The following is a 72089-nucleotide window of genomic DNA, read 5'->3' as shown; positions in this document are numbered from 1 at the left end:
CCTCACAGCATCAATCTGTCCAATATTAAAGACGTTCTTTTTCTCTTGTCTTCATTTTTGCAGATCAATATTCCAGTCCATTTTAGTTATTAATCATCTTCTATTTGGACACCAATAGAAGGTTTTTTTTTCTTTGTAATGTTTTTCTCTGGCATAATCCAAACCCAAGTGATTACATCTCAGTCTTGGACACTGCAACATCCTCCTAACTGTTCTTTCTTACCACTATTCTTCCTAAACTGTTGATTTTTATTTTGTTGATCCCTTGCTCATAAACCTTCACTAGCTCTTCATCCTTTGCAAAATAAAACCAAATTCTTGACCCTCGAGTTTCAGGTCTACAGCTCTCCAGCACTCTGTATGTCTGTGAGAACCCCAATTAGATATGAGGTCCCTGCCCCACCACTCCACGCCCCCTTCTATGCCCCTGCAGGACTATTGCCTCTATCATCCCATGAGTCATCAGGTATTGCTTAGTACATGTGGCATACAGCCCAATTTCCTACATGTCCCCATCCCTCAATTAATACCTCTTATTTTCATTTCATATTACTCACCAGTTCATATTACTGACCAGGCTTATGTCATGGTGTTGTCAATTTTATCTCACCCTACAATTTGGAAGTGGAGAGAAAGTATGTTATTTATTTTGTCTATAATTGTTCTGTTGCTCAAGCGCTCCTACCTGTGGGTTAATGTGAGGGAAGAGAGAGTGTGCAGAAATTAATTTAAAATCAGCCTGTTTAAACTTAAGTTTATCAAATCATTGTAATAGTTCTTTAAGTAAGTCCTTTAGTCTCTTTTGGGTAAAAACACTCAGATCCCCTCTCTCCTCTCTCTCTAAGATGGCATACAGGCACATGAGGCAATGGGGTATGGCTTATACCATCCACTACATATGATACACCATATGTACAAACATGGCTTCCACCACAGTGGAGGGGAAGATGTGGAATCCTCAGACATGCATGGGCAATGTTGCTTGACCACTTGCATGCTATCCACCCTGCTTGTATCCGAAGATGAAGTCTCTGGTTACCATAGCTTAAGATCAGCCCAGTACAGTCTTGGTTGGGGCCCAGTGGTGCATCAGTCTCTCTTGGCTCTCATAGACAATTTAGACCCCTCTGTGTTTGAGTATGACTCACATTTGTCCATAGTGTATATGTTCCGTCTATGTGGCTCTTTTAAGAGCCACCCCACAACCCTCCACAGTGATACCTTCTGGAAAGTTCCTGACCAGACTCTCAGACACTTTCATATCTACCCTGTGCCACACAAATACTGTGAGTGGCATGGGCAAAGTTGCTGTCAACCCCTTTTTCTTTTTGACCCCATTGTTCTGCCAAGCTTATTGCAACTTGGCTGCACCTCAGGTTGGCAAAGTACAGCCTATGAAGCAGCCTCTTTACAGACTACCCCCCCACCAAAAGGACAAATTGAGATACATGTATAAACACTACTTTCCTTCTTCACTTTCTCTTTTGCATCCCATTATCACTTGAGGACTGTCTTTATCTAGATCTCCATTACTTAAACTTTATGACCTAGAACTGTAGTTCTCAAATATAGTCTACAGACCAGCAGCTATCAACATCAGCTGGGAAATGTTATTAAATGCAAACACTAGAGCCCCATCCCAGATCTACTGGATCAGAAACTCTGGCCATTGGTTCCAACAATTTTTATTTTTTCAAGCCTTCCAAATGGTTCTGATAAATGCTAAATTTGGGAACTATTGATCTAAACTATCAAATTTGGTTTATTACATGACAAACAGGGAAGAAAAGAAAATTAGTGAATCCTTTTTCTGACAATAGCTGGGTTTGCAACACTTGCTGCAAATCCTTTGTTTGAATGTCAGAAGCTGAGTATTACCTAGATTAATCTATTTGTCCATTTTCTGAAAACAGGGGACAAAAAGAAGAAATGAAAAGAAAAAGAAAATTTTCCTCTAGGCAGATGAATACCTCTGAAGACCAGGGCAAGAACACACACACACATACACACACAGAAAGGGAGAGAGAGAGAGAATAATTATTTTTTAAACTATGAACTCCATTTCACTTGCAATGACTTACACAAGATGAGGACAGCATTTTTTTTTTTTTGCTGAAAATATTACTATTATCAATTTGCATTTAAACATCTTATTGTTTGGTGTGGTACTCACAAAAATTTTAATAGTGAACTTTCCACTTTTAGTCCAAATATTTGTCTTTGTCTCAACAACAAATAATGTTGTCATTGAGATTTTAACCATGATTTCAATATCTTTTATTTTAGCAATTATGTTTCTATGTTTAGGAAGGACCACTCTTGAATCATATGCTCCTTAAATTCAGGTCCTCCTTCAAAATTGGGCCCTAATCTACATTTCCAAATTTATTTCTTATTCACTTCTTTAGGATTTCTCTATTCAAACCACAAAGTTTTATTCATATTATCTTTCAAATGTTTCCTGTTTCCAGACATTTGAATATGCCACTTTTTCTTAAAATATCCTCTCTATTTTCCTATCACATATCTGGACCCTACCCATCCTTCAAACCTTTTTCATTCTTTATCCATGAAACTTGCTTTGACCATTCCAAATTTATCTCTACCAGCAAACTTCTATTGAGTTAATAGTCTTTCTCTTAAGCATCTGGTGGGTAATTGTTTTTAAATTGATTGGGAATTATTAATTTTTTAAAATGTAACATAAAATAATACTTTATGTTGAAAATTACACTTTAGCAGGAAGAAAAAAACAAAGACAATATTGCTCTTCAAAATCCTGGTAAGAGAAGAAATCAAGAACCAGCACCTAAAGAAAACATTGCCCAGGAAAGAGAGAAAAACTTGTCCATTCTTGGAGCCAATGAAAATAACCAAAGTAGCAAAACCCAAACTCTTTTTGAAAACAGACAGATAACAAATGAAGATGATAGTATTAATAACAAAGGAAATGCCCACAGTGACCTAAAGATGTCCATTTATCCTGAATCCACTGGGAATAACGGGGCTGAGGATGGAGACAATGCTATCAACAAACTACGTGACCAAGAAGAATATGGTACAGCTCTCATCAGAAATAATATGCAACATATAATGGAGCCAAGGACTCTGCCTGAACTCTTGGTAGAAGAAAACAAAGAGAAGAAACCCAGGAACGTTCTAAGCAAAATTCCAGCAAGTGTGAACTATGTTAAAGTCCCCTCAAAAGATAGGAAGAATTATCAAAGAGATCCCCAAGCCCAGAATAGTCCAGTTAAAAGCAAAAGCACCTACCATACGCAACCCAACATTGGCTATCCAAAACAGCTCCCCAAAGTCAAAAAAATCCCCAGTGATTTTGAAGGCAGTGGTTACCCAGATCTTCCAGAAAGGGGCGACAATGATATCTCTCCTTTCAGTGGAGATGGTCAACCTTTTAAGGACATTTCTGGTAAAGGAGAACCTATTGGTCCTGACCTAAAAGGTGCAGATATTCAAACAGAGTTTTCCGGCCCAAGTGAAACTGGTACTATCGGTCCTGATGCAAGAGGGCCAGGTTATAATGAGATCCCAGAAAAAGAAGAAGGTGGCAGAAGTACCATCGGAACCAGGGATGAAAATAGAAAAGGGGCAAGCGCTGCTGATGTAAGTCTAGTGGAGGGCAGCAATGGTATCATAGGTAGCACCAACTTTAAGGAACTCCCTGGAAAAGAAGGAAACAGAGTAGATACCAACAGCCAAAATGCTCACCAAGGGAAAGTAGAATTTCATTACCCTCATCCACCCTCAAAACAGAAAAAGAAAGAAGGCAGTAGTGATGTTGCTGAAAGTGCTAATTATAATGAAATTCCAAAAAATGGCAAAGGTAGTAGCCGAAAAGATATGGAGCCTTCTAACCGGAATCAAGTAATCTCAACTGAAAAACAAAGATTTCCCAGTAAGGGCAAAAGTCGGGGCCGGCTCTCTCCTTCTCATGATCTTGATAATGAAATTAAAAATGAAATAGGTTCCCATAATGGCCTCAATAATGAGGAGACTATAATAACACCGAGCAGAAAAAATCATTATGTACCCCACAGACACAATTCTACACGGAATAAGGGTGTGCCACAAAGGAAAGGCTCCTGGGGTTACAGAAAACCCCACTCCAGGAGAAGGTTTAGCCCCTCTAGGAAGCATGACAGCAGTGAATCATCTGACAGTGGCAGTTCCAGTGAGAGTGATGGAGATTAGCCCACTAGAAATTCCCAGCGGGATAAAGCTTCAGATATCTAGTCATCTGTAACCTAACAGGAAAGGAGAGCCATCTGAGAGCAGACCAGATGAGAAAGGGCAGAGCAGAGAATTGAGTAAGCCAAGAAAACTGGCCTCCTGGGGAGATTTGTTGCTCTCGTGATGGTCACAGTGTGAGGTTCTATTCAAAGTCATGATGCTTTTTTTCAAGAAGAAAAATTAATTAAGGTTATGTGGAATAGGTAACATTTGAATAGATGTCATTTAAAACTAGTTTGTGAGTGTCACAAAAGCCTTCGTTTGTTGTTTGCTTTATAGATATGAAAAGCAACAATATCGCTCATATGATAATCTGTAATTAAATCATCCATTAGAAAGTCTGTTGTCCGTGGTGCTTTATTTCAGAGGCAACAAGATTAGTTCTGCCTCTGGCAAAGGCGGTGTTATGAAGTTTATCTGTTGAAGAGAGCTTAACCGCATTCCCTCATCCCACTGCGCTTCAGCCGACATTTCCTTCTTCTTCTGACCTCCCTGTTTTCTAATGGAGATATCCTGCTTCCTATCTTTCTACACTCCCTTCCTGTGTTGCACATTATAACTTCCTATAAGGCAAGTTTTATTCCTGGAACAAATTTCCATGTTATTACTTTTATTAGTTCTGCCTCCTTCTAGACAAAGAAGGGAATGGGATGAAGGGAGGAACGGGGATAATTTGAGAAGGAGAAGCACAAGTGCAAAGACAAAACCAAACTTACTTTGGCAGATGGTATTCATTGGCTGATCCCAAATCACTTCCAGTTTCTTTCTTTTTCCCAATCTTTCATATAGATGCTTTCCCAGCTAATGGCCTTAGGACACTGTTCTGGAAATTAGACCCAAGCTGCCTGGTAACAGAGGGGAGTGAAATTCTGGAAGGCTTTTGCTCTTCCTGGTAAGAAAAGCTTTTACAGCTAGTACCATGCTTCCTCCTTTCTTACCCTAGTCTTCTTTGCTCGACATTAACATGGTGCTCGAGGGTGCAGCAGTCATTTTGTAACCATGAAGAAAAGGTGACAGGTAACAGAAAATATACATTTTGGTCTCTGCCCCTGGTTCCTGGCATAGAACTCTGAAAACCCTTATAATTTCCTAGTGATAAGAGCACTAGGAACATCTTTTGTTCTAATATTTGGTCTTTGACCCTGGTTCCTGACACAGAGCTCCTAAATGCCTTGGAATCTCCTGGGTCTTTTGTTCTAATGAGGTGACTCTTGGTGGGCTCCTAGATGGGGGCTGGTCATGAGATAGGCCAGATTAAAAGCTTGAAATTTTCAGTCCTATGCCCCCATTCTCCAGAGAGGGAGGAGGGGCTGGAAATGGAGTTAATAGTTAATTATGCCTATGTGATGAAGCCTCCACAAATACCTCAGACGTCTGGTGTTCAGAGAGCTCTCAGGTTGGCGAACACTTGGAGGTGACAGGAGATAGCCTACTTGGAGAGGGCATGGAAGCTCTGAGCCTCTTCCCACATACCTTACCCTTCACATGTCTTCCATCCGGATGTTCATCGGTATCCTTTATCATATCTTTTTACAGTAAGCTGGCAAACAGAGAGTAAACTGTTTTCTTGAATGCTGGGAGCTCCTCTAGCAGATTAACCGAACCCAAGGAGGGGTTTGTGGGAAACTCTGATTTATAGCCAATAGGTCAGAATCATAGGTGACAACCTGGACATACAATTGGCATCTGAATTGGGGAAGAGGGCAGTCTTATGGAACTGAGGCCTTAACCCGTGGGATCTGATGCTATCTCTGGGTAGATAGTGTCAAAATTAAGATAAATTGTAGGACATGCAGCTGGTGTCACGAAAGTGCTTAGTGTGAGGGAAAACCCACATATCTTGTGTCAGAGGGGTTGTGAGTGTGGTAGACGTGTGAGAGTAAAAGAGACACACAGGAGAATTGTAGGCTTTCTAACACAAAAAGACAAAATAATCACAGAGATACCACTAAACCAGCTCCATCAGTCTCCTGCCCCCAGAATGCTTGTTCTGTGAGTAAAATAATTCTCTATGTGTTAACTGTTCTTTTTTTTTTTTTATAGCTGAGTTGAATTACTAATTCACATACCTCTCTATTTCTTACATTCTTCTAAATGAGAAGGGCCAAGAGAAGAAGAAAGAGGTAGAAGGTACAGCAGGTTGTCTATTACTTCTCTTGTCTCTCTAAGATAGAAGTTTCCAGACAGTAGAAATAATGACTGGTACATTCTGGATGGCACCTAGACTATTGAGTTGAATAATGTATATAACACAAATGAAAAACATCAGTATCAATACAACATCATGGTGCCTTAAAAAAATCTAAACTGTAGGGGCGCCTGGGTGGCTCAGTTGGTTGAGCGACTGCCTTCGGCTCAGGTCATGATCCTGGAGTCCCGGGATCGAGTCCCACATCGGGCTCCCTGCTCAGCAGGGAGTCTGCCTCTCTCTCTGACCCTCCCCCCTCTCATGCTCTCTGTCTCATTCTCTCTCTCAAATAAATAAATAAAATCTTTAAAATAAAAAAAAAATCTAAACTGTACATTAGGTTGATAGAAGGTACTTTTTTTTGCTAAATAAAAGTTGCAATATAAGCTATGGAAAAAATCAGATTCTCCACATACACCCAAATAATAATGGCTAACATGTGCCGTGCTCTGTTACAACCTTTAATCTGCACACCGCCCAGTTATATGGGTACCATTACTATCCCCATTTTACAGCTGAGGAAACTGGGCCACAGAACTGTTAGTAAGTGTCCGAACTAGTAAACTAGGATTTGATCCAGGCAGCCAGGCTCTTTGCTCTTAAACACTCACTGTACTACCATACATCATATAGATAGATATACATAATACAGAATACACATTACATATATGGATGGAAGTATATATATAGACACATATACACGGAGAGTGTGTGTATATATCCATATACACATGTGGGCATGCGTGTGCGCACACACACACACACACACAGAGCAAGAGAGAACCTGAAAATAGAACCTGAAAACAAGGAATATCTTCTTTCCCTCACTTAGTCTCCATCTTTTAGGTATAACAGTAATAAGTGTCGATGAAAAGAGTTAACATATCACCTAATAAATTAGTCACCATTAGAATTCCAGAATAAACTCTTTCTAGTACTTCGCTTTTTTAAAGATAAATACAATCTTGGTGCACAAGTACACACACACACACAACTTGAGGCAATTAATGAAATGAAGAAAACTATTATCAGAATTTAAATTGCAGAAAAATGAAATCAACCTGCTATTTACATTCTAGATTATAACAGATTTTTACATGTAAATGGTCTGATCACATGAAAAACACTTGGCATTGTAAAGAAAAAAAAAATGAAGTGATGGAGAAAACGAATGTTTTCTTTGGGTTTGCAGGCAGGACTTCCAAAGGCTGTCAGTCTTAGTCTGCTATCTAGTGGAGAAATTGTACATTTCAATTCTCTGGCCAGATGTTCTTTTTTCTCACCAAGCTTCAGTATTTGTGCACATTCACTTAAAACACTGACAATGTTCAGATTTTCATCCATTTAAGGGAAACTGGAAATGTTTCAACATCTTCGATGCCTTGCCAAAGGATTCAGACATACAGGGTTGAGTCCAAAACTGAAGGACCAGATATCTGGAAGCCCAACCCACAGTCAGGCCGTGGGTCTGTGCTGTGTCCAAACACACATTTCAGCCAGCAAGCTGCACTGCTTCACTTTTTTTAAAAAAACAAACATAGATTTCCAAAACAGGGCAGAAAATTCCAGCTTCACAAAGCTGCCTTTTATGCAATGATTGAAATGTGCATATTCTGCCACCTTGTGCCCAAAAAGAAAAAATTGCTCCAGGCATTTATTTCAATGCTGGCTACTCCCTCCAACCTCACCCTCCTAGATTTCTCTGCTTATAAATATCTACCTTGATTTTGCAGCTAGAGTTCTTCTGTTTTTAGCAATCTAGCTAGTCGGGACGATGTATCTGGTTCTGTTTGGCATAACGTTCAGCTCTGTCGTAAAATGTTTACCGAATGACTACGTTTTACAAAATTCCGTGGGGATCAGAAGGAGAGAAGAGATGCTCCTGGCCCTTATCGAGACTATTATTTAGTCAAGGAGAAAGGCGTACAAAAGATACAAGGCGACTGTGGTAAAATCAATAATAGAAACATAAATAAAGAGATTATAGGAGTTCTGAGGAAAGAGATGAACTCTAGCTGAAGGTAAGTGCAAACATATAGTAAAGTTCATTTTCCTTAAGGTATTATACACGCAGAGGGGCTTCAGGCAGTCAGTTCCAACAGGAAAATGAGGGCCTGATAGTCAATAACCTTAAATGGTACTGTATATATTTTAGAGCTTAAGAAAGATTACTCCAACCATAGGGTGGGGAAGTGGTGGTGGGTGAGAGGCGTAGGGGGAATTGGAAGGCAGATTAGCTGTAAGAATACCTAAGGACCATTGCTATAATCTAGAAGAAACATAACATTGTCTCTTCACTCAGTATATTAGGACCTGCTTTGAACTAAGTAGGTACTCAAGATGGTAACAGTTGCAAAGACACTATGATGCTTTCAGAGAAGCCCACATTTCAAAAACAACTTCCAATAGGGTAAACTCTGCTAGTCAAGATATTGATACCTGGAATCACAGGTGTTAAAATATACTATTAGGGGCACCTGGGTGGCTCAGTCAGTTAAGTGTCCAACTCTTGATTTCGGCTCAGATCATGATCTCAGGGTTGTGAGACTGAGCCCTGCATCAGGCTCCACACTCAGCTTGGAATCTGATGGAGATTCTCTCCCTCTCCCTCTGTCCCTCCTCCTGCATGCTCTCTCTCTCTCTCAAATAATAAATAAATAAATCTTTAAAAAAAAAACATATAATATTAGACAGCCCAAAGGAAAAGGAGAAGAAATAGATAGGTCTGGATAAAAGTCATGGAAAGGGGATTGGGAACAGAAGGGTAAGTGGGGAATAAAGGCTTACAAAAAACTTACTGGAGAAATCTGGAAAAGAAGGAAAACAAAACTCCAATGTAATCTCAAGGCCAGAAACCCAGATGAGAAAAAACTAAAAATGATGAGTGGATTAACACAATAACTGCAAGAAAATCTACAAGAACATATGTGGTTTTAACTTTACAGAAGAAGGACAGGAAGAGCTGCAAGTGGACCATTTTATCGAATGGCAAGTACTTTAAAAATTCATGAGGATAGTGTAGAATAGCATATGTGCTCCTTATTTAGAAATATGGTTATTGCTATATTTAATATTAAATAGATTTTTACTATTGTTAGATTAATAGATTAACAATAGAATTTAAACAATTTTAATTTTACAATTTTTATTTAAAACAGTAAGATAGAGAAGACTGTGAAAGATCTCAGAGAGACAAAGAAAAGATTAAAAGTGTAAAGAAAACTGCTAAGGAAAATAAGAATAAAACACTGGGTAAAATATAAGATAAAAATGAAAACAATTTTATGAATATAAGTTAGAACATTTCTGTGAAGTAGTCCTTTCTGGGAACATACAAATCCTGAAAAATCTTAAAACCCAACTACGTCATTAACCAGGAAAGAAATTGGAAAATGTTTTCAAAGAATTACTTCTCAAAATAGCCCCATTGCCAAATGGCTTTGTTAGTATAGTCTCTCATACTTTCAATGAATAGATAACTGGCATGATACATGCACTGTGCACTGTTTTGGAAGTAATGAAAAAGATGGAAAGCTGCCCACTTCATTATATAAAGCTAAGATGAGCTTGATATCAACCCCGTAAAAAATGATCAAAATAAGAAAACAGACAGACATCACTTATGAACACAAATTGGAAAAATCTAAGCAAATTGAATTGCAAAAGTACTTAAAAATTTGTTTTACCTTTTTAAATGAGTATGGTTGACACACGTTACATTAGTTTCAGATGTACAACTTAGCGATTTGACAAGTTTATACATTATGCTATGCTCACCACCAGTGTACCTACCATCTGTCCTGTTACATTGCTATTACGATATCATTGACTATTTTCCTTATGCTGTGCATTTATTCCCATAATTTATTCATTCCATAACTGGAAGCCTGTATCTCCTACTCCCCTTCACCCATTTTGCCCTCCCTCCACCCGCCTCTTTGGCAACCATCGGTTTGTTCTCTTATTTATAAGTTTGATTCTGATTGCTGTTTGTTTATTCATTTGGGTTTTTTTTCTTTTTACATTCCACTTATGAGTGAGTGAAATCATTTGGTATTTGTTTTTTTCAGTCTAATTTATTTGACTTAATATAATACCCTCTAGGTCTATTTATGTTGTCTCAAACGGTATGATCTCATCCTTTTTTGATGGTTGTGTAATATGCAACTCCATGTGTGTGTTTGTGTATAGATATACCACATTTTCCTTACCCATTCATCTATTGATGAACATTTAGGTTGCTTCCATGTCTTGGCTATTATAATAGTGCTGCAATAAACATAGAGTGCATGTATCTTTTCCAATTAGTGTTTTCATTTTCTTTGGGTAAATGCCCAGTGGTGGAATTATTGAATCATATAGTATTTCTTTCTTTTTTTTTTTTAAGATTTTATTTATTTATTTGACAGAGAGACAGCGAGAGAGGGAACACAAGCAGGGGGAGCAGGAGAGGGAGAAGCAGGCTTCCCGCCGAGCAGGGAGCTGGATGTGGGGCTCGATCCCAGGACCCTGGGATCATGACCCGAGCGGAAGGCAGACACTTAACGACTGAGCCACCCAGGTGCCCCTCATATAGTATTTCTATTTTTCATTTTTTGAAGAACCTCGATACTATTTTCCACAGTGGCTGTACCAATTTATATTGCTACAAACAGTGTGTGAGGGTTCCTTTTTCTCTACATGCTTGCCAACACTTGTTATTTCTTGCCATTTTGATTGTAGCCATTCTAACTGGTGTAAGATGATATCTCGTTGTGGTTTTGATTTGCACTTCCCTGGTGATTAGCATATTCTCATGTGTCTGTCATCTTATGTCTTCTTTGGGAAAGTGTCTGTTCAGGTCCTCTGCCCATTTTTTAATTGGATTGTTTATTTTTTGGTATTGAGTTGTATAAGTTCTTTATATATTTTGGATATATCATTGAATATACCTTATTGGGTATATCATTTGCAAATATGTTGTTCCATTCAGTAGGTTGTCTTTTTGTTTTGTTGATGGTTTCCTTTGCTGTGCAAAAGCTTTTTATTTTGATGTAGCAAAAGTACTTTTTTAAAAAATTAGTTTCAGAGGTAGAATTTAGTAATTCATCAGTTGCATATAACACCCAGTGCTCATTTCATCAAGGGCCCTTAAAGAGTCATTCAGTATAATCAAAAAGAATTCATCCCGGAAGTACAAAAGTACTTCTTTAAATAATATTATAGGGCACCTGGGTGGCTCAGTCAGTTAAGCATCTGCCTTCACCTCAGGTAGTGATCCCAGTGTCCTGGGATCGAGTCCCGCATCTGTCTCCCTGCTCAGAGGGGAGTCTACTTCTCCCTCTCCCCCGTCCCCTCTCCTCTGATCATGCTTTCTTTCTCTCACTCTCTCTCTCAAATAAAAATAAATAAAATCTTTAAAAGATAAAAAAATTATAAATATTTAATATTATAATAATATTAATGTTTAATATTCTAAAATATAATTCTATTATATATCACATCAATAGCTCCACTTTCATCAAAAAATAATGACATTATTATTCATTCAACAAATATTTGAGTAGAGTTGAGTTCCGTTCAGATCTGTTGACTACCTACAATGTGGCAGATACTGTCACTGGTGCTGAGGATGCCCTCACAGAACTGACATTCCAATGAAAGAAAGACAAGCAGTATACAGAAAAAAAATAAAAAGTATGTTAGATGGTGATAAATGTTGTAGAAAAAATAAAACAGGGAAGGGTGATAGGAATTGCTATTTTAAATTGAATGGTCTGAGAAGGCTGCATTGAGGTGACATTCAAGCAGAATCGAGGAAGAAGAGGGAGCTCACTATGTAGATATGAAGGAAAGAAGCTTTTCAGGCAGAATTAAGAGCAAGTATAAAGGCCCTGATGCAGTATCCTGCCTGGTGTTCTCAGGAAAGCAAACATGGTTTGAGTGGATGTGCAAATGGGCAGTGGTAGGAGAGCAAGTCAAAGCAATGGGAGCATAAAAGACAGAGCCTTGTAGATTAAGGAATGAGATAGAAATCTAGTTAGAGATTGTGGACAAAAAGTGGATGGCCAGACTTATCTTAAAAGAATAACTCTGGCTACTGTGGTGGAGAACAGAATGTAGTCTGGTAAAGGTAGAAGCAGGGTAAAGTCTGAAGGCTGTCCTAATAATCTAGATGAAGGAGGTGGTGAGAAGTGGTCAGATTCTGTGTGTGTGATCAAGTAGACACAATTCACTGATGACTGGATTTGAGGTTTTAAAAGAAAGAAAAAGGGCACAAGCGACTTTAAATTTTTGGACTGAGAAACTGGAAAAATACAAAATGCCATTTTCAAATACTCAACACCAATTTCTGATTTTCAGATTATTAGTAAACAAGGAATACCAGGAAGTGGAATACTCCTAAATATGATAAAGAATGTGTATTTTAAAAACAAATAATTTTATGAATAACAATGAAATACCAGTGGCATTCAGACTTAATTTTAAAAACCAAAAAAGAGTTTATAATGGAGAAAAATCCAGAAAACACTAAATATCCTTCATAAGTAAATTGAACAAATTGTGGTACAGTTACATAACGAAATTTTTTAATGGCTTAAAATATTTAAATCTGTGGTAAAAGGATACATTAAGTTAACAGAACAGGATACCAAACAGAATATAAAGCCTGATACCAGTTCTCTTTTCTTTTTACATTAATGTTTATAGTAGCTTTATTCACAATTGCCAAAGCCTGGAAGCAACCAAGATGTCCTTCAATACGTGAAGGAATACAGAAACTATGGCACATCCATACAATCAAATATTATATTTAATGATAAAAAGAAATGAGTTAATACCAGTTTTCTTAAAATGTATATAAATGTATGCCTGCGGGGCACCGGGGTGGCTCAGTTGGTTAAGTGACTGCCTTCGGCTCAGGTCATGATCCTGGAGTCCCTGGATTGAGTCCCGCATCGGGCTCCCTGCTTAGCAGGGAGTCTGCTTCTCCCTCTGACCCTGCCCCTCTCATGTGCTCTCTCTCTCTCTCTCTCTCATTCTCTCTCTCTCAAATAAATAAAAAAGATCTTTAAAAATAAATAAATAAATAAATAAATTTATGCCTGCAAAAAGGACTGGAGGGAAAATGCATTGATGCATCTGTGATTTTTCCTTTACATTTTTCTATATTCTTTGTAAACTTACGTATTGAATTTTTCTTTTCTTTTTTTTTTTAAGATTTTATTTATTTATTTGACAGAGAGAGAGAGTGAGAGAGGGAACACAAGCAGGGGGAGTGGGAGAGGGAGAAGCAGGCTTCCCACCGAGCAGGGAGCCCGATGCAGGGCTCGATCCCAGGACCCTGGGATCATGACCTGAGCGGAAGGCAGACACTTAACGACTGAGCCACCCAGGTGCCCCTCTTTTCTTTTTTTAAGGTTTTATTTATTTATTTATTTGAGAGCTAGAGAGAGTGCATGTGTGTACATGTGCAAGCAGGGAGAGGGGCCGAGGGAGAGGGAGAGAATCTCAAGCAGACTCCACGCTGAGCACATATCCGGATGCAGGGCTCGATCCCAAGACCCTGAGAGTGTGACCTGAAATCATGAGTCAGACACTTAACCAACTGAGCCACCCAGGCACCCTGAATTTTTCTTTTCTTTTATGATTAGAAAAACTATAAACATTATTTGGACAAAGAAACACATGCAAACTGATTTAAGGCTTATTCTCACATGCTTTTAGTAAGTGATAGTAGAACAAGCAAGAGTAAGCTAAAGCTGAAATAATAAAATCTCATCTACTCAAAACTACATCATTCCTGTAAGACCGTAAGTTGGAGAGTCAGAGTGGAGACTCATTTCCATTGGCTATAGGGAGGCTCGGGGAGGTCTGAGGGGGGCTCTCGCACCCAGATTTCTCTATCTTCAATGATTGCTCAATCTCCCACCTAAAACATGTTTGCCCAATTGAGGGGCCTTCCCTAGAAGGGGCTCATTCTTTCCAACAATCTGGGTCTCTGTGAAGAGAGAACTCCAGCACTAAACAGGTCATGAAAGCCAACTCTGTAGGAGAACACTACAGACTAATGGGTTATTGCTTACAAATTCTGCTAACTGAAAATTCTATTAAAAGGGGATAGTCTAGAACCCAAACATTTGGGAAACGTAAAGTAGCACACATCTCAGATCAGCCCATTGTGACCTTTTGCTCTTTTCGCACTTTAAACTTTTGCTTCTTTGGTTCATTCTTTGTTTCCTTATTACACTTCCTGTCTCTTTTACAGAGACATAGGTTGCAGTCATATCCTGTTAGAATGACTGATTTGTACATGACGTGATGGCTTGCCATAGCTCTAAAGCCCCCAGATGACTTTCTACATTGTGGTGAACGAGGGAAGCCACGTCCACACACTGGGAACAAGTTCTGTTTCACAAGAGCTTGTCTCAGGTTCCACGTTTGAAGAGTGTCCTGTAAGTTGACTTTAAATCATATTTTCGTGGGCATTCTATCTCTTCAGTTTAGACTGAAAGCATTCCCACAATGCCAGATTAATACAGAGGAAATCTGGACTGGCCACAGACCTAGCGGAGACCTAGGAAGCTGATTTGAGGGTCACTGGGAAGACGCCCCTGCTGGTGATTTCAAACTTTGGTTGTATTAGAATCACTTCAAGAATATGTTAAAAATGAAAATCCTTAGGTCCCATCCATGGCCTTATGTCACAAACAATACTCTATCTACTCACTAATGCAGAGTTTCTAAGACTGACTCCAGACCATTGACTCAGAATCACCTCTTTGCTAAAAATACAGCAGCTTTTCTCACATGATACATTTAGGGTGTCAGGGTATCAGCATATATAGAACTACCTCATTCTTTTTAAATGGTCATTTCAATGCTTGTATTTACTGTCATTTTTTTAGCCAAACTCTATTGATGAACATGTGCATACTTTTTAGTCAATCATTATTAAAACCAGTGTTACAGTAAACATCTTCGATTGTGTGTCTTCGGATATTAGCAGGAGGGCAAATTCTAGCTGTGCCAAGCCTATTTTAGCATCAGAGATACAAAGATGCAGCATCAAGTTGCATATGCCTAAAACCCAGTTTTTCGAGCAAGTAGGTAAATATTGCACTTTACATAAATTTGCTTCTGCAACACTTCATCCCATACACGGTATGTTCCCAGGGCAGTTAATTCCAAACACTGGTGGTAGACTAGGCCCAGAGTAATCATCTGAAGATCTTTAAAATAAAGCAGAACCTCTGGAGCCCTGTCTCCAAAGATTCTGATTCCAGTCTCAGGTGGGTGTCAGGAATCCATAGTTGGGGAAAACTTCCAGGCCATACTAACGTACAGCGAGGTTTGAGAACCAGGAGCCTCCTACGTTGAAAACCAGAAGACAATCACTAGATGGCAACCTTACTCACTTTTTTTTTTTTTTAAGCACTGATGCAAAATTAAACAGAACACTTGAGTCTTTTTTCTTCTTATTCATGTTTAAATTTGCAGACATCTCCCTATAGGAAGTTATTTTTTAAAATATACAAGCAGGTGCCTCTCTTTTATAATGCCATATCCCATTATTTTTGAATTCCATAATCAAAACACAAGGCCTTTTTTTGTTTGAATAATAATCCCCCTGGAAATTTTTAATCCAGCTTTCATTTGCACACATCTCTCCTATAAAACCCTGAATTTCCTGCTTCCTAAGATAATAGTTGGAGTTTATCTTAATGAAAAATATCTCTTTTCTTTCTTACTAATGTCTGGATCTCATTAACAACAAAGACAGCTGTGCTCTGTTTTGTGAGGTTAAAGCCCCTGATTAACACTTTGCCATTCTCTTCCTAACTCAGCCTATAAAGGTGCATAGGTTCTTGGAAGGAATGACCTCAGAGGTCATCTAGTCCCAGTGCTCACCTAAAGCAGGATCACTTTCTTTTATCCCTGATAGCTGGTCATTTTGCCATTGCTTAAATACTTACAGTAACAGGGAACTCACTACCTTACACTTCTGGTTCTAGGCAGAGTGATTTATTCTTTTACCACGTGGCATTTTTCATGTTCTCTACCCTTTTCCTCATCAAATTAAACACTTTTCAATGACCTTTCATGTGACCCGTCACCATGCTTGTCACCTCCAATTAGTTGAGCACAATGCCCACATATCATCCACACGTCTTAGCATACAATGTGACAATTACCTCCCTTATTCTGGCCACTCCCTCCTATTAATATAGATTCTGTAGCATCTACAAGATGCTATGCCAGTGCTTGGCCCAAAATGCAAGCTGAATTAATACTGGTTTCCTTTGTTTTCTAAATTTCTAATCACATAATCACTACCCTCCTTCCATTCGTTGTTTGCTTGTTGCTTGCTCCATAAGAACCAACACCAGACCAGCACTGCTCCTTATACTATATTATATAATTTATTTTCTGAATCAAAATGCATAGAGTAATATTTATGATATTGTTTAATCAACATTTTTTGAATCTTGATTTTATGATCCTATATATCAACTATCGCTGCCAGTTTTTTGAGATGCAAATGTCAAGGAGCAAGAATTTCCTGTTCCCTTTCTAGCTGGACTAAGAATCATATTGACAGCAAAAAGTCGAATTTAATTTTGTATGTATGGGGAATCCACACAGACATGGAAATTCCAGAGACAGTCAGGTAACATGAGGTATGGGGGTAGGGATCTGGGACTTCAAAGGGAAGGAATGCAATTTGCAGGAAGATGAAAAAGAGTAAATGTTTGGTAAACAAATGTTTGCTGGGCCACCGAGAAACAATGGCACACAGAGGACTTTGATCAACCAGGTGTAGCTAGGTTCCTCCCTGTCTACCATGCCTAGTTCATAACATAATGTAGTTATCTATTGTGATAGCTCTCTTCCTGGAGTAGGTCCTATATATCTCAATTCTTTTTAGGCAGTTGAAGAGGAAGTAAAGAGTGTTTCCTGAATCTGCTGGGTTTGATTACATTTTAACTCAAAATAATCTTCATGCCAAAGTGGCCCATCTTGCGGCCACCTGCTCTTGACCCCTACACAAATATACTATTGTCTTTTAACATTCATTTCAGTTATTTGTAAGAATTTTGAACAAGGCAGAAGCTAGGACAGTGCCCTGTTGCATGCTAATGTTGGCTCCCCTGTGCTCTTTGGTATTTTTTAAATCCATATGACCGGTAATACTATTAAAATTAGAATGGAAAAAAAAATAGAATGGCAAAATCAGAATAGTGGCAAAGCTATGCAAAAAATGGTGATAATGTAGATTAAAAAATCATAACATCCTCTTTCACCACTTTTTTCCAACATCATATGGGAAGTCCTTATTAATGCAATAAAGCAAAAAGGAGGAAAAGATAGATATAGATATAGATATAGACATAGTTATACATATACACACACACACACACATACTGGAAAGAAAGAAAGAAAACTTTTTTGCTCACAGATGCCATGATCATCTGTATAGAAACCCAAAAGAATCAACCAAAAATCAAAACAAAAACAAACTGCTGAAACTACTAAGCAATGACAGCAAGGTTACAGGATGTAAGTTAATATACAGGAAATCAACTGCTTTCCTATATAGTAACAATGAACAAATGGAATTTGAAATTAAAAATGCTAATACAATTTACATTAGTACCCCCCCTCAATTAAATACTTGGGTATAAACCTAACAAAATATGTACAGGTCTATATGAGGAAAACTACAAAACTCTGATGAACAAAATCAGAGAATAACTAAACAGATGGAGAAATATTCTGTGTTCATAAATAGGAAGACTTAATCTTGTCAAGATGTCAGTTCTTCCCAACTTGATCTATGGAGTCAGTGCAATGTCAATCAAAATACCAGTCAGTTATTTTATGGGTATTAACAAACCGATCTTAAAATTTATATGGGGAGGCAAAAGACCCAGAAAAACAAACACAATATTGAAGGAGAAGAACAAAGTGGAGGACTGACACCACCTGACTTCAAAATTTACCGTAAAGCTACAGTAATCAAGACAGTGTGGTATGGCAAAAAAATTAAAAAATAAACAAATAGGTCAGTAGAAGAGAATAGAGAGCCCAGAAATAGACCCACATAAACATAGTCAAGTGAGCTTTGAAAAGAAATAAAGACAAAACAATGGAGCAAAGATAGTCTCTTCAACAAACGATGCTGGAAAACCTGGATACCCATATATAAAAAATTGAATCTAGACACAGGGTTTACACCCTTAACAAAAATTAACTCAAAATAAATCAGAGACTTACATGTAAAATGCAGAACTATAAAACTCCTAAAAGATAACAGAAGAGAAAACCCAGATGACCTTGGGTAGGGTGACTACTTTTTAGATACAACAGCGAAGGCATGATACATGAAAGGAGTAATTGATATGCTGGACTTCATTAAAATTAAAAACTTGTGCTCTACAAAAACTGTCAAGAGAGTTAAAAGACAAGACACAGACTGGGAAAAATATTTACAAAAAGACACATCTAATAAAGGACTGTTATCCAAAATAAGTAAAGAACTCTTAAAATTCAACATAAAAAAAACCAAATGACATAATTAAAAAATGGGTCAAAGATCTTAACAGACACATCACCAAGGAAGATATACAAGTGACATACAAGCATATGAAAAGATGTTCCAAACCACAGGGCATCAAGAAATGCAAATTAAAACAATGAGATACCGCTATGCACTTATTAGAATGGCCTAAATTTGGAACACTAATAATACCAAATGCTGGCCAGGATGTGGAGCAATAGGAACTCTCATATAATGGTGATAGAAATGCAAAATGGGGGGCACCTGGGTGGCTCAGTCGTTAAGCGTCTGCCTTCAGCTCAGGTCATGATCCTGGAAACGAGCCCCGCATCGGGCTCCCCACTCTGCAGGAAGCCTGTTCTCCCTCTCCCACTCCCCCTGCTTGTGTTCCCTCTCTTGCTGTGTCTCTCTCTGTCAAAAGAATAAATAAGATCTTTAAAAAACAAAAACAAAAACAAAACCAGACTCTTACAGAGAACAAACTAGTGGTTACCAGACAGGAAGTAGTTGAGGGGATAGATAAAATAGATAAAGAGGATTAAGAGTATACTAACTGTGTTGATCACTGAGTCATGTATAGAAATGCTGGATCATTATATCATGCACCTGAAACTATTATAAAACTGTATGTTATTATACTTCAATTAACAATTTTTTAATTAAAAAAAGTAGAGTAGTGTGAATTTTATTCATTTATTCAACAAATACCTATTGTGAGCCAAAAAGATACCAAGCATTGAGGGTAAGCAAAAAATTCTGCTTGTAGGAGTTTAAGATCTAGGGTAGATACAGGCCATAAATAAAATAAATAAAATAAAATATATAGTTTGCTATATAGTGCCAAATACTAAGGAAAAAGACTAGGGAAGGAAGGTTAGGAATGTGTGGGAAGGGCTAACATTTTACATAGGGGGGCAAGGACAATTCTCAATGAAAAAGTAAATTTTGCCTAAAAAATGAAGGAAGTCAGGAAGCAAGCCAAGATGATATCAGGTGAAAGAACACTGCCGGCAGAGGGAACAGCAAATACAAAGGCAGGATTGTGCCTGCCTAGCATGTTTGAGGAACATCAAGTATGACTTACATGGCTGGTGAAAAGAGAGTAGTCAGAGTAAGAGAGGAGGTCAGAGATATAACGAATTTGGGGCAGGAAAGTGCCAATACATAACACTGTATCGGTCATAGGAAGTACTTCGACTTTCACTGAGTGGAATGGAAAGCCATCAGAGTGTTTGAGCAGTGAAGCTCCATCATCCAGACCTACATTTTAAAAGGACCTCTTGGCAGTCCGGTAAAGACGGGTGAAAAGGTAGAAGCAGTGCGACAGCTTAGGAAGCTATTGGGACAATCTAGACAAGAGGTGATGGTAGCTTGGAGTAGCCGTGGAGTGAAGGATTTGGATTCAGGGTGTATTCTGAAAGTAGAGTGGACAGAATTTGCTGGTTGATGGGATCTGGAGGATGAAAGACAGAAAAGACAGAAAATGACTCCAAGGTCTTCAGCCAGAGCAACGGAAAAAAAGAGCTGCACTTCTGAGATGGGCAATTCTGTTGGAAGAGAGGGTTTAGAAGTAGTGCGTATCAGAAGACAGGTTAAGTTTGAAGTGTCTGTGGCAGAAGTGGTTTATGTCCCTCATCTGTCCTCTTGTCCACTCCACTGCACACCTGCCCAACTTCCACTTTTGGAAATTTACATCTTTGCCTGAGGATGCTCTTTAGCCACAGGAGTCTGCTTTCCACCGAAAGTGGCTAGATGTGCTAGGGAATTAAGATCCTCCAGGAGCAGCTGTCAACCAGTAACTGACAGGATTTGGGGTATAAATACCCCAGTTCCCTCCCCCTTCAGCTGGAATAAGTGAGGCTTGTGTTTTACACTGGTCCCCAGAATTCTCTCAGCACTCCATTTGCCCAGAGGGTAGCTGGTTTGATAATGAATGCTTTATTGTATTTCTTCATTTCTCTGTCTCGTTTCCCCATTTCCTTACCTTTATCTCCCCTGCTCCAAAACAAAACATAACAACAGAAAAAAAAATCTGCTAGTGCCTGCATCCTTTCTGGTACAGCTGAAATGAAGATAATACCTATGAGACACCCAAAAGGCAATGTCATAGCAGCAGATGGACACCCAATCTCTAAAACTTACGGAAAAATCAGGCCAGAGATAAATCTGGAAGTCATCAGCATGTGGGCAGTTTGGAAGTCGTAAGAGTGGATGAGATCATTAAGAGTGAGTAAAAATAGGGCGCCTGGGTGGCTCAGTTGGTTAAGCGACTGCCTTCGGCTCAGGTCATGATCCTGGAGTCCCAGGATCCAGTCCCGCATCGGGCTCCCTGCTCAGCAGGGAGTCTGCTTCTCCCTCTGACCCTCCCAACCCTCCCCCCTCTCATGTGCTCTCTCTCTCAGTCTCACTCTCTCAAATAAATAAATAAAATCTTAAAAAAAAAAAAAAAAGAGTGAGTAAAAATAGAAAGAAAAGCAGAATGGGTTGGGACCTTTGGTCACACTCAAGTTTAAAGGTAGGAGAACTGGGGAGGAACCAGCCCCAAATGCTAAGAAGCAGCAGCCAGGGAGGTCAAGAAGAAATTTAGGCAAATGAAGAAAATATTTCCAGGAATTAATAGTACTGATTCCAGGGTCTCACTGCAGATCAAAAGAACCAGGGTCTCTGTCGGTTCACACAGGAAGCTTGCATTTTTGAAGCCTTATCAGACATTCCTTAAGCACAATAGGATTCAAGAAATACTGAACCTTAGAAACTCCTATCTTCTCAGGGGCACCTGGGTGGCTCAGTCGGTTAAGTGCCTGCCTTCAGCTCAGGTCATGATCCTGGAGTCCCGGGATCGAGCCCTGCATTGGGCTCCCTGCTCAGTGGGGAGCCTGCTTCTCCCTCTGCCCCTCACCTCTCTCTCTCGCAAGTAAATAAATAAAAATCTTTTTTTTAAAAAAAGGAAACTCTTCTCTTCTCTTTTTTGGGGGGTGGGGGAGGCAGTTGTGGTATAGCTAGCATGGCACAGATAAGCTTTTATTCTTTCTTGGTAAGTCCCCAACATTATAGGTGGGCATTTAAATTGACTTCTCAAAAGCTCATCCTGCTACTTAAGCATATTGTGTCCTTGTAATTAGAGGTTACATCTATGTACAATTTTGAACTAGCTAAATATGGATCTTTTTCTCTGTAGTTGAGGTTATCCTGAGTTGATCATGTTAGTTGCTAGGTGTTTCACCTTCTTGAACTAGATCATTTACCCAAAACAGGTCTATAGGAAATTTGCTCTTTTTTAAGATGTGAAATCAGATCAGATAGCAAGGTTTCAGCTTACTTTTGTTCTACAGATAATTTTTTTGCACTCATGACTAATAATTATACTAATAAGTCTGATTTTTTTAAATTATCAGTATTTACTCATCCAAGTGAAATCTCCTTGAAATAGTCCTCTTAGGAAGCCATATGCTACATTTCTGAAAATCTTTAGAAATACCCTCAGTATCCATGACAACTACATTTGACTAGCATATCTTCATTTTTTTAAGTAGTCTTGATTTTAGAATTACTTATACTGACACTAATGATAGTTAACACCTTTTCATGATTTCCTGTAAACTGAATGTGTGCCCCCAGATTCATATGTTGAGACCTAACCCCAATAAGATGGTATTTGGAGATGAGGCTTTGGGGGGTGATTTGGTCATGAGATGGAGCCCTCATGAATAAGACTTTGCGCCTTTATAAGTGAGAGCCCAGAGAACTACCTTGCCCCTTACCCCATGTGAAGTTATAGGAAGAGGGCTGTCTAAAAACCAGGAAGCAGGCTGTCACTGACACTGAATCCGCTGGTGCCTTGACCTTGGACTTCCCACCCTCCAGAACTGTGATAAATAAATATTTGTTGTTTAGCCATTCACTCTATGGTACTTTTGTTATAGCAGCCTAAACAGACTAGGCCAATGATTCTCATAAACGGACTCTACAGAGTAGTCTCACGAAGGTTTGCAACAAAATGTTACGATATAAGTTTAATAAGTGAACATAACCACTTATAGAAGAAAACTCTCAAATGGCAGGCTGTTACTAGCAGAATAAAAAAAAACTGCTATAGAGTTCCCCAAAGAGTCAAGAGCAGTCACATAATTTGCAAAGCCCAGTACAAATGAAAATGCAGGGCCTCTTATTCAGAGGGCAGGGCAAAGGTGTTGTTAAAAGTATTAAATTATAAAGCTGCTCAAGCACATGCTCCCTGCTCACCAGACTTCACTTACAGAACACAAGTTCAAAGATCATTATTAATTTAAAGATGGCATCAGCGGAGCATTAGTCCAAGTGCGGGTCCCTTCTGAGTATGGCGTGTATGTGGTAGCAAAGGCCACTCACCCACAGAGCCAACGTGCCCAAGGAGCCAGCCCTGCAGAGGTCCCTGCTATTCAGATTCTACCGGTTTCCACCGATGCATAGAAGAGTTACAGACTGTCTTCACCTCCTCTTTCAGTTATAAAACTTCTTGTATTTTTAATCTTTGTTTCCTTGTAGTAAAAGAATAAGAAGATTCGAGATGTCAAGAAGAGGTGTACTAGTTAGGGCAACACAAGCAGGACCTCTACAGTGGGCTGAGAGGCAGGGAACTACCTGGAGATAACACCTTCCAGGCTGGCTTACTGAGGCAGGCCAGGAGGTCAGGACATGGAAGTTTATTTTACCTCAAGTTTCAACAAAACAGCAACATTTCCCCTGTGGGTGGGTTTCAGCAAACATCCTAAAGGCCACCTAATACAAAATTTCATGGGAACAGAGTGGGACAAACCTAGCATCACCCCTACCCACTCTTTGTTTGTCCGACCTCATTTCCTAGACTTCCTGTGGCTGCCATGTCTAATTCAAGAGACAACCACGAAAGTATGGGTTATTAAACAACTTAAGGTTAATTTATATTCTCATCATGTTCTAGCTTTCTGCTAAAATGCACATGTGTTATTTAAAGGGGTATACCATCTCTGCGTTTCTTTAATTCCCTGATACAGTGCAGTTTCCTGTGAACGTTGTCTTATCTTTTCAATGATAATTTTCTCCCTGGGGAGGAGGGGACACTTAGTTCTTTTGTATCTCCTATATTCTTTATTATAGCACTAAGCATGGGACTAATTACATATTGAATAGAGTTTAGCTATATATCACAACTGGATAAAAATGTGTAGAAATTATATATAAATGTTCCCTTCTCCCCTCCTCTCCAAATGCAGCCTATTTATTTATTTATTTATTTATTTATTTATTTATTTATTTTTAAACAGAAAGCTTGTAAGTTTATCCTCTGGCCAGTATTTTTTTAAATATTTTATTTATTTATTTGACAGAGAGAGAGAGAGTGAACACAAGCAGGGGGAGCGGCAGAGGGAGAGGGAGAAGCAGGCTTCCCGCTGAGCAGGGAGCCCGACGTGGGGCTCAATCCCAGGACCCTGAGATCATGACCTGAGCCAAAGGCAGCTGCTTAATTGACTGAACCACCCGGGCGCCCCACAGCCAATTTTAAATGTAAATCTTGGGGCGCCCGGGTGGTTCAGTCAGTTAAGCATCCAACTCTTGATTTCAGCTCAGGTCATGATCTCAGGGTTGTGAGATCCAGCCCCTCATTGGGTTCAGTGATGGGCATTGAGCCTGCTTAAGATCCTCTCTCTGCCTCTCCCTCTGCCCCTCTCCCCAGACACCCCTTGCTCTTTCTTTACCTAAACAAATAAATGTATATAAATATTAACCTTGATGCATTTTCCTAACTACTACAGTATAGGATAATTTACAGTGTTGCTCAAATCTGGTATATGCCAATGCTAAGAGTATTAGAGTGAGGTTACTATATTTCTATATATACACTATATAAATCCATCAATTTCCAGGCCCATTTATGATACATCACAGCTTTACTTAAATCATTTGGAAATATTTTCTGAAATTCTTGGAAGAGTTTCAAAACAAAACAAACTTTATTTTAACTGATATTAATCACATAACAGTAACAGGAGAAAGTGAGGCTATCATAAAATCCATTTTTACAATACCAGGTGTTCCATCGACTTCCCCAGAACTCTTCTGTCACTCCTTCCCTCATCCTAACACTAGTCCTGACCTCAGGCTGTGCCAGTTATATTGCGTCACAACTTCGGTCTAAGCAATAAAGAACAATATTTGTTGTGTGAGGGAAATAGCAATTACTGAAATAAAATTTGTATCATACAATAACATTTTAGAATGACCTTGAGGAAGAAACTCTTAGACCAATGAGTTGAACTTTCCGTGAAGCTTCTCAGACAAAAGAGAAGAAGGCAGATTAGTGAAGGAAGAAATTAGAACAGTAAGGACAAAAATTTCCCCAAAGTGAGCATGAGGTAAAAGATTTTCCAGTCACAATGAAAATAGAATTTGCTGACAAGGTCATGATCACATCAGACAGCTCACAACTGGGAACAAGGAATTTACAAAAAGCATTATTTATCTTTAACTACAAATCTGGAATGTTTCCAAGCTACATCTGGGAAATGCCTGCCTGCCCTTGACCAGTATATTGCTCAATTTTCCCTCTTATATCTCATTTACCACACTCATGCCACCTTAAGGGTAGTAAGGAGTTCACTGACATGAGGTACCTCACATAGTAAAAGACTCACAGGAACAGAGTAGAATGGTGGTTTGCCAGAGGCCGGCGGGAGGGGGTGGTGGGGGGGTGGCAAGGGGCAGTTGCTCTTTGATGGATAAAAAGTTTGAGTGATGCAAGGTAAGTTCTAGAGATCTGCTGTACAACATCGTGCCTATAGTTATCAACACTATATTGTACACTTAAAATTTGTTTAAAAGGGTAGATCTCATATTAAATGTTCTTACTACAAGTGTTTTAAAAGTAGTAAGGAAGCACTCAATTGCATTTAAGTCTAGCCATATTTTGCTCCTTTAACTGGTATAATTGATTCAGGTGATTCAGATATTCATCATTGGTAAGGCATTCCTTATTAAATGAATTGGAACATCTGTGCTCCTAATTTAATGCAAAACCCCCATGACTTTCTGATCGTTGGCATTATTTTTGAGAAGTCCACCTGGGTATTTGTACTGTAACTGATTAACACACATCCTCACACTATAGTTCAATGCAGTAAGCCTTCCCTGACAACCAAAAGATTTTATTCACAATACAATGAATGATTTTGAGTCCATCACTGACAGTGGGAAATGGCCTGGTTCCTTTGGAGATACTAGATCTTTGGACTTCCTCGGACTGGTGGCATTCACATAGATAGGTGTTTAAGGTTGCACAAAACACAATCTAATGCCTTTGAAACAGCTGGAAGGAACACACTCCCTCCAGACCATGCAGCCTAAAGGGATTCTGGGATAATTAAATGAACAACCCAAACAAAGTCCAGGGTTTATGAGGCCCAGTCTCTTCAGGCGCTGCTTTAAAAAAAACACAGCTTTACTTAATTGTCGTGGGTTCTAAATAATACAAACTTAAGGAATTGTATTATTGGAAGGGTGCCAGACAGCCTATGATAGCCACATTTCTGTAGGATTTTACACAAGATTGAAAAAAAGCAGATTATTCATCTCAGAGAATTGACTTTCTCGATGACACCACTGAAGTTCAAAAGTCAAAACTAGGTAGGTGTAATTCTAATCCTTACTTGCTTCTTTAGACCATCATCAAAGGGAATTCAATTCATAATCTAGATTATTTTTAAAATTCCCTTTTCCCATTTCTCGTTCATTCATTTCTTCTCTCTCACAGCTGCCCCCCATACCCCCAGTCTTTCTTGCCACACTCCCCTGAATGTTTTCCCTGAAGCCCACTGACTTACTAGAACCTTTTATTCTATCTCTTCTCATTTTTTTCTATACGTAGTAAATCTAAACTTTTAATCCACAAACTCTCCTCATTCATACTTTCTCCTGTTTTTTGCCTTCCTAATTACCCTGGTCTACATCAGTGTTTCTCAGCCTTCTTTTTAGTATTGCTTCCCCCAAGGAAACTTTTTAGACATACTTTTTCTTAACTCCCTCCCATGAAATTTTAAAGTTACAGATATACCATATATTTGCTTACATGTTATATACATGTATATATAATACAATAATATCTGTGCTTTATTTTTATATATGTGTGTGTGCATGTATACATACGATCCACACATACACATATATATGTATATATAAAGTAAATGTCTATAGGGGAGGCTTTATGTATAAAGCATGATTTTTTATCACCCCTCCAAGAACCAACCCTCCCTCTTGGGAGCAATATCAACATCATCTCAGCTGAGAATGCATGGCTACAACATAGGTAGGACAGCAAAGGGGAGCAGGAACTGGTGGGCAAGCAGTGCCAGCCGACTGCAGTTTCTTCTGTGAGAATCCCAATTCGACTCCCTTTCTGCCTATTTTTTAGTCACTTGGGTGTACCAATCTAGCCCATGCCTGTCCTAAGCAAAACTGTATAATCTGGCCTCCCTTCTTAGCTTCTGTGATACTTCATTCAAAAATCATTCTTGGGGCCCCTGGGTGGCTCAGTCATTAAGCGTCTGCCTTCGGCTCAGGTCATGATCCTGGGGTCCTGGGATCGAGCCCCGCATCGGGCTCCCTGCTCGGCGGGGAGCCAGCTTCTCCCTCTCCCACGTCCCCTGCTTGTGTTCCCTCTCTCGCGGTGTCTCTCTCTCTGTCAAATAAATAAAAACAAAACAAAACAAAATCATTCTTACTCCTGCACCCAATAAATGCCTACGCATTTGGAATCTCACCTCCTAGCTATCCTTGGGGTAATTTTTGCATGTTATAGACTAATCCCACAAAGTTGATATACTACTCCTCTGGAAATCATTTGCATCTCCCTCAAAAAGGAAACTATCTCCCCCACAGGCATTAAGTTTTGCTGGTAGTTCAGACACCATAGAAAGCAAGCAGGGAGATGATTTGGAACAAAACTATTCTCTAACTATCCCTAAAATCATAAAAGGATAAATCACTGAGGTGACCCCTACTCTGCCTCTTCACACTGCTCAGGATGACTCTCTTACCCATCACCGCTCTCCCTGATAATATTACCTAGTCTTCTAGACCAGAAGCTTGTGAGGGAAGGGGGAGCATCATTAATAGCTTTGTAGTCATTATACCATCTAGTGCAGGACGTTGCATATTGCTGTCACTCAATGGAGCCAACCTGAATTCCCAATTCCATATATTTCTCATTTTAAGAAGTAGTCCTGCCTGACTTCTGGTCCTCAACCTCCTCATCCTTCAGCTAAAAATAATAATCCCTATTTCTATCTTCTCCATATGCCTAATTAAGATTTCTATGAGAGACAGCAGTGCGGTGGCTGTACTTTTCAAACTTATTTTTGCCTCCAACACATAGTAAGCATTACATTTCACATCATGACCCAATCCATTTACAAACAGACACACACACAGAAGTTTCACAAAACAATGTTATGTGGGATGTACCCTGCTAATTTATATTTTATTTCTTTTTTTTTAGATTATTTATTTATTTATTTGACAGAGAGAGACACTGTGAGAGAGGGAACACAAGCAGGGGGAGTGGGAGAGGGAGAAGCAAGCATCAGGTTCCCTGCTCAGGAGCTTGATCCCAGGACCCTGGGATCATGACCTGAACCGAAGGCAGACACTTAACGACTGAGCCACCCAGGCGCCCCTCTATTTTATTTCTTAACACCATAGTTGTGACCCACTGAATCATTCTCAAGACCTAGAGTTGGCTGTGACCTGAAGTTTGAAGAACAGAGGGTAGAGGTTGAGGGCATCTCAGGGTTTTGAGTGAGAATCTGAAATGGGTCCAAACTTGGGCACTTTGATATTGAACAAATGATTTAGCCTCTCTAGGCTTTGGTGTTCTCTCCTTTAAGATAGAAGTAACAATAGTACTTACCTAGAAAAACTGTTGTGGGAGATTAAATAATGCATCCAAGGCCTTTTGTTTAGCATAAGACATACAGTAAATGTTAATAATTGTTAGCTCTTATTATTCATTCTTTGAATTCTTTTGAGAAACTTGGAAAAAGAAGTTATGTAAATGTAAAATATAATACTTATATTTCACTCACTATGGGCTTAACTCTGTTCAATAATTTTTTTAAAGATTTATTTATTTATTTTAGAGAGAGCGCACATGAACGGGGGGGGGGGGAGCGGCAGAGGAAGAGGGAGAGAATCCTCAGGCAGACCCCCTGCTGAGCGAGGACGCCAACATGGGGCTTGATCCCAGGATCCTGAGATCGTGACTTGAGCCAAAACCAAAAGTCAGATGCTCAACTGACTGAGCCATCCAGGTGCCCCTGTTCTATAATTTTATGTCTTTAATTTCATTCAATAATTTTATATGCCTATAAATGTTGTCTTCTTAGCTGTTACAACTATGTTGGAACTCCTCATAAAGTTTTTCTTCTGCTACATGTAGCATTAGCCCAGAGCTGAGATTCAAGTACTATTAAAGTTCTCATCTAGCTGCTTTTTTTGCAAATAATTTTTATAACATGTTAAGGAAAATGATAATGTAAAATAGATTAGGGAGTAGGGAAAGGGTAAATGACTTGCAACTTTGCATTAGTACCTCCAACAATGGCTGAAATTTATCTTAAAAGAAGATAGCTTTCATTACTGTAATATGGAACTTTTCCCAAACAGTAACTTAAAATAAATATGAGAACCTCAAGTCATAGAATCATGGTATTTTTGAGAAGTGCCACTTAGAGTGAAAATGTCTTATGAAAACAAGTACTCTCCACTTGCTTTGCCCTCATAAATCAGGAAGCGGTATTCCAAACTGATGTAGGAAAACAGCGAAAACCAGTTTCTGAAGATTATAAAACCCTATATTGCTAGGCTCAAAGGTGTAACAAGATTATACCCTAAGGGAAGAATATGATACTGTATTATACCAAAAATGCATTTTCATGACGGCATTTTATAACAAATAATAATAATAATAAAAGAGTAAAATAAAGCTGATCTAAATAATGCCAGAAAGAGTAAAATCAATAATTATTCATTGAACACCTCAACTAAAAACTGTGGAGAATTAAAGAGTCAAGCGCTCAAGAAATTAACAAGTGCTTGGACAACTAAGATGAATACATGTAAACTTCATTAGCAAATTGAGTTAAAGAATATGTTGAGACATGAGAGACATCACAGAGGAATGCATGGCTGATTGAACAAGAGAGGGAGAGATCACTGTGGGTCAAGATGCTAGGGGAGAGTGAAGTTTAAGACTTGACACCAACTACTCTCCACAATTGTCCTTGTGGAAAAGGACTTAGCACCATCTGTCTAAACCCCTGCTGGGAGGAGTTAGTTAAAGGGTTACTGGGTATGTTAGGTTCACTATGAACTTAACCCTTGACTAGACCTAGGACATAATAGGGCAATGAAATGTTTGAAAATTCTCATGACTTCTGTTGTTTACAAATTGGAGAAGAATTATATATTTTATTGTCAGTGGATGCCACCCTGGCATCCATTTAGGATCCACACAATTCCCTCCCTTTTTAAATATAGTAGTTGTGTATTTAGAATTTGAGGTTAGACACATGTTAAAATATGACACAGTCTTTCCTGCTGGATAGCTCAGAACACCCAGTTATAATTATGTAAACACTGAAAAAATGTTACAGAGGAAGTGAGAGGTTTACATATTAAAATGAACACTAGCATTACCAATGGTACATAAATATAATTTAAATCTATTCTAAGTAAAAGTTCAAGATTTGTTCCAATCGTTTCTGCCAAATTTTGTTCTCACTTTGTGCTGGAATTTTTGAAGAGTAGAAATGTCTTAAAGTAAGATTTGTGTTTTATGTTATCCAAGAAGGTGATTTCTATTAGTAATTGTCCCCTGGTGACATCTGGAGCCTTGACAAGAGTAATGAGGACAATGGGACTAGTGACTAAGCATTATTATATTGATTTTTCAATGTATCCTCTTTGATCAGGTTTTCAGGGGACCTCCTGAAGTTGACAACCACAGCAGCCCACCAAAGAGGAAATGATTTGGAAAAATAACAAACCCAATGCTAGGGAGGATAATTTGCAGTTAAATATAGTATGTATATATCTAAAATTACTCTGAAACATACTTAAAAATATTAATAGCTAGACAAACTATCAACCAATCAACTAACAATTTGTTGGCCTTGGAGTAAATAAAGAGCCTTTCAATTTTCTTTTTAATTTAGTTATTTACTTTGGAGACTCAGAGTACAACCACAGATGAAGAAAAACATCAACCCTTTGAAGGTTTAAGCAAACACTTTCTGTATGTGCCCAATGTGAGTGTGAGTCCACATGAGAGAATCAACCAGGTGCTCTGGGCAACAGGTCTTGTATTCACACAGCAGATGCCCTAGAAAAATAGCAGAAATATTTTCCTCTAATTGAACACACAGCTATCACAACTGTGCTCTTTAATTTAAAACCTAGGAAGATGAGTTGATTGTAAACTCAATATGAACCAAAGGTTGGACATGTGTTAAAAGGCTAGGAATTATCTTAGTCCATTAAATATATCCTCTAGTCAGATAATACTTGTATCTTTTTTTTAATTTATTTATTGTTATGTTAATCACCATACATCATTAGTTTTAGATGTAGTGTTCCATGATTCATTGTTTGTGCATAACACCCAGTGCTCCATGCAGAATGTGCCCTCCTTAATACCCACCACCAGGCTAACCCATCCTCCCACCCCCCTCCCCTCTAGAACCCTCAGTTTGTTTTCCAGAGTCCATTGTCTCTCATGGTTCGTCTAATACTTGTATCTTGATGGGCTGGAAAGCCAATTGCATGAAGAATGAAAGCGATGTGTTTGCTCTCTTTGTAAAAGAGAAGATCATCGTAGGAATAGTGGCAGTGACTTCAAAAATTTTAAGAGCTAATATATATTAGGAGTAGACATTGTCTATTTTATGTAGAGGGCAGCCCTTAAAAGTGGAAATTAGAAGAAAGATTTCAGCTCAAAGAGAGAAGAACTTTTAAATTAGAGTAGAAATGATCTCATAATAGTGAATTCCAACACAACTCTACAGGTTTAAGCTAAGAATGCATGCCTCTCAGGAAATACTAGAGTGCTGATGGAAAATTACATCAGAAGTTCTAAGGATCTGAAATTCTGAAAATGAAAAAATTTTTATATTCCAAGTCTCATTGAATCTTATGAACACAATCTAAAACTATTAACTAGAGTGAAGTTGCTAGAACTCACAGAATTGGACAAAATTTAATACAGGATTATGGGAGAGTAGAAGTCTTATAGGAAATCGAAAATACTTTTTCTGCCAGTTCCTGGATTTGAAATGTTTCTAATCAAAAAGAAAGTGCTGAATATGAGCATGATTATATTTACTAGTCGGCTTATTTCAAAAAGTACATTATTCTGTCATTCTTTTGAAATCTAAAAGCACCCTGCTCCTTGAATTAAAATATTTTATTCAGACACAACAGTGAAGGAACCTGTAGGCTGCACTTTGGTTTAAAAAACAAAACACACTGCTTTTGCCAGTTTCAAAATATGGAAAATTGTAAGCAGCGCTGTTGGTTGCGCTAATCATAAGACTTAGTGCTTCTATTTTTCCCCCTTCTCTGCACACTGCTTAGACTTGTTGCTTTCCTTTGCTAAATATAGCTGGCTTCCTGCTATTTTCACAGCTGACTGGAGAATTTCATTAGGAAGGTGGAAAGCTAACACTGTCACTCTGATGAATAAAGCGGTCAGCTGATATCTCTCCTTGCTCCAGTGGAAAAATTTACAAAGACTAGAGGTGCTGAGAGACAGAATGGAGTTTCATTAAAATGGCCAATTAGTGCAATAAGCAAAAGGCAAAAAGTGACAGCCTCCCTCCCACTGTTTTCCCTTATCAGGCAGGTGTTAAAAGCTCTAGTTGAGAGTTTGAAAGGGGATGGTCTTCTCTAGCTCAAACCTGGCCTCAAGGATGATTTCATGCCTGGAGCCTTATAAAATATGATTAGCTATCACTCTTCCCTGACCCTATGAATGAAGTTCAGTGAGTCTTGCCTTCACAGATCAACTGCAAATTTTCAGGGACTTCTTGTCGCCTATAGAATAAAACCCACAGCCCCAACCCAGACTTCAAGGTCCAGATATATCTTTCTGACCATACCTGCATTTCTCCCCTTAACCCTTTACCCCAACCAAAGTATTCTGCACATCTTTACCCCAACACACCTCTACATCTTTCTCATCTTTGTCTGGAATGCTGATCTCATCTGTCCCATCTATCCCAATGTACCAAACTCTGGCTCAAATCTCTCCATCTCATCTCTGATTATCCTCCAACTAGAATTCAGTGGTCCCTTTATCACTTATATGTCATGCCCTAACCCAGTATCCTGAGCTCCTTCCAAGTGATATGGATCATTGATCAAATGAGCTGAAGTTCTTAATTGCTGTCCACTATCATTGGTTAGTTATGTTCAGGTTAAAAGTGAAAGTATCCCTCATGATTTAACAATTGCCAACTGTAAGATCCTGCATGTAAATTAAATGTCCTCACAGAAATATTGAATTTGCATCAGATTATTTGTCCCCATCTGATCTAAAGCTATAGATTACTTTGTTAGATTTGATTTCTATTTAAAAAATAATGCTTTCTCATTTTTTTAAATTGTAGACTCACGTACAGTTCGTTATACTAGAATCCCATTCCCTGCCTAGCCACAAAAGCTGAGTTCACAGATTATGAAGTCTCTATTTCAATACATAGAGATTTACTTAATACTTTGTAAAAATTGCATAGTAGTTCATCATATGAATATAAAATTATTTGATCAATCTTCTGCTAAAGGAAATATAGGGTTTTTTTTTCCCCCAGCTTTTTTATTGTAAGTAGTACTTTAATGAGCAATTTGTTCATATATCCTTGGAAATTATCTCTGGGATAAATTCCTAGAAGTGGAATTACTGGCTCATAGGGTTTTCTGCATTTTTAATTTAGAGAGATCTTGCCAAATTATACTTTAAAAACAAGGCTAACAAACTCTGAAACCAATAACTTATAAGTTGTTTTGGTACTTACTAGTTGAAATGACTAATTCATAAACTTTTCTTATGACTTAAAAATATTAATGCACCACATTTTTAAAAAAGATTTTATTTATGTATTTGACAGAGAGATAGAGAGAGAGCACAAGTAGGCAGAGAGGCAGGCAGAGAGAGAGGGAGAAGCAGTCTCTCCGCTGAGCAGGGCGCCCGACGTGGGGCTCGATCCCAGGACCCTGGGATCATGCCTGAGCCGAAGGCAGCCGCTTAACTGACTGAGCCACCCAGGTGCCCAAAGCACCACATTTTTTAAATGCACTTTATTAAGAAGAAAGATATTACTTTGGTTCTTACAGTCTAAGAATACATGACATCAATTCTACACTCATGTAGAAGTGTCAAGGAACTTGTTGGTAAAAGTCTATGAACATTAATTTGAGTTGTATTTGAAGATTTGTGAAAAAACTGAGAACTTCTTAGTAACTAAGGAAATATGAATAGGGCTTGGTTCTTGTTAGGAGAAGGAAGAATAGGATGTAAGTCTTTCTATTGTCAAAGGGAGATTAAAAGCCAATGAAATAAATATAATATTAACCATCCTACAACCCTAATGAATAGATCTAGACATTTTTTTAAAAAATATTTATTTATTTATTTGACGAGAGAGAGACACACCGAGAGAGGGAACACAAGCAGAGGGGGTGGAAGAGGGAGAAGCAGGCCTCCCGCTGAGCAGGGAGCCCGATGCAGGGCTCGATCCCAGGACCCTGGCTGGGATCATGACCTGAGCCAAAGGCAGACGCTTAACGACTGAGCCACCCCGGCACCCCTAGATCTAGACAATGTTTATCAATCCCTGTTAACCTCAAAAAAAGACACTATAGCATTTATCTCTTGATTAAAATACACAAAACCACCTATGAAATACTTTTGATCAAAAAGTCAAATCTGTATCTGACCAAGATTTAAAGTCTAGATCTGATCACCAATGCACAGAAAATACAGAAACATATTAGACAATAACACAAAGATGCAATCAGCAAAAATCAGAAAAATGACCCATTTTTTAAAACAAATACATAGAGGGAGAGAAGGGAGAAAGAGCATACATATTAAAAGAGACTTACAGGGATGTATGGGCAGCATTTGGATCCTGATTCAAACAAACTGTAAATAAAATATAAGATAACTGGGAAAATTTAATATTGACGAGATGATTTTTTAAAGATTTTATTTGTTTATTTGAGAGAGAGAGAGAGCGCACTCAAGCAGGGGGAGGGACAGAGGGAGAGAATCCCAAGCAGTCTTCACCCTGGGCTTGAAGCCTGGTGCAGGACTTGGAGCCTGACGCAGGACTTGATCTCACCATCCTGAGATCATAACCTGAGCTGAAATCAAGAGTTGGACACTTAACTGACTAAGCCACCCAGGTGCCCCTAATATTGACTAGATAACTCATGAAATTAATAAAGTATTGTTATTTTCAGGTACTATAATGGTATTGTAGTTATTTTTTAGTCTGTTTTTTTTTAAGAAATACATAGTGAAATATTTAAAAATTAAATTATATGATGCTCAAGATATGCTTCAAAATACCCCGGGTGGGAAGAGAAGTGGACTGAGGTATAGAAAAAATAAGAGTGGCTAAAGGTTAATTGTTGAAGCTGGTTGAGATGTACATGGAAGTTCATTGCATTACCCTGTGTATTTTCTATGTTTTAAATTCTCCATAATCAAACATTCAAAAATCAAAAAGGTTTTCATTAAGATGTTTTGAAATGTTCCTTTGTAAATGTTCCTTTTGAAATACCCCTTTAAAGAGAATAGCTTTAGGAAATTTGAAGGCTCTTACATAATGGCCACAAACTCATTGAACACCCAGAGGCTTGCTTCCAAGCCTTCTGCCTGTGATTTTAGACAAGAGTAAGAACAGGAGCCAGATGGTATGGAAAACATACTTACAAGTGGGTTCATGAGCCAAATGAAAGCTATAATTTAAGGGAAGGAACCAACAGTCCTCTTCAGCTTTAAAAATGTTTTTGAACTCAGAAAGGGGCATGTATAGCACTCTAACACAAACGTGTAATCTTTGGCCCAGACAAATGGATGTTCTTGTAGACAATGACAATGTAGAGTTTGTCATCTCCTTCACATGGAATTTCTTCAGTTGCACCATCTCACCACATCCTTCCTTAGGGGGTCCTCTTTTTCCTCTTCCACTTTATGCATTCTCCATCCCCCTCCAACCTATACCAAAGGAAAGAAAACATACTATTTTCTTTGCCTAGCTATTCAAACATATCCCTGCAAGAAATCACTTTTTAAATACATAATACATTGGATTGCTTCTGACCAGTCTTATTAATGAAATCTTTATAGCAGTCAAAACCCAGGCTGACTAGTTTATCAAAAGACTGAAAATAGTGCCTCTCTACACGGTTACGAGCAGTAGTAACCTTGTTTCCACAGTTTCTTGGCTTATTTTTCTTTTTTAAGATTTCATTTATTGATTTGACAGAGAGAGACACAGCGAGAGAGGGAACACAAGCAGGGGGAGTGAGAGAGGGAGAAGCAGACTTCCTGCAGAGCAGGGAGCCTGATGCCGGGCTCAATCCCAGGACCCTGGGATCGTGACCTGAGCTGAAGGCAGACGCTAATGACTGAGCCACCCAGGTGCCCCTTGGCTTATTTTTCAATTGAATCTCAACACCAGGTGACCTTCAAATGCGCCCTTAATTTCCATTCGATCATCATATTACTCCCTCTACTTCTCTATTCCATTAAGTATATGTAGAGTTCACCAGTTAGTTATCATACAGTGTAATATTAATTTCAGGTATAGAATTTAGTGATTCATCACTTACTTGAAAAGAAGAACAAAAAATAGAGAACTATAGAGAACACATCCCCAGAGGGCAGGTGGGTGGGGGATGGGTGAAACAGGTGATGGGAATGAAGGGGTGCACTTGTGATGAGCACTGGGTCTTGTATGGAAATGCTGAATCACTACATTGTACACCAGATTCTAATATTACACTATCTGTTAACCAGCTGGAATTAAAATAAAAACTTAAAAAGAACTTCTGGAAACTAAAGAAAAGACAAAGAGAAAATATTAAAAGCATCCAGAGGAAAATACCCATCATTTCTTTGTACGGGAAAAACAACTCTAATGGTGGATGATTTCTCATCAGAATTCATGGGCACAATATTTTTCAAGGCTTAAAAGGAAGTAACTGTCAACCCAGATTCCTATATCCAGTGAAAAGATCCTTGAGGAGTAAAGAGGAAATCAAGATACTCTCACATGAAGGAAAACTAAGAGGATTTGTTACCAGAAGACATACCCTAAAATAATGACTGAAGAAAGATCTCTAAACAGAAAGGGAATAGTATGGGCGCCTGGGTGGCTCAGTTGGTTAAGCGACTGCCTTCGGCTCAGGTCATGATCCTGGAGTCCCGGGATCGAGTCTCGCATCGGGCTCCTTGCTCAGCGAGAAGTCTGCTTCTCCCTCTGACCCTCTCAAAAAAAAAAAAGGAAAAAAAAAAAGAAAGGGAATAGTAAAAGAAGAAATCCTGAGATATCAAGAAGGAAGAATGAGTACAGTAAACAAAAATATGGGTAAATATAATTGACTTATGCTCCCCTCATAATTTCTAAGTAATGTTTGATGATTGAAGCAAAAATTATGGTTTCACTGAAGATTTCTACCCAACATTTAAAAAAAATTAACACCAATTCTACACAATCTCTTCCAGAAAGTAGAAGAGAAAACATTTCCTAATTCATTGTACAAAACTGGTATTACCCTGATATCAAAACCAGACAAAGATAGTACAAAAAAGGAAAACTACAGGTCATAATCCCTCATGAATAGAGATCCAAAAATCTTTAACAAAATATTAGAATATATAATTAAACAATAAAAAGAACATGAAAAAGTGGGTTCATGAGGAAATTGAGACTTGAAGAAAGTAAGGGATTTATCTCAAGTCACAAAATTAGCAGTATGGAGCTGAAATTAGATCTTCCCCTCTCCAAGTCCCTCCATTCTTCATCACACCAAACCATAGTACACAGAAAATAATAATATTTTAAATGTGTAAAGACATTTGAAAATTTTAAATGGCTTCTGCATATATGTTGCATTTTGGAATCTTTGAAATGATCCTATGAGTTCAGAAGGGCAGACATTAATCTTTCTACTTTACACTTAAAGAAGCTAAAATGGCAAAAAGTTAATGACTTGCCTAAGGTCAACTGACAAATTGAGGCTGAAATCAGGGTCAAAGCCAAATCCCTATGTTTCACAATACCAGACTCCCTCTGGTGTCCCTATAAAACAACAAGGTCATCACAGCCTAAGGAGTTGGAGGAAAATCTTCACCAGCCTCAGGAAGTGGCATTGGGCAGGGAAGAGGGGATGACACAGCCATGACTCAGAACTGACTGGAGCCTGGAGGGCAGGGAAACCCACCCTTCAGGTGAGGCAATAAGCCACATCCTTGACTATTTGTGTGAGCATTTAGAAGAGTTCCCCTACTACCTTCCTACGGAATTTTTCTTTGGCCTAAACTTGTCATTTTTGGTTGAAGCAAAATACCTTTCTCAGAATTTTAACTAGATAGCCTTTCCTTGACTTCTTGACCTGCAAGTGTTTCTCAGCCCTCACATTTTGAGATGCCCCTGTGCGCCCTGGAGGAGGAAATCCTTCCAGGATGTTGATACTATTTATAGGATAAAGGTCAGGTAATAAGAATAATAATATAAGAAAGATAAAATGAAGAACATGAACTGAGAAGGAACTAACATTTGAGGGCTTACTCTCTGGCAGGCATTACGCCAAGTTCCTTACGTGGGTATTTAATTCTCACAACACCCACGAGGTAGGTGCCTTTGTTGTCATTTTGCAGATGAGGAAACTGAGGCTTAGAGAGGCTGGGCATTTTGCCTAAAGTCACAAAGCCTGCAAGTGGCAGAATGCAGATTTGAAGCCAGGTTTTCTGACTCCAGAGACTCAAAATACTAGCTCTGCTGGGTGGGACATCCTTTGATCACCCAGAAGGTACATTCTTCTTGAGAGAATGAACAACTAAAGGCCCCTACCAGGTGCAACTACTCCTAGTATTACTAATACTAATAATCATAATTAACACTGAGTGAGCACTTGTGTGCCAAGCACTGGGTGAAGACCTTACACCTATCACTCCATATAATCCTTACAACAATTCTATGAGGTAGCTATTATTAGTGCAATTAGCAAACAAGAAAACTGAGAAGCAGAGAAATTAAGTAATTTGCTCAAGTTTACACAGCAAACAACTGGTTTAATCCAGGAAGTATAATTACAGTACTATCAAATTTTTTAAAAAGAATAAAATTTTCTGGGCACCTGGGTGGCTCAGTTGGTTAAGCGACTGCCTTCGGCTCAGGTCATGATCCCGGAGTCCCGGGATCGAGTCCCGCATCGGGCTCCCTGCTCAGCAGGGAGCCTGCTTCTCCCTCTGACCCTCCCCCCTCTCATGTGCTCTCTGTCTCTCTCATTCTGTCTCAAATAAATAAATAAAATCTTTAAAAAAAAAAAAAGAATAAAATTTTCAAAGGAGAAACTATGGTCAATTAACAGAATCAAGCTTACCCATTCAAGAAGCATCAAATACAAATGTTTGTATTGAGAGTATTATGTTCTAAACCAGCTAAGTGAACTAGTTCTTGGCAAATCCTGAAGACAAATCTAATTGTGATCACTTATGAGACGTGTCAACTGGAAAATTTCAGTGTTCCAAATGTGGCCAAGTTCCAAGACCCTTACAAAGTACCCACTGATGACAAATTTTGCACATTTTTCCCTATGCACTTTGTATTCCATACCATAATTTGCTCTTTACTTAAAAATATTAGAAAGTCATCTCATCTATTCATAGGCAAATAAAAAATAACCTGGCTATTTCATAATGTCTTACAGCAAAGGTGGCAATCTTGCCTAAAGGAGCAACAAAGAAAAACAGACTTTAAACTGTGTTTGGGTATTGAGGTTCTCAGAGCTGGACCTCAATATTTCTATACTTTTTTTTATTAACATATAATGTATTATTTGTTTCAGGGGTACAGATCTGTGAATATTTCTATACTTTTAAAGAAAGCAGGAGAAGTGCTTAAATGTACCAGTAGTTTTCTGTTGCTCTAGGTGGGTGACAGACTTTCTTTGGGGAAAGTCTGGGTTTGGCACAAAAGTCCATGGGTCTTTGGTTATGCAAAAGTAAATGTAAGCATTCTGCGGGAGGGAGAAGAGAGGGGATGGAGAGTCAAACAACTCTAAGTGTTCATGTGGAAGGTGAACACCTCCCACATGTGGCCTCTGTGACTTGGCAATGTTAACTTGAGGGTGGTCATGGACAGTTGATTTCCCTTGGGAATGGTGAATCTGGAACACATGAATAGAAGCACACCCTCTGGAATGGTACCTGGCCCACCACCAGCTGCACATGGGGCATACAGATAGATGACCCTCCGCAAAGGCATGAGGCTAGTAAATGTTACAAATATCTTGGACTTGTATCTATTGCTATTTACTCTAATACAGAGTTTCATGGTTTTCTTCCTTTTCTGCATTATAATTTCCCCTGTAATTCATGAGACTTTTGAAAAGCTTTCCAAGTGCTACTACCTGGTGGTACTTATGCTTTGGGGAAGTAAGGAAGTGACCCACAGCCACATTTGGGGAAATCCGTAAGGAGAGAAGAAGAGAAGACTGGAATGTTAGTTTTCTTAGAAGCCTGCTTCTCCCTCTCCCGCTCCCCCTGCTTGTGTTCCCTCTCTCTCTCTGTGTCTCTCTCTGTCAAATAAATAAAAAAAAATCTTAAAAAAAAAAAAAGAATTAGAAATCCCTGGGTTCAAATCCCTGTTCCATCCATTATTTAGCCTTTCTGAACCTCAATTTCATTAACAATATACCAAATTTTATGTGGTTGTTGGGATGAAATCAAGTAATGTACATTAAGTGACAGAAAATTTTGATTTAAGTTAGAAATGAACAAAAAAACTAAGCAACTAACCAAAAAAAAAAAAAAAGGATTTTAAAAAGGAGGTGTTAACTGAGGGAATCCTTACAATCATTCATTCATTCAGTTCTCTGACAAGTCCATTAACATGATATACTCCATATATCACCAAAAACAATAGTGGGAAAACCTCCATTTTCTTTAATATTGACTGTTCAGCACAGTCCCTCATTTTTCCAAAATGTGTATTTTGTATCCTATGAATATTTCCTGGTAAACACTAGGAAATAAAGAACAGTTCTGCCAAAAATAAAGAACAGTCAAGTGTTCCTTTTGTCTTGGTCCTAACCAATGCAAGATGAAGAATTGTTCTCTTTCAGGAAAGAAAAATATAGCTTCTCTTCAAAGATACTAGGAAAAAAGGGGAAATAATGTGTCTGTGAATCTTATTTTGATCAAGCACACCTGCTTAGATAGCTTATCTAAGTCTTACCCTTCACACTTATCTCTATCTCAGCTTCCCAATACCTACACACACAAAAAGGAATGTATCTATCTTCCATTGATATAATTTTAGAGAAAAACAAAATACCTTAGATCACTTACAAAAAACCCCAGAATCATAGTTGGGTTGCTTTCATTTTTGTTTGTTTGTTTTTTTAAGTAAATCAATCTCCACAAGTCATCACTTCCTTTTGGATACTTCTTAAAGGACACAGAATGGCAAAAACTACCTTCTCATCTAGGAATTGAACCGTATGAAAGGAAAAATAAAGTGGAGCAGGGGTATTTCCTTTTTCATGCTCCTTTTTTTAAACTGATGGTGAGATCTTGCTTGGCCTAAACTCTTTCCAAAGAAACAGAAAGCTGCTCACATAAAAAAACTAACAATTTAAAATTCTTACCTCCCTTTTCCTCATTCAAGCTTAAAATATTACCAGTATTAATTTCAGTGCTCTGCCTAGTTATTAAATCACAAACCACACCGGGTGGTGAGAAACAAAGAAAGAAAAGAGCCATTATTCCAGTCAACCCAGACAGTCGCACAAATAGCTCCGTAAAAGTCAACTAAATTATGATTTTCACTCCTTCCTGAGTCAGAAGGGAAAGTTTCTAACTACCCAACTATGCAAGTTTGGGGTAGAAATTATTAATTAGACAAGTAAACAGAGCTTACTTGAAAGAGATAAAAGATCTGCAGAGAAAGTATACTTGGGTTGGTAATGATTTGCCAACTTTTCCTCTTCCAATGAAAATGCAGTACAGAGTCCAGAGAGGCTGGGATCAAATCGGGCTCCCAGACTTGTCTCCTATCCCACATTATTGCACACCACAGAATGCCACACTCTGCCATTCTGCTCTACTTTGCTGCCATCATGTCTTTCCTTCTGCCTTGCTCTCCTCCCTCATCCCATCTGCTCTCCATGTATTCCCACTCCCACCCTCCTTCAACCACAAAGGACATCTCTCTCTCTCCAATTCTCCCAAAGTATTTTATATTTCCATATGTCACTTACCCTAATTCTTCCTTCTCAATGTTAGCTGGGGGCATGTTCCCTACTAGACTGTAGAAAAGTCTGAGATGATGAATCTGTCTTTTCTCATCCATTAGTTCCCTCATGTGCTTTGAACATGAACAGTATATTTTAAATTCTTTCTAATGTATGTTCTTTTTTTTTTTTTTTGAGGGAGAGAGAATTCCTGCTCCTGTAATGTTTTCAATCTTGCTTAAAGCACATATATACAGAAAAGGCTAATTAATAGTATAAGGTAAGTGCCAAATGGGCCGCCAGACAAGCTTATAAATACCACACAAACTCTTATTTGTACAAAAGCAAAAGCAGGCACCCACAGACAGGATTTAGGTAGGTAGACGGAGAACAGGCCAGCAGGTGGGGAGAACACCCAAAGAGAACAAGGAATGGGAGGGGGAGCACATCAGTCGACCCAGAGTCAAGAGTTTGTTTAGGGGAGAGTGGTCCTGAAGAAACACCCAGAAAGGTCCAAAACAGATTTCCATCCCCAACGCCCCCACCCCTGCATGCATGTTCACACACACATACACAAAACCAACAATCCTTCCCCAGCCAATGCCTCTTCCTTCCAAATGCAAATACCTCCAGGAGGTTTACACATACTGCTAATTTAGTAATGTAGTTACATCTACTGTGTGTTCTTTTATTAGTAAGCTAGGTTTCCTCCCTTCTCCCCCATACACCACATACTTTTAAAGCCAAGAATAAGGCTGGAATAGGAAAGATTAGATGAGAAGAGAAATGTGCAATTTCAAGTGACAGGCAGAGGAAGGAAGCAAGGAGGAAGACCCTGGTGAGAGGAACAAGGATACAGGAAGTCAGAGATGTATGGTCCAGACTTCCCTGAACTTCAGCCCAGGAGGCAAAGAGCTAGAAGACCTAGAGAAGTTTCATGAAGAGATGGAGACCTCCTAGAGCCGAATGAACAATTGCCTGGCTTTCCAGGGAACAAGCCAAGAAGACATAAAGACTCACAGGGAAACACAACGTCCACAAAGATGCTCCCTCAGAAATGACAGAAATGCAGTGGTGTGCTGTTATTGGCCAGACAGGCAGACCAGTTAGCACTTGTGCTTCTCCCCTGGCTCTCAAGTGTAACCGAGGAACCCCAAAATTCCAACGTGCCCCAGAGTAGGGACAGAAGAAATAGTTAATCAGAGGGCTGGAAATCTTGCCAAAGGACAGCCATAGTGAATGAGGATATATGTATATCCTTATATATGTATATAAGGAGATATATATATATATATATATATATATATCCAAGAGATAAAGACTATAGGATATATCCAAGATAAGGACTGCACAGATGACATGGCAGAGATTCAAGGAACTTGTAATGTCAGCAACAGCCCAGGTAAGGCCAAGTCAGCCAAGGAAGACCACCGGGTCCTGATCCAGCTGAGAGAATAGGTCACAAATTCACCAGCTGCGGATTTTTTCAGCCAGAGGACAATAGGACGTTTAGCTTCCACCCTGAGGCCCGAGTGGACAGTGCAAGCAACACAGAGGGTAGGGATTCTTCCCTTGCTTTAACTAAGCAAATTAGTCCTGTAGCCAAGTATAATTGATGTTATGTGAGAACACTCTCCCAAAAGGACCTACTCTTGCTGATCTAGGGAATTTATGTATGTCAGTGTCACATGTGTGATGGTGTGTCAGTGTCGACTTTCGGGTGTCTAACTCTCTGACAAGTAAACGGATCTCCCAAAAGAAGCTTGTTCCCAGCTCCCAGGTCAGAGAGTCTCAGTTAATGACACATGTGAGGCGCCCCCAATCTTGGTCTATTACCAAAGAAGGAATCGTCTCAAGAGGCCATGTGTACCAGACCCGATCAGGGTCCATTTAGTTCATCATAGTGCCACATTTTGTTGTGTCAGTCCCTTGATATTCTGACCTGGCATTTTGCCCTACCTGCCCCAACTAGCCCAGGGAACTTATATCACCTTCCCAACGATAGCAAGATGTTGTATAAACAGAAATTTATTTAAGAAAAAGAAACATGAACTGAGAGTGCTATAGGTAAATCAAAGTTCAAGGCCATCATTTCTGTAGGCTAGAAAAAAATTATAGTCTTGGCAAGTATGGTCTCCTCATCTTAAAGTAGGACCCAGATCCTTATCCTCCCATTACACAAAAACAACAGCAAACAAAAAAAATTCTTTGAGCAACAGCCCCCCAAATGCAAACTTTACCAAAGATTTAATGGGAGATATTCAGAAGTTGACATCATATGCCACACAGCAAAACAGCATAATGGAAATCCCCACTCAACATTTCTATTTTCCTATAAATTCCTTGTCAGATGCCAAGTTCAGGTGTTTCCCCCACCTCAATCCTTCCACTAGGCCATCTTTAAAACCTCCTCTAGAGGTTCAACTCTGTCCCTAAACTTGCAAAACTAATCAGAAATGTGAAATCCTAAGTCCTAAAATGAGCCCAGTGGTAACTGAGGAAGAATCTGTTGCTCTTTCATCATGGTCTCAGAGATCTCTTCCTCATCCCTCCACTCCAAATAGATTGCAAAATATTCACCCCAAAGTCATGGATTTATCCACCTCTATTAAATGTAAATTAGATGCTGCCTATAGATTTATAATTGTGTTATGAGCAAATGGTTGGGGAGATCTGGGTTTATAACTTAGATATGGAATTTAAAATTAGCGACGTGATTATATCTTCTCACCTGCTTGACTTTATCTCCTGCCTAATGTCACAGAGATCCTTTCTGCTGGGCCATAAACACTCACTACTCTGTACTAATACCACGCTGAATGGCTGAGCACAATTGTAGTTGCTCAAGAGCCATTGCTGGTATAGTATAGTCTCTCCTCTTACTGCAACATTGTTTATTTTCACACATTCTTCCAATCTGCATCACATTTTCATTTAAGCCCATTTTAAAGCACAAAAATGTGATCTTGTACTTAACAAATGTCTTATTCTCACATCAGAGTCCAAATCAGAAGCTCTATAGAGAAAAAAAAAATTAGGGAATTTATTAGTAAACTTATCATTTTCTGATGTGGGGTATTCTTAAAAGTTTCTGGGTTTTGCCCTCAGACAAAGCTAAATTTGAATATCATTTTGCCACTTGTTAATTTCTTGATCTTGTACACATAGGTCTCTGAGCTGCCAAAAATAATAACAAAACTTATTACTTGGAAGAACAACAATAACAATTGAGTTACAATAAAGTGTGTGAAGACTTGTGTGAAGATTTAATGAGATGATGAATTTAAATTTCTTAGCCCAGTGTCTGGTGCATGTAAGTCAGTACATGTTAGCTCTTATGAGCCAGGCACTGGGCTAAGGATTTAATGTATATTATTGTATTTAATCCAGACAACCCTGGGACTTGGGCATTACTATTCCCTCATTTTAATTAATGAGGAAGCTAAGGTAAAAAGGTTAAGTAACTTACCTGGGATTGATTATTAATAATTAATGAAGAGGAAATCTGATGCCAAGTGAAATAGGGATAATATTTCCTACCTTACAGTATTGTTGTCAGGATTAAGTTAGTGAATCCTGTAACATGGAGCATATAGTAGCCATTCAATACATTTTCATTTTCTTTCCCTTTTTGCCTTTACAGAACCCGTGTTTCACATTCCATCCCATTAAATAACAAATTATTAATGTTATCCCTTAGTATTGCTACCTCCAAAAAACTTACCAACTTTTGCCAAGAAATTTTTTTGAGTAGGACTTTTCATATTCTCATATAGAGCATGGCAATATGTATCTGCATTTTCATATTCCCAAAACACACCAGGATAAATCCAAACCCTGAAGTTTACCATTTCCTCATTGTCAGAATAGATATTCAGATGGTAACCCAAGTAGCAATTTACTCAGATTCAATAGATTTCTAATAATCACTAAGTAATTCACAGACAAAAAATACTGTCAAGAAGATTGATTTATTATGTAGGATTATTTTTTAAAGGCTCATTTTCCTTTTTAACCATCCTAAAATCCAGACATTTTCATCTTCCCCCAGTCCCAGGCAAATTCAAGCCTACTTAAATTCTTTTCTCCTGGAGAATCTTCCTTTTCTGAGGTCATCTTATTCCCTATTCATAAGTCTGCAATGGTTCCCTGCCAGCTGTTAAATTAATTGCAAATCTTTAGTCCAACATTCGAAGCCATCTATGACCTTACTCAAAATGAATATTTGTGCCTTAATCTCACTCCCTATTTCGTGTACCCACTCTGTACCAAACTATTCCCTCAAACACCCATTTAGTGTATTTATTCATGATATTCCTTTTATCTACAATGTCTTCTTTCCCCATCCCATGCCAGAAAAGCATTTCTATTGACCTTTTTTCTGTATTTTCCAAATCTTCGTAAATATTTTGCACATGTTTATTAAGGAATAAACTTAATACTTGATAACTTTTGTTGCCACCTTGAATTGCATCTTTTTTTTTTTTTTTTTTTTTTAGTGTAAGCCTTTTTCCTTTTATTTAGAATAACCTTTTTTTTAAAGCAATTTCCCCACTCCCAAGTTGGGCCAGTAAAGATTACACAAAAACTGGCACACCTATTGGCTGGAATACAGATGCATCAAATGAGGATTTTAAAACTTTCTGAGCGAAAAGTAGAACAAAAAGAAAAAAGAATCTCCTAGCATTTTCCCCAAAGGTTTCACTTTCCTGCCACACACACTCTCCAAAGGACCGCTACAGATCCAACTCTATGTCAGCTTCTAGGCTTTGTTGTAGAGGGAATCCACTACTTTACTCATGTTCTGAATTGTTTCCAGAGCAGCTTCATAAGTTTTATCTACTGGGGGTTCATCGAAAATAATCAAGACACCCTCCCCCTGGTCCAAGATCCCATGTCAAGAATCATCTGTGACAATTTCTTTTCCGCGTCGGCCTTGGAGAGTTTGATGAGGCTAGATATGTGTTCAATCTGAACTCAGGAAAAAGCCTCAATGACTCAGATCAGGTTCTGTTCCAGTAAGTTATCATACAACTTGGCCAAGTGTGTACTGATGATTGGGTCATCCTGGAGCTCTGCCCGATAATCTGTCAGGGCCTTTTCAAAATCTGCCAGTGATCTGTTCTTGTTAGCCTGACCACACATTTTAATGCTTCTGTCTGTCTCCCCGCATACTGAAGTGCAAGCTTCCCGCTCACCAAAGCCTGGACATCTTCTGGGTTGTTGAGCATGATTTTGCACAGCAACATGTACTTCAGAGATGTGATGGCCTTTGGGCTATGGATGGAGTCATAACCCTCAAATATCTCATAGAAATAGGAGTATGCAGTTTTCCAATCCTTCTCTTCTGCTGCATGGATAATACCTGACTGCATATCCAAGGTGGCCTGCAATTTAGGGGGGCAGTAGATAGCATTTGCTGTAGTTCGAGCAGAGGTTAAGGCAGCTCGGGCTTTTGGCGGGTTGCTCAGGGCATGGTGTGTTTTGTTTTCTAAAAGCTGTACTTCCACCAAAAGGGCTTTGTCATCCATCTTTTTCAACTCCCGCAGTAGCTGAGAACCCAAATGCAATGCTTCCTGGTACCTCTTGGTATCAAAGTACAAAGACACCAGTCTTGCCTCCAAGGCTTGGTGTAAGAAAGTTCGTTTCTCTGATTTGGCCCAGTCGATGCACTCTAAACACAACTCGACCTCCTACCCTGTAGCTGCTTCCATATCAAGAAACTGATCAAGAAGAGATCGGACCAGACGAACTGCTTTAGCCTTGCTGATGGAATTCAAGAAGGGTTGCACTTACTTCAGGAGTCGTCCAAGCTCTGCAGCTTGTCCAGTCTTTGCCAAGAGAGACCCCAGTTCCAGGATATTCTGCTCTTGGACCTGCACTGCCTCCTCATCATTCTCCTGAATGTCACGCTTCATGATGGAGTGGAGAATGTCTATGGAGGCCTCCCGGTCGGTGCTGAGTAGAGACTGGGCTCTCTGGAACTCCACCACTGCCACCGCCGCCATGTTACCGCTTTCACACCGTCCTTACCTAATACATTTTCAAATAGATCACTCCTGGATAAAAGAACATTAATGATTTTTATGTGTCAGTCTTGCCTCTAACAAGTGTGTCAGACTCTTATTAGGTATTTCAGCAATTTCCTGCAGAGTATATATTATTTTTAAAATAAATTTTTTTTCAAAAAAATAACAGTAGCAAACATTTGCATACTATTCATACATACAGGAACTGTTCTAAATGCTTCATGTAGGTAAACTCATTAAATCTTACTGAAGTAAATTTTTTTAAACAATTTTATTTATTTATTTGACAGAAAGAGACACAGTGAGAGAGGGAACATAAGCAGGGGGAATGGGAGAGGGAGAGAAGCAGGCTTCCCGCGGAGCAGGGAGCCTGATGCGGGGCTCCAGCGGAGGACCCTGGAATCATGACCTGAGCCAAAGGAAGACGCTTAACCGACTGAGCCACCCAGGTGCCCCAGTAAATTTTTATTTTTAACCCTGGTTCACAAATGAAGAAACAGACACACGCAAAAATGAAATAGCTTGGAAGAAGTCCCCAAACCAGGAAGTAAGGAGATTGGGATTCGAAGTCAGTCTAGCTCAAGTGTCCACATTCTTAACTTTAGAGCATACTGTGTGAGCCATGGAATCAGAGAGACTTGGGTGTAGGTCCTGGCTCTTCTAAATTGGGAAAGTCACTCGCTCCCCATGTTTCAACTTACTCATCAGGAATATGAAGTGAATAACAGCTACTTTACAGAGTTCTTCCAAGGACTCAGTGAGAAAGTATGTGATAGCATCTTGTACAGTGTAGCATAAAAATAATAGCTACTGGTACCATCGTTCCCTTCTCTCTCCAAAGAGTTTTGTTCATCTTTTTCTGTTGAAATCCCACACATCTGTCTCTGAACTACCAAGAACTCTGTACTTTTCTCTTGGTAGTTAATCATGTACCTTCCTGCCAACCAGCTATTTGGCACCAATCTGATCTTCCCTGCTAGACTGTAACCTCCTTGGGGACAAACACTACACCTCATTTATTTTGGTTTCCCCACAACACCAGTGCATTATCTTACACATAGAACCTGCTCAGCAAATATTTGTTGAAAGAGTTTTCAAATGCACTAGTTGTAAAAAATATAAATACATCTGAGTCTGGTTTCCATCAGCTTATTTACAAAACCATGTGATCATCTCAGAACTGCAAATTTCCATATAGGTAAACCTGCAAGAGAATCAACTTACTTTCCATTTACACATTTGTAGGTATTCATATAGTCCAATTACTACAAACCCTTTGTATGCTCTATAAACAAATTACCCATTAGCTTCCAGTTAAAAAAAATAGTCCCTGGTTATTTTATGTGAAAATGGGTTAATCACAGGGACCTGCCTTGTTTCATTCACATGAGACAGTGGCTTTGGTGGAAGGAAACAAAAACAGAGAAGCTATGTTGAAATCATTGTAAGAGGAAGAGAAGCTCTCTCCTCTGAGTGGTACAGCCTTCATTGCATCACACCCAAAGAGGTTGATTCATTTCCTCCCCTCTCCTCCACCACCTTGAAAGCCTTTTCTCCTTTCTCCAGCTCTTCCTAAACCCCTCCACCCTCGCCACTGATTCAGTGAATTACAGAGAGATCACCCAACCAACCAGGAAGAAAATCTAAAGTAGGAGAAGAAGAAATACTCTGGGTTTTTGGTTTTTTTGTTTTTCAATTAGAGAAAAATAAAGGGAACTCTTCACTGGGAGATTTCTATAATTATTAGTACAGTTGATCATGATAATCTTTTTAAAAATCTTCTTACTGAGGTATAGCATATATACTGCAAAGCGCACAAATCATACTGTGCAATGCAATGAATTTTCACATATATATGCAGGGTGTATGCATGTAAACCATGTAATCCCATCCAGATCAAAAGATAAAATGCTTCCAACACCCCAGGAAAACCCATGCCCCTTCTCAGTCAATAGACACCATCTGCTTCCACAGAGGTAACTATTCTGACTTCTCTCACCGCAGATTTGTTTTCCTTGTTCTTGAACTTCTTGTCATTGGACATGTCATGTCATGCCATCTAGCATATATTCTTTTCTGTCTGGCCTCTTTCAGTCAGCATTATGTCTCTGAGATTCATTCATATTGTGTACAGTAGCAGGCTCTTTTAATTACTATTTCGTATTCCATTTATAGATTTTATGAATAAAGCTGCTATTATGAATGCAGAGCTATAAACATTCCTGCATGTCTTTTGGTAGATATAATGGAAGTATTCAAAGGCCTTTTACCTAATCTTCCTACTTCTGCTTCTTAACCTCAGTTGCTACCATTCCAGGAATCTCCCTAAGTCAGCCTGGACCCTGGCGCCCCACAGAGTTCTCAGAGGATCCCCCACTGTCTATAGAGTTTGTTACAACTCCAACCCAGGCTTTCAAGGACTTCCATGATTTGCCCACATTCTACCTCTCCAGGCATATTTCCTGTCAAATTTCAAGATTTATTACCCGCCCATAGTCTCCAATCAAAACACATAACTCACTGTTTTCCACACACACTCCGAACTTTTGTTTATGAACATACTAATCCCTCCCTATCCAGCAAGTATTTTCTCATCAATTATAAATTAAGAATAAATATTTGAATTTTTAAAAGCCGTTTGCTTCAGATTATTTTAAAGACATCTTCCTGATATGACGTTATGGAATGGTTATAAAAAGTAACAAAAACGTAAATGGAATTTTCCATCCAGTTTGGAAGAAGCTAGGAGTATACACCTGGGACAATTTTATACACAGATTAAGGTTAGGGGCTTTGAGGAATACTGCTTCTGTCACTTTCTAATTTATAATTAATTAATAAAGAAGCTGTACATCATAGAGGTGAAGAGTAAGAACTTGGGAACCAGACTGCGTGGGCTCAAATCCCAGCTCTGCCACTATCTAGCCATAAGACTTGGGTATCTTGCTAACCAAACTGTGCCACAGCTTCCTCGTCGGTAAAATGGTGATTAGAATAGTATCTTCTTCAGAGGGCTGTTGGAAGGATTCAAAGAATTAATATATGTAAAGCACTGTATCTGGCACCTAGTAAGTGATATGTACAACTCAGCTACTTATAGTACTGCTATTATTATATATCAACAACTACTATTACTAACTTCATTAACAGAATACTATTATTCTTGGGGATTTGAAGTCTTGAGAGACAAGGAAAATATTAAAGGAAATTAACCTAGCAATATTTTTTGAGAAGGATCCTTCCAAATGAGAGAAAAAATTCTGTAGAGGCAGAATAGTGGACCCAGAAATACCAATGGTTTGAACAGAGTATAGCCAGTGAAATATGCCAACAGTTTTGGGGGGCCCATACAACAGAGTTACCAGTGTCCAAGGTGAATTCATGATTCAGAATAGGCACCTCTGAGAGTACTTGTTTCTCCCTGCTGTGGGGCTACCCATTATGCAAAGGGCAGAACGTAGTACCTAGCAATCACACTGATGCCATCTGTGTGTCTGGAGACCCATTATCAACTTTATCTTTAGAGCTTGATCATCTCAGGAAAATCATGCTCCCTATGAGCAGCGTTCCAAGGTATCCCAGAATATTCCATATTTTCTGAAGACGGGTTGCAAGTTAATAAGAGAGAGGCTAGAGTTTAGTGTCGATTGTGAGTATAATGATTCCTTTTTGTATTATTTTATTGCCATCTCACATTTAAGGAAACTGAGACAAGAACATGTTAAGTTAGTTGCCTATGACCAAATAACTCAGAAGAAGCAAAAATTGGATATAAATCTATAAACCTGAATCCAGGGCCTGTGCAATTTCAACACAAAGAGCAAAATTTTTAATTTTTTGGTTGGCAGGAATTTGCTACTAGTAACTTTCAACAGATTAAATGCAGTGGAACAATAAGTTCAGATAAGAAAGTCTTCAGTTTTAGATTCAATGAAACAAAAAAGGGGCAGAGACCTCAGGGGCTATTCTTTCTGTGGAACTCTATGGGTATAGCTTGCTGGCTAACAAGAAATGGAGTGTGGAGGAGGGGATCCGAGGGCAACTATTGCCCTGTCTTTCATGGGAACCTAATTATCTGATGAGAAGAAACAGAATAGGCATCTCAGTGCTGAGGAATGGAGGTGTTGGGGGTCACTGAAATCTCTAGGTAATTTATAGGGAGTTTTATGGTCCTATGTCACATCTATGCTCTTAGAATCCTTCTAGATTCCATTACTCCCTCTGTGTCCCTACCTCACCAAATTTTTCACTTCTGTTGCATCATTTTTAACACTTCAACAATTATGAGTTGGTAAAGAGAAAAGATTTGAAATGTCTCATTTTTTAAAATGATGACACCTGTGTAGTCTACTTAAGGGTTGGAAATTTTCTCCGTAAGCCCTGCTATGACTTACAAATGTTAAAATAAAATGAATTCCTTTTTATTTATTTATTTTTAAAGATTTTATTTATTTATTTGAGAGAGAGAATGAGAGAGAGAGAGCACATGAGAGGGGGGAGGGTCAGAGGGAGAAGCAGACCCCCCGCCGAGCAAGGAGCCCGATGTGGGACTCGATCCCGGGACTCCAGGATCATGACCCGAGCAGAAGGCAGTCGCCTAACCAACTGAGCCACCCAGGCGCCCAAAATGAATTCCTTTTTAAATGTCTAAGGCACTATATTTATTCTTAACCTGAATTGTCATTTGAAGCATTAATTTGCTTAATAGAGCCGTGTTAAATATTGTTTGGAGCTCATGGTTGTCTTGGATAGAAACACACCGACAGAAAAAGGAGAAAGACAACTAAACAGAAACCACACGAACTAAATACCCTCTGATTGATACTGTATTTGAGACAAGTGGTAAGTGCATTTTGTGTGGTGGGGAGTGAAGCAAGTTGAGGACATGCTCATTTCAATCAGTTGCTTCTGGGTGGAGAAGGCCTCATTACCCCCTCCTTTATTTGGTAGGAAGTACTTCATGGAGGGAGGTGGAGTTTAAGGAAGGAAAAGAAGAGTCAAAAGAAAGCCATCCAAGGAATAAAGTGTCACTTACAATAAAGTTTCAAGAAGACAGAGGACAATAATTATTTTGTAGAATGGGAACTCTGAGATTGCTTCAGGAAGCAAAAATTTGGACACATTTTATGTGGGCACATTACCTCTCTGGGGGCTCTAATTCTTCTTGTATTCACTGCTCCTACTCCAGGGCTTTATCTCTTTGAGGGTATTGGCATTTTCTGAGTAAATTAATACATTTCCTTTTTCCATTATTCCATACTCTGTTCCCAAGTGAGACTGCTCTTACTGTATTTCATAATAAAGAATGTCAATTTCAGGCTAAGTTAAAATCTCTCTCTTGAATTACCATTTTCTGTATAAATACAGGCAACACCTATTGTATTATTTTCTGTTGTTAACTTCCATTTTTATGCACTCAAACATTCTCTTCCCAATGATGTCAAGTTCAATGAAGCCAAAGAGCAACAATTGTGCTTCTTTGTTGAATCCCCATAATATCTGCTCTATGCATTTGCACATAATAAATATTGGTAGCCTAGATTTACGAATCCAAATGGCATATTTGTATCTTTCAATGAAACCCTAAAGTTTTGCATTCTATTTTTATGAATGTCGCTGTTCTCCATATTTCAACCTACTGTTCTGAAAAACAGGCTATACCAAAATGAAATTTACCAAGTGAGGGAATTCAAGTAGAAGTAAAATTGTCCTTCTTATTTTTGGTTAACACATCAAATTCTGAGTTTATAATTAGGACATATGTAGTACGGAAAATGCTTCAAGTTCCTTTTGCAAAGATATTTTTTTTTCCACTGAGGAAAGAAAATGGGTAACCTAATTTCAAAACAGAGAAGTTGAACTCTGCTATAATGGGGCATTCATTATTGCAAAATGTTCACTACCGCTTCAGGATGATCTGCTGTAGAGAGGTGACCAGGAAGTGGAGACTCCAAGCTATAAATATTCTCAGAGAACTATGGAGCATCTGCTTTTAATTTGTGCTTGGTTGGCTTATACATCAGACAGGAAAACATCTCTGGTGTTAAGAGGTTTGAACAGATGCCATAGAGTAAGTCCCCAGTTCCAGTGTTTGTTGTCATTTTGGTTAGTGAACTCCGCCTACCAAAACAAAAATGAACAGAGTGCTTCAGAGGCTCCCCTTCAGCTTTAACCTTTAAAGAAAGAAAAAGGGGAGCAAACTTTTTTGCCTGCTCTCCCACACAGATAGTTTTTTAACCAATGATCTAAGAAACATTTTTAACCCTTTATATATGCAAACTCTGTAGTTTTTACACATTATTTAAGTCTGGAGTTGACTCAACCTTCGTTTTGTTGTCTCCTTGCCCTGCTGTGGTTATTGTTGCATTCTAGATCTTTGCCAGATTTGTATTTAGCCCATTAAGCTGATTAATGTTCCATTTGATCATTTTTATGAGTAAATGCAATGTTTTAACAGCTTAAGAAATGGGGGTAGCTATGGTTGGATCTAAAACTTAGGTAGAAGTTATCACTTAAATCAGAAAAATTGAGTCATATTACGGGAGGTCGACCACACAAATTCTCTGCAGGTGTCAAGTTTGTTTTCTTGTTGAACAACAGGTTAACCAATAATTTGGTATAACAGTTTCTCAGCATGTAGCTTGTGCGAAAAACATCTTTCTAAAAAATAACCATAATTAATATATTCTGACCTATGTATACATTGAGTGGATTCCACAAAATATTTAACTTTCTCTAGTCCAGATTTTAAACAGTTCTCCCAAGACTTGGACCTTTATTAACTCTTTATTACCAGAGAACAGTCTTTTATCCTGAACTTTTGGGTATTTACTTGTTGATTAACTAGACTTAGTTAATATTTACCAAAGATTCATTATGCATTACGTACTTAGATGGGTAGAAAATACAAAAGACGCATAATAATTCTAGTCTTCAGAAACCTTTGTTGTTGTGCTCGCTTCGGCAGCACATATACTAAAATTGGAACGATACAGAGAAGATTAGCATGGCCCCTGCACAAGGATGACACGCCAATTCTTGAAGCGTTCCATATTTTTAAAATAAAAACAAAAAAAGAGAGAAACCTTTGTTGTATGGTACAGAAACAAAACTAACATCTATGGCAACATTACAGGACTAGTGAGTTCTAAACAATGCAAGAACCCAAATTTTTCAATAGGAAATTGGAGAATGTAAACATTAATGTGATCTGGGGGAAAAGAGAGTCTTGGGAGAGTTTGGACTTGATCTGATCCTTAAACAATGGAGGGGTAGGAGTGGCTAAAGGGAAGCTGAAAGACATTAGCTCCAGATGTGAAAGCAAAGGGCAAGAAATAGACTTACTCTATCAGAAAAACAGTGAGAGGCAGGGCTGAAGAAATGAGGGCTTACTTGTTCAGATTCCCGAGAACCCTCTCTGAAAGCCATTTGTTGCCTATTTTAACCTCTTTACTCTTATTTTTCTTTTTTAAAAAATTATTTAAATTCAATTAATTAACATATAGTGTATTATTTGTTTCAGAGGTAGAGTTCAGTGATTCATCAGTTGTATATGACACCCAGTGTTCATTACATCCAACCTCTTTGCTCTTGCTGGAGGACTCCCATATTTTTTTCATTAGGGCAACAAACAGCTCTCAACGGCCTACATGAGAAAGCAAAATGACAGAGCATTTAGGTTTCCCAGATAGTTACTAAACAGTGTACATTTTAGAAGTATATTAGTGCCTTACTCCCTTGTCTAATCTTTCAGGTGCACTCTGTTTAAAAAAGAAAAAAAGAAAGGAAAGAAAGGTGGCCACATCTGCACGATTAGTGATGATGGCCAAACTTTATTTCAGAGATGCTAAGGATAATAGCACAGAATGTAGGAGACATGGCTATGAAGTCACGGGAGTGATTCTTTCCTAAACACAGTATAAGGTAAAACTTCAGATGGTTTTGTCACCTTCAAAATCATGCCCTTGAAAAGCTGTGTGATTATTCCGATGATGCTTCCATTCTTCAAGACATTTTTAGAACCCTTCTCTTTGAACCGTTCTAGGAGCCTGTGATGAAGTTTTTAAATGATCTTCTTTCCCAGAGACAAACCCTCTACCCTTACCTCCTGCTCTCTGTATCAACATCTGCCTCACCTTGCATGCTGAATTTTTCCTGCCCAAACTGGTGCATCTTCCTTATTTTGTCCCTAGCCTCTGCTCTGTCCTTGTTTTATCTGTTAGTCCCTTCCCCAGGGTTCAGGAAATTCAGGATAGGGGGAGAGGATACATGGCCTGAATCTGAGGAGGTATTCTAAATTAGCAAGAAGACAGTGAAGTGAAATAGAGAGAAATCAGAGATAAGAGAGAACTAAAAAAAGTGCAATCTTAACAACCACCACAACCAAAAAATACTTCGGCAATGGATGGATGGCTAGGCTAGCGTGGGAAATGGGAAAAGGATAGAACATATCAAACAACACAGGGAAAGCAGCACAAACACTAGAACTTGTGGTGGGAAGTATTAGCATTATAAAATAAATATGATAACAAATATGCATAAGGGAGTATTCAGATTCTCAATTGACTCCTAATTTATCAGGCCAATTTCTATCCACTTGCTCTGAAGCCAGTCTATCTCTGCCAAACTCTTCTAGTTTGGGGGAATGCAGAATTGGAAAATGGAGACTACCACAGAACCCAAGAGGCAAGAGGAAGGGAAAGACCTAGCAAAAGAGGAAATTGGAGCGGGCAAGTGAGAATCTGGAGTGTCAAAGAGTACGAGATGTGAAAGAATGGGGATCCAAGAAATATCCCAAACAGGCCATTAGTTGTATGCACTTTATTGCTTTCTCAAGATATGCAATCAATACATCGAATACCTTTAAAACATGTTTGGGTGAGAACTCCGCTTCTTGAACGGAACGCCACTCTGAGACTGGACCACATGCGAGGGCTTGGATAAGGTTACAGAAACAGATGCAACCACTACATCGCACTAGGCTCTGAGGTACTCACCTGTGCTCTCTCACGGGGCAGGATTACAACTTTTGTTGTTGCTGGCCTGGCACGGAAATGGACACACTCTCCAGTCTATGAAAGCAGACTGCTGACCAGAATGCTGAGTAGGCAGATGCCTTAGATGCTGTGACATCTATGGAAGCCCCCGGGCAGGACCTAGGACTAGAGACGACAACATCAAGGGCACCGAGTCACCTCCTTCTCTTCTTTGGTGAGCTCACTCAACCTTGATGGGGGAAAAACGCATGTGCACGTATGCCTGGTTTCTAATCTTCTCATCATGCTTATCCCAAACCACCTTTTCCGCTCATAGGAGAAATAAAGGGAGTTTGTCATACTCAGTAAGCCCGGACGTGGAGGGCTTCTTTACACTTTCCACTGCTCGATAAATGAATGGATATTAATGGAGTTTGTGGAGCTGCCCTGCAAAAGCAGACAATGGAGGCAAAATAGAAATTTTCGATCTTGCGACTAGAATGAAACCTAAACAGAACCCTGAATACCAGGATGATGTGCTATGTTCTCTTGGGTATTTTTTTCTTTTTTCTTTTCTTTACTTTTCTCATCTGCACTTGCAAATTTTAGGTTAATTCTGCAAGAATCCAAATACCCACAGTGCTGTACAGAACATACTGTCTTCGAACAAACACAGGCTCTACTATTTATAGCTGATTGCTTCACCACTTGCTTGTCTTGCCTGTCTCTTGAATGTCCCTTGCCATAAACAAAGCAGATGAAGATGGATTTTCTGTGCATCTTAAACGTTTCTTTATTCTCTCAAATGCTGATAAAATTGAACCATCCTGGGAATTTACATCATGAATGTCACAGTAGTGGGAGCACCAGACATGTGACTCACTGTGATGTCACTTCTCTTAGTTACCTCCAGCCAAATTTGTTAACCTCTACTTAAGTGTTCTTGGTCAAAGGTGCCCTGCAACTTAGCTAGAGTTAATGGGTATGTAACTGACATAAACATTAAAAAGGAAGATTCAGACAAAGACATCATTGAGCCAGAGCCGTTGATTCTATTGTCCCTGTTGAAAGAAAAGTCATTTCTGTCGCTGAGTAGTGAATACATTTATACCCTGACACTAAATATGTCTAAATGCTTGTGAACAACAATATAGATGGAAACCCTGGACGGAGTCAGGAAATGGGAACAAGAAAGAATTAAAAACCCATCTTCAATTGCCCATATTTTTTAAAAAGAAAGAAAGTAGAAAATCAAAACCTATTTATGTTGCAAAAGCTGTGTGGGAAGATGAGGTATTCCTGATGAATGAGAAAATGAAACTTGGAACTTTTAAATGAAAATCAACTATATTTTTTCAATATATATCTGGATCTATGACAATAATCTATGCCTTTTATATAGAATTGAATCAAATCAACAAAATTGAAGAATTCAGCACAAATGTAATTAGAGGAAAATATTTGGAAGACCCCCAAAATATAACACTGTAGTTAAAATTAGATATACTTTAGTTTGGAAAAATATCTTAAACTCTAAGGTTTATAAATCTTTTTTTAATGTCTTATGGGGGGAGCTTTTAATGATTTTCCTGAAGATTATATATAAATGAATTAATTTTAATTCTCCCTAAACAGGGATAATCCACAAGAGTTATGGTGGACAATCGACTGATTTACCCAAATGCAGCCACTGCAGTGCCAATTTGATTCCTGGTTGCACAGCTCTTTAGGCACACCTATTATTGGCTTACAAGTAAATCACTGTACTTATAATTTCACCTTTACACCCACTGAAGAGTCACCTGTCAAAGGACTACTGATCGGTTTTCACTACCGAGGCTGAATTTTAAAACTAGTTATATAGGGAAAACCAGCTTTTCTTAGCTTTTGTGCTGTCCATTTATGAGGACATTAAGCTTACTAGAAAGGAAAAGGACATGTCTCTTCTTTCCTCTTCATAGGGCCTGACTTTCTGGTGACCTTGCTCCATCATATTAAAATAAAAAAATTTATTTTAGTGAAGCTGGTTCAGATAATCTCTTTTATCTAACCATGAAAAAATTGGAAGGCTCAAATAAAGTCATAGTAAATGTTAACCTCTACCAGGAATTGAGGCTGCAGTATTCACCCATAGGATGGGGAAACTGCATTTTATGAATTCAGAGTCAGTGGTCTCTATCATGTACAGAATATGGGGTGACGTTAAGAATCTGAAATAGTTAAAAACCAACAAATAATTTCTTTTCTTGTCTTTATAATGTTTTGTGTTCTCTTTTTATTGATTTGATTTCTAACTTGGTGAATCCCTAATATATTACCTTAGAGCTTTAGAATTTTAGAATTGGAAGGGATTATCTAAGACGGTGGCCCTCTGATTTTTAAATTATGTGAACTAGTAAAAATTTCCCAAATTGGATGACTGGTTTAAAGTTGCCAACTTTATATTTTGTCTGATACACTAAAAAACAAGACAGAACAAACAACTCTCTCTCTCTCTCTCTCTGTGTGTATAGAGAGAGAGAGAGAGAGATTTAAGAAATTGGCTCATATGATTGTAGGGAATGGCAAATCCAAGATCTATAGGATAGGCCAGCAGGTTTGAGTCAAAAGGTTTAAAACTCAGGCAAAATTTCCATGTTGAAGTCTTGAGGCAGAATTTCTCCTTCTTCAGGAAACCTCAGCCTTTGCTCTTAAGGCCTTCAACAGATTGGATGAGGTCCAACTGATTGGATTAGGTCCACCCATATATAAGCAGAGGATAATTTGATTCATTTAGTCAACTGATTGTAAATGGGTTTTTTTAAGATTTTAATTTTAATTTTATTTATTTGAGAGAGAGAGAAAGAGAGACCACACAAGCAGGGAGAGCGGCAGGCAGAGGGACAAGCAGGCTCCCCACTGAACAGGGAGCCCACGTGGGGCTCGATCCCAGGACCCTGGGATCATGACTTGAGCCAAAGGCAGACACTTAACTGACAGAGCCACCCAGGCACCCTGTAAATGTTAATTACATCTAAAAAATACCTTTACAGCAACATCTAGACTGGCATTTGACCAAACAACTAGGCACCACAGTCTAGCAAATTTGACACAAAAAAGTAATTATCACAGTCACAGAGTTGATTCATTTGGCTGGTCAGGTCTCCTGACTTCCTATAGTACACATTCAATCCTACTCCCTTGGCCCCAGCTCCACCTCAATTAAGCTAATGCTACTTCTTTTATATATCATTCAAGATAATTTAGAAGATTAAATAAGATTATTTATATTTTTTAACCTAACAATACCAAATACATAAGACTATAAAAACTAAGACTTTATTTTATATCTGTAGTGATTATAAATTAGGATTATAGTTCCATAATTTTGTACATTCCCATATTTGAAAGCAAAGTAACAGTGTCAGGCAATGCAGTAATTTTATTAAAATTGCAGATGATGCAAAATCAATGTTTTTAAATTATTTTGTAATGAAGTTAATAAAAAAGCATTATACCAAATTATATGGAGGTAATTATCTCAAAAAAAGAAAAAATATATTTTAAAAAAATCTATGCCCAGTTAGAAGATTTAAAGACACTATTCCAAAATATTAGTTATATCTGATGGTGACATTATGGATACTTTTTTCCTTTTGAATTTTCCTGAAGTTTAACAAAGTTAATATATTTACTTTTTTGTAATCATAAGAATGAACTATATTTTTAAAACTAAAGAACAAAAAGAAGTCTAATATTATGTTTGTGTCAGTATGTTATGTCCACATGCTTTTAAATTTTTCTAAATAACACAGTTGTATCCACTCAAATAAGTTGACATTTTCATTTTGGTTTCATCATGATTGTCTGGTTTGATGAAAATCCAAATCACATGCCAGTGAGTAAACTCATTGACCCACGTGAGCCTGTTCCATAAAAGCTTTTTAAAAGTATATATTTGTGTTTCACAAACATTTGAGAAGCAGTAACTTTGGGAAGAGAAGAGCAATATCCCTTGACCAATATTTGTGTAAAATGCATGTGCCAGAAATTATAATGACAAAAAAAGAACCCCGATGTCAAAGATTTTAGCAAATTATACTCTGTACTCTAGAAACACTTTCACTGGGAGGAGACCATCAATTTGAGTGGATGTGTACTTTCTGTTTTTACAATGCAATGTAGGCAGATTATTATAAAAGTACATGCAGCTGTGTGAGTTTTTAATGTTTAAACATTAATAAGTGTCAAGTGTGTTTTAAGTTAATAGTACTTAGAAATCAGAAAAAATCATGCATTTTCTTTCACTTCCCATGAGTTAATTTTACAAAGAAAATGGAAAGCTAAAACAACTGAAGAATTTATAGGAAAGAAAAATGGAAGTAACAGTGTCAAATTCTGTTCTGACTTCAACTGATATTAAAGAGAAAACAGATGCCTGGCCCTGTTAATAGAACTGGATCACAGTAATGAACAGCCTCCATGAGGATTATATGGGCCAGCTTTTTTTAAGTATTATTTATTAAATAAAAGTATTATTTATTTTAAATTTTATCACAAATGCACGAAAAGATAAAGGACATAAGAATAGAGAAGAAAAATACAATATTGTAACAGTTGGGATTTAAAAAACTCAGCCCAAATTGGCTTAAAGAAAAGGAGAATTCATTGGTTCATACAACTGAAAAATCAAGGGGAAAGGGGAGTTTTGGCTTCCATTTGTAGCTGTATCCAAGAATCTGAATGATGTCACAAACACCTGGTCTCTCTCCATCTCCAAAATTTGCTCTTCTTCATTTTTAATTCTATTACTCAAAGTCCTCAGCTGCAAACAACAGAAACCAATTGTGGCTAGTTCAAGCAGAAAAATTAATTTATTAAGGGATTTTAGCTAGCTTACCACATTTTCAGAAAGACTTGAGAACCAGATTTGGAGACTTGTAGTCAGAAACACAACCCCAAATCATATTAAGACTCAGCCCACTCGAGAAACCTGGACTCAAGAGTTCTAATCCCAAGCACTGGGAACTCTTTCTAGAACCTCTGCTTTTGGTGCTTCTACAGATGGGATAAAGTTGCCAGTGCCTTCTCAGAATAGAGTCCTTTTTCTTGCCTCATGGGCTTCTAGATAAAAGCCTGGCAAGAGTGGGTCCGACTGACAGAGCTAAAGAACACACATATCCTAGGACAAGAGAGACTAAGAATGTAAGAATCCAGCTCTTGATAATTATAATAATTACAGTAATAGTAATAACAATATATGCCTAACACTGGTGTGGTGATAGATGTAGATATAGATATCTTCTTCTCAATAACCTTATGCTCTATATTACTATGACATCCATTTTACTAATGAAGGAACTGAGGCACAGGATGTTAAATAATTTGGTCAAGTTCAGATATTTGGTTGAGTAGAATGAGATTTGTACCCATGCAGTCTGATTCCAGAATCCATTCTCTTAACTACTTACCAATGTGTAGGTACTATTTCATTTCCTGGAAATGGGTGTTGGAGAGAACAAACTGTACTCATTCTCCCAGCCTTCCTTGCAGCTGAGAATGGCCATGTGACCTAGTTCTGACCAATGAAACAAAGGGAGACTTTGCTAGGATAGCCTTAAGTAGAACACCTTGCCATCCTTTCCTACCTTTGCACTTTGTCACTTAAGGATCTAACACCTGGAACAACTGCTGCCATTTTATAACCATGAAGAGATTCATTGCTATCACACTGCAGACAGTTAAAGAAAGCAGGAAAAGAGGCTGGGTCCTTGTTGACATCATCAAGATACTGAAACAAACCCAGAACTACTTATATCCAGTGCCTTAAACAACAGAAAGACACCACAGGGATTCAATTAGCAAAATCCACGTTGTTAACAACCTACTGGACCAGTTTTTTGCAACAAATAAGTTGCAGGGCTAGGGTTCCAGGGGTGCATGGGGAGAGACCTATATATCAAAAGATACTTAAATGAAATGGAGACTAAAAAAATTAGAAAAGATCAATGAAAGTGAGAGATGGTTCTTTCAGAAGATAAACAAAATTGATAAACCTTTAGGCAGACTCATCAAGGAAAAAGAGAGAAGACACAAAATCAAAAATGAAAGAGAAGTAACAACCAACAGCATAGCAATACAAAGAATTATAAGAATTATAAGAAAAATTATATGCCAATAAACTGGACAAGCTGGAAAAAAGGACAAATTCCTAGAAACATACAATCTTCTGAAACTGTATCAGGAAGAAATAGAAAATTTGGACAGACCAATTACTAGTAACAAAATTAAATTAGTAATCTAAAAACTCCCAACAAACAAAAGTCCAGGACAAGATGGCTTCACAGGTGAATTCTACCAAACATTTAAGGAAGAGTTAACAACTCTCCTTCTCAAACTATTCCAAAAAATAGAAAAAGGAAAGTGTCCACATTTATTCTATGTAAGGTATCAGGCTAATGCTGGATTTTGCTAATTGAATCCCTGTGGTGTCTTTTATTAGTCCTCCAATTCTATATTTCCTGTAAATTGAGAGTTAAAGCCTTGATCAGTTTCTGTTGTTTAAGGCACCCAGTGTGTGGTATTTTGTTACAGCAACCCTAGGAAACTAATACAGTGGGTATATGAGTGCTCTATAGGAAATGCTAGAGGTATTAGTGCTTTCAGCCTCAAGTGAAGTGTATAAGACCAAAATGACTTAAAAATTAGGACTGGATATAAGTAGTTCTGGGTTTGTTTCAGTATCTCAGACACGTCTGCTGGAGGCTCATAGTTGAGGCCGGGGCTTGTGAGGCCCCCATAGGCCGAGCTCAGGCCACCTGAGTAGCCACTGGTAGTCTTAGTATGGATACTCATATTCTGCATCCCAAACTCCAGCTGGCTCTCCTCGCCCTCCAGCAGCTTGTGGTAGGTGGCAATCTCGATGTCCAGGGCCAGCTTGACGTTCATGAGCTCCCAGTACTCGCGCAGCTGCCGGGCCATGTCCTGCTGGGCTCGCTGCAGGGCGGCCTCCAGCTCGGCCACCTTGGTATTGGCGTCCTTAATGGCCAGGTCCCCATGCTGCTCAGCATCAGCAATCGCCACCTCCAGGGCAGCCCTCTGGTTTTTGAGGGCCTCAATCTCAGCCTGGAGTCGGCTGGTGCTCCGGTTCATCTCAAAAATCTCCGTCTTCGTGTGACGGAGGTCATCCCCGTGCTTCCCAGCCAGTGTCTGCAGCTCCTCGTACTTGATCTGGTACATGGTCTCGGCCTTAGCCCGGCTGCGGTTGGTGATGTCCTCGTACTGGGCCTTGACTTCCTCAATGATGCAGTCCAGGTCCAGGGAGCGGCTGTTGTCCATGGACAGCACCACGGACATGTCTGAGATCTGGGACAGCAGCTCACGGATCTCCTCTTTATAGAGCTGCCTTAAGAAGCTGATCTTGTTGGTCAGCCCTTCCAGGCGGGACTCCAGCTCTACCTTGTTCATGTAAGCTTCATCCACATCCTTCTTGATGAGGACAAATTCATTCTCCATGTCTCACGCTCTTTGGTCTCCTCTTCATATTTATTCTTGAAGTCCTCCACCAGCCCCTGCATGTTGCCAAGCTCCACCTCCAGCTTCAGCTTCTCCTGGCCCAGGGTGTCCAGCTGCCTCTGGAGGTTGCTGATGTAGCTCTAGAACATGTTGTCTATGTTGCTCCGAGTGGTTTTCTGCTGCTATAGGAGGCTCCACTTGGTCTCCAGAATTTTGTTCTGCAGCTCCAGGTGCCTCACCTTGTTGATGAAGGAGGCAAATTTGTTGTTGAGGTTCTTGATCTGCTCCTTCTCTTGGGTGTGCACAGCTTGGATGTTGGGGTCCACCTCCGCTTAAGGGGGCTCAGCAGGCTCTGGTTCACTGAGACAGCTGTGATGCCCTCCATGCTCCTGGCCCTGCTGCTGTAGCCCCCCGACCGCACTCATGCTGCTGCTCAGGCCATCCCGGAAGCTGCTGCTGCTGCTGCCGCCACCCAGGAGAAGGCGGAGGAACTGATGTGGGAGCCAGGCCACTCGTGTAGGAGCGGCTGCTGAAGGCCCAGGGGCCAGCGGTGGACATATTGTAGGACTTCTGGGTCACCCTGATGGACATGGTGGAGGCCGGAGTGGAGGCTGGAGTGGAGGCGAGTAGGCTGAACCTGACAGACATTCCAGAAGGAGCTGAGAAGCTGCTTCTAGGTGGGCTACCAATAGCATTTTTCATAAAACTAGAACAATCCTAAAATTTGTGTAGAACCACAAAAGACCCCAAATAACCCAAGCAATCTTGAGAAAGAAAAGCAAAGCTGGAGGCATCACAATTCTGGACTTCAAATTTTATTACAAAGCTGTAGTAATCAGAACAGTATGGTACTGGCACAAAAATAGACACAGTGCAATGGAACAGAATAGAAAACCCAGAAATAAACCCACAACTATATGGTCACCTAATCTTCAACAAAGCAGGAAAGAATAGCCAATGAGAAAAAGTCTCTTCACAAATGGTGCTGGGAAAACTGGACAACAACATGCAAAAGAATGAAACTGGACTACTTTCTTACACCATCCACAAAAATAAATTCAAAATGGATAAAAGACCTAAATGTAAGACCTAAAACTATAAAAATCGTAGAAGAGAACACAGGGAGTAACTTCCTTGATATCAGCCAAAGCAACTTTTTTCCAGATACCTTTCCTGAGGCAAGGGAAACAAAGGTAAAAATAAACTATTGGGACTACATCAAAATAAAAAGCTGCACAGTGAAGGAAATAATCAACAAAACCTAAAAGCCGACCTTCAGAATGGGAGAAGATATTTGCAAATGACATATCCAATAAAGGATTAGTATCCAACATATACAATAAACTTAATAAACTTACACAACTTAACATCCAAAAAACAAATAATCCAATTTAAAAATGGGCAGAAGACATGAACAGACGTTTCTCCAGAGAAGATATACAGATGGCCAACAGACACATGACAAGATGTTCATCATCACTTACCATCAGGGAAATGCAAATCAAAACATTAATGAGATATCACCTCATACCTGTCAGAACGGCTCAAATCAACAACACAAGAAACAGCAGGTGTTGGCAAGGATATGGAGAAAAAAGAACCCTCTTGCACTGTTGATGGAAATGAAAACTAGTGCAGCCAGTCTAGAAAAAGTATGGAGGTCCCTCAAAAAAGTTAAAAATAGAACTACCCTATGATCCAGCAATTGCACTACTGGGTATTTACCCAAAGAATACAAAAACAGTAATTCAAAGGGATACATGCACCTCTGTTTATAGCAGAATTATTTACAATAGCCAAGAGTTGGAAGTAGCCCTAGTTCCATCGATTGATATATGGATAAGAAGATGTGCTATCAATGGCCAAACTGTGGAAGGAATCAAGATGCCCTTCAACAGACAAAAGGATAAAGACGTGGTAGGGGAGGAGGAGCAAGATGGTGGAGGAGTAGGAGACCTAAACTTCGTCTGGTCCCAGGAATTCAGCTGGATAGCTATCAAACTATTCTGAACACCTATGCACTCAACAGATCAAAGAAAAGAATAGCAGCAACTCTCTGAACAGAAAAGTGACAATTTTCTGGAAGGGAGGACGTGTGGAGAAGGGAATCCAAGGCGATATTTGGGAAGATAGACGGCGGGGGAGGGGGCCTCCGTCAGCCCTACTGGCAAGTGATAGAGCAGCGGAGCACAAAATCGGAAATTTTAGAAGTCTGCTTTGCTGAGGGACATCGCTCCAGTGGCTAAGCAGGTGGTGGAACCCTCTCTGGGACAGTGTGGTCTCAGGACCCTCGGGGTCACAGAAAGACCACGGGTGCCTGAGTGCAGCAGAGCTCCCAGGTATCGGAGCGGGGAAGTCAACTGCAGAGAGGGAGCCGAGGCGCAGGCTCTCAGCTTGGGGTTGCCATAAACTGTGATCCGCGGCACAGTCAGGCCACTGCTCTTCCAGCAGGGACCCAACAAGCGGCAGATCCGGGGAGACTCTCCTTCCTCCCCCAGGAGGAGCAGCGCAGGAGTGCACTGCAGGGATCTCCTGGGTTTGGAGACTCCACATGGGGTCAGGTGCCAGAGATAGAAATGCTCGGTCACAGGCCGGGTGAGCACGGGAGTGCGGTTGGAGACTGGGGAGATGGGAGTGACTGACTGCTTTTCTCTGGGGGCGTACTGAGGAGTGGGGCCACGAGTTCTCAGCTCCTCTGGGGCAGAGACTGGGAGGCCGCCATTTTCACTCTCGGCCTCCAAAGCTGTACCGAAAGCTTGCAGGGAACAAAAGGTCCTGAGAGCAAACCCGAGCAGATTACTTAGTCCATACCTGGCAAGGGCGGGGCAATTCCGCCTCTGGCAAAGACATTTGGGAACCGCAGCAACAGACCCCGCCCCCAGAAGATCAGCAAGAACAGCCAGCCAAGACCAAGTTTACCAATCAATGAGAATGGCAGAACTCCAGCACTAGGGGAATATAGCACATAGAATTCATGGCTTTTTCCCCTCTGATTCTTTTAGTCCTTCAAAGTTAATTTTTTTAATTTTCTTTTTTTCTTTTTCATTTTTTAAAATTTTTTCTTTTTCCCTTTTTCAACCAACATCTTATCAATCCCTTTTTTTAAAATCTTCTTTTTTTTTTCATTTTTAGAGTCATATTCTATCCCTTCATTGCAGTTAACCTTATTTTTGGTAAGACCAGAAAGGAACAGAGATAAGTTGTTCTCTCTTTAAAATTTTGGGATACAGTTTCTTCTAACAGACCAAAATATACCCTAAATCTCTAGTGTATGGCTTTGTTCTAGTCTCCTGTCTGATCACATTCTCTCCCTTTTTTTTTTTTAATTTCTCTTCTTTCTTTTTTCAACCAACTTCTTATCTTATCAATTCCTTTTATAAAATCTTAATTTTCATCTTTACAGTCATATTCCATCCCTTCATCATATTTACCCTTATTTTTGTACATATATAAGTTTTTCTTTCTTTAAAATTTTGGGAGGCAGTTTCTTCTAACAGACCAAAATATGCCCAAAATCTAGTGTGTGGCACTGATCTATTCACCAGACTGATCATATTTGATCATATCCTCTTTTTTCTCTTTCTTTTTTTTTTTTCTTTTTTCTTTCTTTCCCTTTCTTTTCCCCCAGTTTCAGGTCTCTTCTGATTTGTTTAGTGTATATTTTTCTGGGGTCATTGTTACCCTGTTAGCATTTTGTTCTCTCATTCATCTATTTTCCTCTGGACAAAATGACAAGACGGAAAAACTCACCCCCAAAAAAAGAACAAGAGGCAGTACTGACTGCCAGGGACCTAATCAATACGGACATTAGTAAGATGTCAGAACTAGAGTTTAGAATGATGATTATAAAGGTACTAGCTAGGCTTGAAAAAATCATGGAGGATACCAGAGAAACCCTTTCTGGAGAAATGAAAGAACTAAAATCTAACCAAGTTGAGATCAAAAAGGCTAATTTGGACCCAGAAGAAGAAGAGAGAGAGGGGCAGAAGGCATATTGGAGCAAATTATAGCAGAGAACTTCCCTAATTTGGGGAAGGAAACAGGCATCAAAATCCAGGAGGCACAGAGAATGCCCTTCAAAATCAATAAAAATAGGTCAAGACCCCGACATCTAATAGTAAAACTTACAAGTCTCAGAGACAAAGAGAAAATCCTGAAAGCAGCTTGGGACAAGAGATCTGTAACCTACAATGGTAGAAACATTAGATTGGCAACAGCCCTATCCACAGAGACCTGGCAGGCCAGAAAGGACTGGCATGATATATTCAGAGCACTAAATGAGAAAAATATGCAGCCAAGAATACTTTATCCAGCTAGGCTGTCATTGAAAATAGAAGGAGAGATAAAAATCTTCCAGGACAAACAAAAACTAAAGGAATTTGCAAACACAAAACCAACCCTACAACAAATATTGAAAGGGGTCCTCCAAGCAAAAAGAGAGCCTAAAAGTAACATAGACCAGAAAGGAACAGAGACAATATACAGTAACAGTCACCATACAGGCAATACAATGGCACTAAATTCATATCTTTCAGTAGTTACCCTGAATGTAAATGGGCTAAATGCCCCAATCAAAAGACATAGGGTATCAGATTGGATAAAAAAATAAGACCCATCGATATGCTGTCTGCAAGAGACTCATTTTAGATGCAAAGACACCTCAGATTGAAAGTGAGGGAGTGGGAAACCATTTACCATGCTAATGGACATCAAAAGAAAGCTGGGGTGGCTATCCTTATATCAGACAAATTAGATTTTAAACCAAAGACTATAATAAGAGATGAGGAAGGACACTATATCATAGTGTCTATCCAACAAGGGTCTATCCAACAAGAAGATCTAACAATTGTAAATATCTATGCCCCTAACATGGGAGCAGCCAATTATATAAGCCAATTAATAACAGAAGCAAAGAAACACATCAACAACAATACAATAATAGTAGGGGATTTTAACACCCTCCTCACTGAAATGGACAGATGATCTAAGCAAAAAGATCAACAAGGAAATAAAGACTTTAAATGACACACTGGACCAGATGGACTTCACAGATATATTCAGAACATTCCATCCCAAAGCAACAGAATACACATTCTTTTCTAGTGCCCATGGAACATTCTCCAGAATAGATCACATCCTAGGTCACAAATCAGGTCTCAACTGGTACCAAAAGATTGGGATCATTCCCGGCCTATTTTCAGACCACAATGCTTTGAAACTAGAATGCAATCACAAGAGGAAAGTCGGAAAGAACTCAAATACATGGAGGCTAAAGAGCATCCTACTGAAGAATGAATGGGTCAACCAGGAAATTAAAGAAGAATTTTAAAAAATTCATGGGAACAAATGAAAATGAAAACACAACTATTCAATATCTTTGGGATGCAGCAAAGGTGGTCTAAGAGGAAAGTATATAGCAATACAAGCCTTTCTCAAGAAACAAGAAAGGTCTCAAATACACAACCTAAGCCTACACCTAAAGGAGCTGGAGGAAGAACAGCAAATAAAGCCTAAACCCAGCAGGAGAAGAGAAATAATAAAAATCAGAGCAGAAATCAATGAAATAGAAACCAAAAGAACAGTAGAACAGATCAACGAGACTAGGAGCTGGTTCTTTGAAAGAATTAATAAGATTGATAAACCCCTGGCCAGACTTACATAAAAGAAAAGAGAAACGACCCAAATAAATAAAATCATGAATGAAAGAGGAGAGATCACAACCAACACCAAAGAAATACAAACAATTATAAGAATATATTATGAGCAACTCTATGCCAGCAAATTAGATAACTGGAAGAAATGGATGCATTCCTAGAGATGTATAAACTACCAAAACTGAACCAGGAAGAAGTAGAAAACCTGAACAGATCCATAAGCACTAAGGAAATTAAAGCAGTCATCAAAAATCTCTGAACAAACAAGAGCCCAGGGCCAGATGGCTTCCCAGGGGAATTCTACCAAACATTTCAAGAAGAATTAATGCCTATTCTTCTGAAACTGTTCCAAAAAATAGAAATGGAAGGAAAACTTCCAAAGTCTTTCTATAAGGCCAGCATTACCTTGATCCCAAAATCAGACAAAGACTGCATCAAAAAGGAGAATTACAGACCAATATCCCTGATGAACATGGATGCAAAAATTCTCACCAAAATACTAGCCAAATGATCCAACAGTACATTAAAAGGATTATTCACCACGGCCAAGTGGGATTTATTCCTGGGCTGCAAGACTGCTTCAACATCTGCAGATCAATCAATGTGATACAATACATTAATAAAAGAAAGAACAAGAACCATAGAATCCTCTCAATAGATGCAGAAAAAGCATTTGACAAAGTACAGCATCCTTTCTTGATTAAAACTCTTCGCTGTAGGGATAGAGGGTACACACCTCAATATCATAAAAGCCATCTATGAAAAACCCACAGCGAATATCATTCTCAATGGGAAAAAACTGAGAGCTTTCCCCCTAAGGTCAGGAACACGGCAGGGATGTCCACTATCACCACTGTTATTCAACACAGTACTAGAAGTCCTAGCCACAGCAATCAAACAAAAAGAAATAAAAGGCATCCAAATCGGCAAAGAAGAAGTCAAACTCTCACTGTTTGCAGATGATATGATACTTTTTGTGGAAAACCCAAAAGACTCCACCCCAAAACTGCTAGAACTCATACAGGAATTCAGCAAAGTGGCAGGATATAAAATCAATGCACAGAAATCAGTTGCATTTATACACACCAACAACAAGACAGGAGAAAGAGAAATTAATCCCATTTACAATTGCACCCAAAACCATAAGATACCTAGGAATCAATCTAACCAAAGAGGCAAAGAATCTGTACTCAGAAAACTATAAAATACTCAATGAAGAAATTGAGGAAGACACAAAGAAATGGAAAAACTTTCCATGCTCATGGATTGGAAGAACAAATACTGTGAAGATGTCAATGCTACCTAGAGCAATCTACACATTCAATGCAATCCCTATCAAAATACCATCCATTTTTTTCAAAGAAATGGAACAAATAATCCTAAAATTTGTATGGAACCAGAAAAGACCCCAAATAGCCAGAG

The 72089-nt window shown here is 38.9% G+C and overlaps 1 protein-coding gene, 1 non-coding gene and 2 pseudogenes across 2 annotated transcripts in view; 2 read left to right on the top strand and 2 right to left on the bottom strand.

Annotated features, from left to right (window-relative positions):
* Positions 1 to 4218, top strand: part of MEPE (matrix extracellular phosphoglycoprotein) — a 13149-nt gene extending 8931 nt beyond the window's left edge. Inside the window, exon 4 of the mRNA XM_035004552.1 lies at positions 2740 to 4218. Within this exon, the coding sequence (XP_034860443.1) occupies positions 2740 to 4212 (1473 nt within the window). The 3' untranslated portion in view covers positions 4213 to 4218. The remainder of the gene's footprint in view (positions 1 to 2739) is intronic.
* A 43047-nt stretch (positions 4219 to 47265) lies between these two features.
* Positions 47266 to 48523, bottom strand: LOC118010190 (annotated as a pseudogene).
* A 5996-nt stretch (positions 48524 to 54519) lies between these two features.
* LOC118010834 lies at positions 54520 to 65766 on the bottom strand (annotated as a pseudogene).
* On the top strand, positions 55496 to 55602 carry LOC118011002. Its single transcript, XR_004679395.1, has one exon. It is a non-coding gene; the product is annotated as a U6 spliceosomal RNA (small nuclear RNA).
* Positions 65767 to 72089: the final 6323 nt, after the last annotated feature.

Source organism: Mirounga leonina, unplaced genomic scaffold (genome assembly GCF_011800145.1).
Source record: "Mirounga leonina isolate KUSES-001 unplaced genomic scaffold, KU_Mleo_1.0 Mir_129, whole genome shotgun sequence".
NCBI lineage: Eukaryota > Metazoa > Chordata > Mammalia > Carnivora > Phocidae > Mirounga > Mirounga leonina.
Note: the sequence above shows the minus strand (reverse complement) of the source record. Positions and strands in the feature narration are given on the sequence as shown.